We start from the raw sequence: 59,101 nt of genomic DNA on the forward strand, positions 1-59,101 counted from the left end.
GTGCAAAATTTGGAAAAATCAGTCCCATGACACGTTTTACAACAATCCATATTTCTCTGTGACTACGTAACCAAATTGAATGGGTTTTTTTTTTCTGTGATATAGAGCTCAGGTGCTATATTTTAAGAAAATGATTACAGTTTTTCGGGGGGCATACTGTGTAATTGTTAAAACATTTCCAACTTTTGATCCTTAATTACATGGTTGGTAAACTATATATCAGATATCACTGACATTCATATGAGTTATAGCTGAATTGTGTGCAATTTAGTTGGAGGTGATTTAAATATGAAAGCATGAATCACTTTCATTAAATTCATGATTAATCTTAAAGTTAAGTTCGATATTTTGGTCGAATTTGAACCCTCTGTTCAAGACTGAACTTTGCACAGGAACCAATGATGTGTATGTGAGTGTGTGCTTACAGTGATCCTGAACAATATAGACATGAATACCACGAATACCACCTTTTCAGAGCTCTACTGACTATCTGGACTCTTGCTCCAAGGTACATGACAATTCATGATGGATTGCCATGGGCACTGACAGTCTGAATTCATGGTAAAGGGTAAATGCATGCACATGAAAAATAGTAAGCACATGTTTTCATGTGCTTGCATACACATTTCAGGATGAATAAAGACTAGCTGTGACAGTAGAATTTCTCATGAATATGTAACCTAGTATTCAAACCCGAGTATAGCCATTGTTCAGGACCATTGTCTGGGTGTTAACCACACACTCCCATACTCACCAATTGACCACTGTGCAAAGTTAACGTTTTGTACAGAGGGTTGAAAATAAAGTAAAATCTGAGCAATAAGTTCAAAATAAATCTTGAATATAATGAAACTATTCAGCAAGAGCTTATATCAATATCAGTGTTATCTTATATACAGTTTTTTTTAAGGATCCAAAATGAGAAATATTTTTTTCTTGGAATACCTAGTACCACGGACTAACAAACCCCTTCCTTCCTGGTAAGATTTACAAAATTTACTTATCTCCTTTATCTTAACGTATAATTACCTTCTAAGTTTAGATGATCTTATCTGAGAAAATGTTTTCCGAAAGACTATAGGTAATTTGGATTTGGGCTATCTATGACAAAGAGGAACGACTTGCACAGCATTTCAATCATGATTAAACTTTTGTTGCCCGATACTTAAAGACTTCACATTGTGCGAATTATTGAAGCATATTGCCCTTTTGTTTTCTTCTTACCTGACAACACTGATTCAAGTTTTCTGAGGTGAGTAAGGCAAGTGTGAGCTTTGTCTTCAATAGCTCTAAACTGTACGTCCATACTCGGGATCATTGACCCTCGTAGGTCATTAGCCTTCATCTCTTCTGACCACTGCTGGTAGTTTGTGATGATTTCCACCTCATTGCCACGAGCTAACATTTCCTTTCCTCGCTGGTGAGATTTAGAAAATTTAGCCAGTTCCTCTGTCTTCACTTTCCGTAATTTATCGTTGAATTCGCGCTGTAGGATCGCAAGTGATCTGAACGACTCGTCGAATTTGCTCTTGCTGTTTCTGATGACACGTGATTCCAGGAGAGGGTGTCCAGTAGGGTATTTCTGTTGGAGATCATTGATCATCTGCTTGGTTTCATCACTGGCGTCAAGAATATTTTGCATTGCCCTTGTTAAGACAACCGTCTTCGCTGGCGTAACACTGTGGCTGTAGTGATTTTCCATCGAACACTCGCTGCAGATGAGTTCCTGGCATTTTTCGCAAAAATACTTCATGAGATTAGGTTGATGCTTCTTGCAAACCGGTCCTGTCTCCTTTGTAGGTCTAACTCTGTGATCAACGGTGGCATCCTTATTTTTCAGTGCCTCGACCATCCTATTGGCCAAGATATTCGACTTTAGCTTGGATATTCCCAAATTTCTTTCGATAAACGTCTCTTGGCGACATTCTGGGCAAACAATCCTACGTCTACCTTTAGCTAAAGCAGCTATGCACTTTTTGCAAAATGTGTGCCCACATGACAGGTCCTTTGCTTCTTTGAATGTTTCCATGCATACGGGACATTTAAGTTGATGAGCTATCGCGTCTTGGTAAGCCGCCATATTGTAGATACTATATTTCCAATACGTTGACACACCTGGCTTCAGACTGATAGATCTTTATGATCAAAACTTGTGGAGATGGCTGCTAAGACGTCTTTCATTAACACAAGAAATCGTTGACACAAACGCACTCTCGGCTACCACCGAATTGTTTGGGGCTTTATAGCAGTTGTGCTCTCTCCCCTACTCAACGAACATACAAAATGGTTGGCGCTTTATTGCATGCACAAATAAAAGGATGTATACAATGCACTATATCACATTTGCTAATAGGGCGGAATGCGTCGAGATAATGTTGGGAATCCCCATCGATTCAATCCTGTATGAAATTGTCAATAGCACCGAGAAATGGGAAAGGCCATGCTCCGTTGTTGAAGGGTTTCCACATTGACTACATGCTGAATGATTGTTGAAATGCTGGATTGCAGAGAGGACGATCCACACTGACTCGTCTGTTCCGTATCGTTTCCTGGCAGTTATGTGAGTGGGTGTGAGTGTGGGAGTGGGTCATTGTATGTGGACAATGACAATGGCAATGTTCTACTCACACAAAAGATGTGGAAGAAATCAACAACTTAGAATATTGCAAATCAAATTTGATACTGCCACCTCTCCCCAAACCCCTTCAAAACAAAAAGAAAATATAAACTTGAAATAAATAAACAAGAATACAAAAAGTATTCGAAGATTTACGTCCCATCTATCATGTTTGTTTAATAGGCAAGTTATTTCTAAATTCTGCTGGTAATTTGTAATTCACAGTCTATTGAACCCCAAAAAAGTTTTCCGACTATATATGAATCCATAACAGCAACGATTTCCAATAATACCGAGACACATATGAAGTGTCTTCAGATCAAGCATATGTAAATACTAGATGTTACAAAAAATCCCACATTTGATCCTTGATATATCTAGTTCAAAATTATATATCAGATAACACTGTCATTGATGTGAGCGATAGCTGAATAGTGTACCGTTATAGTTGGAGGTAATTTGAATGTGAAAACCTGAATCACTTACATTAAATCCATGACTAAGTTGATGTTAAGTTCCTGATTTTGGTCAAATTTGAATCCTCTGTATATGATTGACGAAAACCAAAACCCAGAAATAGACGTGGATTGAGTGAAAGCAGCAACACTAGTAGAGCACATCAGCGAAAGTTTTAGGAAAATCGGACAATATATGCAAGAGTTATGAATTTTAAAAATTGTGGTGCTGGAACCACTGGATAAGGAGACTACTGAGCTTATGCCATCTTTGTGGACAACGATTTTAAGAAAATATGAGGAAATTCAACATGTTTCCACTTTACTAGCGTAATGAAAGAGCACTTCACTAACCGCTTTCTGAAAGCAGGGGGAATAATTACTACCCTCAACATAGTTATGTCAGTATCAAGTTGGTGAAATTTGTCATTTCATGAAAAATGGATTTTTGAAGAATTCTCTTTAAATTTTCTTTATATTGTTGTGCACACATGTCGTCATGAACTCTAGTAGTCTTCGTATCTAGTCATTGAAACACCAAAACTTTAAGAATTTAAAGACTTTTGCATCGATTGTCCGATTTTCCTCAACTTTCACTGATGTGTAATGCTGCTGCTTTCACTCAATTCACATTGCTCTTTGGGTTTAAAGATAATGTAAAGTTTTGGTACCTCAAAAGTTGCCCTGAATTTCCTTGTCTTAGTTTGTGTTTCAGGTTAAAGTACCTTTCATATAACTAACACTGTGAGACTTACTCGCCCCAAAGTGCTCTCATGTCTTAGTAATCGTGCAATTAACTGCGACCAGCAGCCCCATACGAATAGCGTAATGGGGCTTCGCATTGTAGCATTCAGGATCATGACAGATTTAGTATCGCGGGTAAATATCAACTTAAAATCCAAAAATTTCTTCAATTTGAAGACTTAGCAATTAAGTTGAAGTATTGAAAACAGGCTTCGGGCAACCTTTGGTTCTGCTAATAGTCCCTTTCTGTTCGAATTGATGACTGAATGTGACTCGGTCGAGAGGACCATGGGAGAGCTGCACTGAATACTACGGCCAGCGCATGCCCACACATCACATTCGCACAAATTTCAAATCCATGAACGGATAAGATGTTTGTGTGTGCATGTTTGTTTGCTTTTTTCATGTACTTATCTCTCCCTATCACCTCTCTCTTTTCTCTTTCGGTCTCTGTCTGTCTGTCTGTCTCTCTCTCTCTCTCTCTCTCTCTCCTGAACTCCCCTTTCTTTTCGTCTCTTTCATTTTAAACTATGGCGATGTACTTGCATATAGTAATCATATATGACTATCTTTGATTGACCATGTTTGCTTCGGTCTAGACGTGTGCCGCAGTTCCATCAATATGTTCGTCTGTTGTTGTTTTTTCTTTTGTTTGTTTTTTTTTTCTTTATATGAGTTTTGTTTCTCATTTCTAATATAGTTTTATCGTATTTCATCCTCACGGACCTTCGAAAGAGCAGTCTCCAGACTGAAGTACGTTCCGTGCGTTAATAAATGAATGAAATGAAATTTAAAATTTAAAATACACACATAAATGGACAGTAATTCAACACACAAACCGTCACGTACGCCTGACACAATCATATTGTGTTGTATACGTACAATCAGAGCCCCAACTTGTCGTAACTGTCAGTGTGGACCGTCAATAAATGTCATTCTGTGACGTGTGGTATCACAAAACTGCTTCCTCTAAAGATTGATATATTATTGGTGCCATGTCAATGAGGATCACTGACGAGCAGTTTCACTTTCAACAATGCCAATAGCATACACTTTTACTATTTCGCTTTTATAGAAGCGTTCTTTGAAGTGTAAGGTATCATACTCTACAAATTTCACAATCCATATCGGAAACCATAGTTACATTAAGACGGTGATCCTTAATTTCAGAGTTAGCTAACTGTGTCGAGCATAGCTTATCCTTGAAGTTAGCTAACCCTGAAAAGACAGATCACTCTCTGGTTACCTGACTTATACGGCTTATGATGGTATGAAAAGATATAATATGAATTGATAAGTGGATTTTTGTATTATCGATTATCTTACATTAAGGGTCAAAAATTAAGCATTATTGAATTAAACTGGATTGAAAATAGACCCATCTTATGGCCTCACACCGTCAGGAATAAAAACGAAAGAGGACAGGGCTCAGATCAGCATAAATTACAATCTCAGCATTATATTGCCCCCAGGGCATTCACTATACAGACATATTTTGGCTTCGTAGAAAGAAAACCTAAACAAACCATTTCTTCAGTATTTTCATTTAAACACAAAGATCAAATTAATTTCGCAGTAATAGTACATTTCCTATATTTAAAGCCTTTTCAAGGCCAATTAATGTTTTCTCGTGCAATCTGCGTAAACCACAATATGTCCATAAGCTACATCATATCGTTCTCCAGTTGCAGTAACACATCATTACATTAAATCAATACCAACACTGAAATGAAGGAAATGATGTGAACTGGAGTGCATCATGTGACTTTCATCAGTTCTAATAGAAAGTATTGGAATTTGAAGAGACAAGTGGACAGGAGAAAAGCAGGATTTGTAGTTTACAGCCTCGTCGTAAGCATTCACTATTTACTGAACTATCAAATTAGGCAAAAATTACCTTAAAACAAAGGAAAGGCCATAAGAAACACATACACCAGCCACACATATCCACACACACACACACATACACACACACACACACACGCGCGCGCGCACACAAACGAACAAATGTTGATAATAATGTCATTATGATTGCCTCCGAAATCACAAAGCAGTGCTCATTTTTCATGTCCAGCTATCTTGGTTTGTTAGGTAGAAAAACTATTCATAAAAAGAAGTACATTTGTAATAACCATTACATCATTTTTTAATGTGTGTGCGTGTGTGTGTGCGTGTGTGTGTGTGCAAAACAATGGTACGCCTAATTTACACCCATCTCATTTGGCTATTAGTATTGAAAATGTTCAACAATGATGTTCAAAGAAAAGTATACATCTCGTTACATTGTTTTCCTCACTTTGCATTTCTACTTGATATTCTCCAAAGAACATTAGTAAAAGCACTGTGTTGTATTCCCCAAAAATTGTACAATTTTTTTCTTCCTTTCTTAATGAGAAACATTACACTTTATTTAAAAGAGCTGATTTGACCGCTAAACAAATACTTTTCCCGCATTCAGACGCTTGTAAATCCACATTTATGAATACTTGATGAGGAAATTATGATCACGTAATTGGCACAATCGGAAATTCACACGAAAAACAAATCGTATACAATTCATCATTTTTTTTCTGCTCGAAACAAAAATATACGCAGCAGAACGGCAAGATTCGCTTTCGCTGTCACAGGGAATGACGCGATAGACGATACTCTTATAAGAGTATAAGGTTTTCAATCGCGCAAGTGCAGCATGACCCATGTTTCCTTTGACATTCAGCTTTGAATAAAGTTTCATTCATGTCATCTTCATCGTCATGTACATTTACTTTCAAACATCTATTTGTATTTACATTATTATAACAATACAGATTGCTATTTTCATAACAGGTTTTATGTTGGAAATCATTGCTGGCACTGCTCCTATTTGCAATATCACTACCCTTGATGCTGCTACTTGCAAATCCTATATAGCCCTCACCTCATTCACAAACTAATTCATTGTAATATAAATATCTCGCATAACTGAAGGAGAATGTCTATATTATCCGAAACGGACATGATTGGTATAGTATTAAGTGATGTTCATATTATTATGGTGGCTTAAGGACGTTCCTCAGTTAAAGTGAAATCCATGTCATGTTCTTGAAACTTTCCATACCGTAACCTTGACCCACCCGAAGCCCAAATATGTAAATAAAACCATAGGTTCATGTGCTTGTTTTTCTGCTACGGGACTTTGAAGAATATGACTAATCTGCCGTCCTGTACCAAAATGAGAGCGTTACATGATCAAGACCATGATTGGCAACAAAATCTGCAATGACAAACGTAAATCCCCATAATTCTTTCAAAATCCACGTTATTTTCTCCAAATTTGCAAGAATTGCAGAAAAGGGTACCCAAAACGAGGAAAAGGTTTTAAAGTTAGGGTTTACACTCTCATTCTTCAGCAAGCAGCGCCCTCACGCGGCAGAAAACACCGAAATCTCTCAAATCCTTCTCATCGACGTTTTCTGTTAGGGGTGAGCAAAAGGACAACGTTCATAAAACTTATGCTGTTACATTCAAAACCCATGTCAATTTCACGAAACTTTACCAAATTGTAGACAGAGGCTTACTTATTCCAGAAAAACAATCAAAAGTGGGGGTTCATGTGCTCGTTTTTGTGCTAGCAGCGCCCCCATGCGACATATATCATCGTAAGTCCCCAAAATCTGGTCAGGAACCTATGCAGGGATGCCCTGACAGGGTGGGTTCATAAAACTTATGCTGTACATTCAAAACCCATGTCAATTTCACCAAACTTGACCAAATTGTAGACGAAGGCTTACTAATTCCAGAAAAATAATTGAAAGTTGGGGTTCATGTGCTCGTTTTTGTGCTAGCAGCGCCCCCATGCGACATATATCATCGTAAGTCCCCCAAATCTGGTCAAGAACCTATGCAGGGATACCCCGACAAGTGGGTTTATAAAACTTATGCTAGCTGTTCATTCAAAACCCATGTCATTTTCACGAAACTTTGCCAAATTATAGAAGAAGGCTTACTAATTCCAGAAAAACAATAAAAAGTGGGGGTTCATGTCCTAATTTTTGTGCTGGTAGCATCCCCAGATGATAGAAATCACCTCACCGGACCCCAAATTCTGGTTATAAACCTCTCATGGGTGTCCTGATTATAGGTGGGGTTCGTGAATGTCATGCTGTACATTCAATACCCATGTCAATTTTACGAAACTTTATCAAATTGTAGAAGAAGGGTTACTTAATGCAGAAGAATTGTAAAAATATGGGGTTCATGTGCTCGTCTTAGTGCTAGCAGAGCCTCCTTGCGACGGAAGTCATCGTAAGACCCCCAAATCTGGTCAGGAACCAATGCAGGGATATACTCTGCTAAAGGATGCATGAATCTCGTGCGGTTCACTCGAAACCCCATTTTCTTTAAAAAAAAGACACACACACACACACAAAAAAAACATGTCACAATTGCAGTGATATGGTGAAAAATATTCAGAAAGAAAGGTCCATGTGCGTTTTTGTTATCATTTCCCTTCCACAGCCATAATGATATTATGTGGATGCAAGCGTGGAAATCTCCATATTATTGATATGCACGCTTGTTTCTTTGTTTTACCCACTTGCTGTAACCATGTACAAAAAGTGATAATGGAGGAAGAAGAATAAATATAAGGAAATGGGAGTTTTGGCATTAGTCTGACGGTCCTCCAAATGAGAAACAAATCTTAATACAATGACGTTGATTGTAGATTGCATGTGTTGGTTGTTGCAGTGGTTGGTAAAGTGCGTGTTGTAAGCTATGGAGAAGTACCTCCCCCCCCCCCCCCCCCCCGAAAAAAAAAAAAGATTCTCCTTTTGTTACACCAGATTTGGTAATAAAAAAAATAAATATATGAATGGTGAAAGTGATGAATAGTCTTGTTTGATAACACTTTCGTGACCTTGTATTTTGTAACCAAACCCCCCCCCCCCCAATATTTTGTATTACTGGTAATGACAAGTTTAGATCTAATTTAGATTTTAACAGAGACACTCAGATTGTTTTAGCTGCTAGACCTAAAGATGAAATGTGCATGTGTCATATGCTTGTTTTGTTGTTGTTGTTGTTGTTGTTGTTGTTGTTGTTGTTTTAACACCTAGTCCAATAGACTAGTGAGCCTTAGACCCCGACTTGGGCCTATAAAGGCCCTTGGTACCTTACTAAGCACCCGACTTAACCATGTTGATGACCGGATAATGAACTTCATGTCACAAAACAGATCTATGGATTGAAAATGGTAACAGCTCTGTTCCACTTCCAAGCTTCGCGATTCCGTCAATCAGTGTTGTGCTACAATGACCATGTATATGCGGCTCGGACCGCTGAAATTTGCGTGGTATGTACAGATTGTAACGCGTACAGTCGGCACGCGAGCCGAGCGAGGTCGCCCAGCGCGGCTGCCCGGCGCGGCCGCGGTGGGGAGCTGTCGGGTATCCGTACGTACACATACCACACTCTAGCTCGATCTACTAGCAGCTGCTCAGCTCAGCTAGCTTATCACTCGTGCGTGCGCTTCTACGTTCTTTGTTACGTCACTGACACCTGCGCAGCTAGGATGCGCACAAACTCAACTGAGGAACGTCCTTAAGTTACATATATCGATTAGGATGACAGTTGGCAATGATATGTTTACATACCACGTTCCCGGCGGCCACGACAGTCAATACCTTTCCCCCAGGACAAGGCTCTTGGTCCTTGGCGGATACCGTCACAGACCTTGAGAAATCTTAGCAATACCTAACGTAACTTGAATGCGAAGAAAAATAATTGAGAAAACCGCACGGCCCACTCCTAACCCATTCTGGGAAGATGAGTCAAATTTGCAGAAAATTTAATATACAAACCTATAGGCAGGTAATGAATATGACAAGGTTAAACTGTACAGGGCAAATGGGTGTTTCGTCAGCAGTGGCCGCTGGGATCACCGTGTAAACGCAGCTTTACATGAGAAGCGATTGTTCACTGATCGCTACCTGAAAGGATTCTGTTATAGGTCCTAAGAACTAAAAATATGTGCAATTTCGTAAACACCACACTTTAATCTTTAATTTTGTCCTAGGCATAATAAGGATGACAACACTGATTTGAACTACAAAGATAAAGAATAAAAGCTCTTTCTCGGAATTTTGATCGACAGCTTCCATTGTTCCGACAGCACAAATGTTCAAGGCAATCGTCGCATGATTAACAACATTGCAGTTTCATACGTATTGCATATTCCACAAAATAAATTGGAACTGACACTTGCGACAAGTTGTTGTAGGAGAGATCAACTTGTTTGAGAGGCGAGATGTTTCCTCTCCAGCCGTCTTTTATGTAGCGAATGCTGTTGGACTGCAGGAAAAGATGTTTCACCGAACCGAAAGCTGTCGACTTATTCAGTGACGAAATATCATTGTATGACAGGTCGGGAGGTTGTAGACTATGCAGGTCCGCAGCCCAGTCGTTCTCAAGATATTTCAATTCATTTTCCCACAGGTACAAACTAGAGAGAGAAGTAAGCCCCTCGAACATCGCTTTCGTCAGGCAAATGATGTTATTCTCACTGATCGCTACCTGAAAGGATTCTGTCATAGGGCCTAAGAACTAAAAATTTGTGCAATTTCGTAAACACCACAATTTAATCTTTAATTTAGTCCTAGGCATAATAAGGATGATAAAACTTATTGAATGAGAAAAAAAAAAGAATGAAAACTCATTGTCGGAATTTCGATCGACAGCTTTCACCGTTCCGACAGCACATGTTCAAGGAAATCGTCGCATGATTAATGACAAAATTGCAGTTTCATACGTATTCCATATTCCACAAAATAAATTGGAACTCGGATGGCTTCTGAATGTATGCATCAAATACATTCTACACAAAACTCTTGATGTTTATTTCTTCTGAATCCACGAAAGCATTGGCACATGAGTCTAGGCTGGCGTTTGACAAACGAAAGGAGAGGGATGCCGTCTCTTCGCTTTGCCCAGAGATGAGGGATAGCGCGTCCATGTCTTCAGCCTGGTTTGTAGAGTCAGAGAGACCAGGACTCATCGCACTCCCTGAAGGAAACTCGGGCATAGGTTGAATACAAATTTTATCCCTCCTACTGAAGTAAACACTCTGCATGTTTTGCGTATGAGGGTAGTACCCGGATGTGTTTCCACTTCTGGTACGCTTGAGATTTACATAATGCGACTTTGCAGTCGTCACACTTGGAGGGTACCTATTGTAGTTCACCGATGCTTTGAGGTTTAATACTGAGCGGTTGTTCAAGAAATCTATGGGAGAGGGTTTCTGCTGCAGAGGGGCGTCCAGACACGATGGATTGCTTGCCCAACGGACAAGGTTTGTGTATCTGACAGATTCTCCTGTCATCATAGGTCTAAACAATTTTCTTTCTCCACGGAGACGACCCGCTTTGGCTTTGCTCATCCAATGTCTTCCAGTGATATTTACGTAGTCTGCGTTGTCTATCATCGCGTGATGGCTTGCGTTCACAGTCTCCATGGATGACGTCATTTTGACGTTATCGAAGTCGGGAATAACTTCGTAAATCCCATCTTTCTCGTCGCCTTGTGAGAGACTTCTTGTCACATGAGAGTGCATCAGCTCGAGGTGTGGTTTGAAGGAGCCGAACCTTGACAGGGGTCGTCTCTCCTGCACGCTCACAAGGGACTCATCAACAAGCAAGCCAGACAAGTCCTCTACTGCTTCATGGCATGGGGATCGTCGTGTAACGATGCATGGAACACGCTGCTGGATTTGCACTGAGTCCTATGTGGGAGGAGTTGGACGCCTTCCACTGCAGTCCATTTGTGCTGACTGGGAAATACAAGGGTTGCTCTCGGAGGCACTTTGGTCAGTGGGGTTGGCTTTGGTGTGGAGGGAAATGGGCGTCAAGGTCATCGACAGCACATCGTTTGTTTGTCGCTTCTTTTCTCGAGCGTTGATTTCAGTGATCAATCTACGAAGGGATCTTCCGCAGTGAAAGATGAAAGCAAGAAGTATAATCACGCAAGTTAAAAGGAGGGCCAAGAGTATCCACTGAGTCAAATCACTTTCCTGAATTTTGCGGACTTCTGCTTCCTCCCTGTCATTTCCGCGCAAGATCACAAAGTGGTCCATACTCAAGAGACTCTGTCGTGAGAGATTTCCCATGGCGTCAAATTGTAGTTCGTCAACCCAGATGCGAACTGATCGATTGGATGCGATTGGCAAAACAAATGACATGTCTTCAATTCCGTTGAACGCCACTTTCAGATCTTCAAGAGAATTCAAACCAGTAAAAGCACCAACCGCCATCTTTGTAATAGCATTCCACTGCAGATCAAGTTCCTTCAGTGCTTTCAGACTACTGAAAATATTTGCTGACACTCGCGATAAGTTGTTGTAGGAGAGATCGACTCGTTCGAGATGCGAGATGTTTCCTCCCCAACCGTCTTCTATGTAGCGAATGCTGTTGGACTGCAGGAAAAGATGTTTCACCGAACCGAAAGCTGTCGACTTATTCAGTGACGAAATATCATTGTATGACAGGTCAAGATGCTGTAGACTATGCAGGTCCGCAGCCCAGTCGTACTCAAGATATTTCAATTCATTTTCCCACAGGTACAAACTAGAGAGAGAAGTAAGATCCTCGAACATCGCTTTCGTCAGGAAAATAATGTTATTGGAAGATAGGTCGATTGTCTGGATGAGGGAGTTGTTCCCCGCCCAGTGCCTGGCGAAGCTGTTGGAACCTATCTTATTGTTGTTAAGAAAGACTCTCCTCAAACTTGCCATGCCACGGAGAGCGTCTTGCTGGATGTACCTGATCATATTGTGGTCGAGGAACAAGTTGTTCAGAGCAGGGAGACCGAGCAAAAAGCCAGTTTCCATTACTTCTATCCCATTGCTTGAAAGCATCAAATTTTTCAAATTGGTGTACGACGTCTCCTCGACTTGACTACAGTGCTTGAGATGGGCGGTCAGAGGCACTGGGTTAAGCCTGATGGAGAAGCCGCGCAGATCGCTGGTCCTGAGTTGCAGCTTGGAACAGTCAAAGCTGAGGCCAGAGTTCCAAGAGCGCTTGTTGCCGTCTTGAAGGCAACACTCTGTCAAACCTTCTCCCGCAGTTAAGCTCGCAGTCATTATGGAGAAGAGGAGAGTAATTGCTACGAAGATCATATCGTTGTTAACACAGCTGACAGCTACCGCTAGAATTTTCAGAATTTTTGCGCTCGCTATACCCAAGAGAGGGCATCAATGTTTCATGGAAGACAACTGCTGTAATGATGTTGACTCGCAATGGTAGTCCGGTTTAAAGAGTCGGGGGAAGGCAAGACGTAATCAGTGTGTATATTACATCATCAAAATGCTTAGATACGTCTACGTGCATTTTCTTCTTTCACACGAGCTGAGTGGATCGGAAGCAGAGATTTGGTATTGTCTCCACGAGTCTCTGTACTGTCTTTGTAAAAAGCAAAAAAAAAAAAACAGCTCCTTTTCATTTGAGCAATGAAAACACAACTACAGGTCATCGTCAAGCTGAAGTGGAGTGGTGAATGTAAAAGGCTTTTTTTTCCCTCTCTCTCTCCCTCTCTCTCTCTCTCTCTCACGCTTTTGCTTGTCGCGTAAGGCCTACTCTTTAACAATCAAACTGAAAGCGAATGTAAGTAGTATACAACGAATGAACCCTTGTCGTATTGTCTACATCAAAGCCATATGTTTTTGCCTTGTTTGAGTGTATCGAGACTTCCTTGTTTCGAAGGATGCTCGAGTGAGAGCAAAACGACACGCTTTCCAGGTCTTTGAAAATGAGATGACAACTCTCATATAAATATGAAAGAGATGCCTATACATGGCACAGTGATGTCTCTCGTTTTATTTTGTTTATTATTCTATTAAGTATTGACATCATTTTGATCAAAGGTTAAGTGTCTGGACCTCTATCTGATAAGGTTATTATTAGATGGTTACTTAGATTATTTGTAGATGATCCTACCAAAAACAAAACAAAATGTTGTGATGCATTTTTTTTCAAATTTATTTAAGAGATATTCGTTTAATTCATGCATGAACCAAATGGCATCACCACCTCATATAATTTGCACGATGATTTGACTACTACCACTGTTTCATGAAAAACGATTAGGCTTTAAATCTCCGTTACCTCCGTATGTGTTTTTTTTTTCTACTCTATTCATTAAATGCCATAGTGAAGACAGAATAACGTTCTTTCAAACGAAATGGCAGCTCCACAAGAACTGGACAGGCGCTCATTTAATTCATCAAACTCTACGCGAGATATAAAGCTAATGTACCTCTTCGGAGAGCACGGGTCAGAGTGATTGATAACTTTTGACAGTGATCAAATCAAAGCATCGCATATCAATTTGTTATGTAGATCATAATAATGGAGCAGTAGGATGAAATAAATTACTTTGTGAGAGTCCGACAGACCGGTTGTTACTGTTTGATTGTTTCATGTTCTGTCTGAGAATATGGAGTATATATTGCAAGCCATGGATGTGTTTTATCCTTTAGACGAGTAACGAAACATTCCTTTCACCTGTTATCTTAGAAAGGAATTCGTCTAGTTGTTGCCAGGTATGGCAAGCTTTGTAGGTGCCCAGGGCAACTTTCGTCAGCGAAACAGTATGTAGGATTTGAATACATCACGGAAACGGTCTAATGCAAATTCGTTCATTTGCTTCCAAAAGGCAAAGTGTTATTCATATTTGGGAAAATTATTTTCCAATCCATCTTTCTTGTTCTGAAAGACAGATTCGCAGACGTTCTTTTATCAATATTTTCGTGGATTAAAAGCAATGATTCATGAGCAGTTTTCGTTGTGGGTTATTTCGACATTTAATTCTATACCGGGGAGGTACACTTCTTTGAGTCGTAATGAATGCTACAGCGGCTACATTATATGACTAGAGTTCACACATAGCGCTCACACAGAAATCAAAACAGTTACACGCTAAAGCACCACTATTTCATACTCGTCTCTCTATCACAGACGTCCTTCGTTCAAGGTTTATTACGTCTAATCAAGAATTTGCGTCGTGATAGAAACAGAGTCATATCTCTTCCGAAACCATTTGAAGGTTTCGTAAAGAATAAATCACTTAACAGCTGCTTAAAGAATAAATTTATTTTAGAGCCCGATCGCGTGACAATCCAAGAAGCGAAAGTTTAGCACAAAAGGGGGAGCAGGGGAGAAAAAAAGAACAGTAGGAAAGAAACATGCAGGGACACACAGGAGGAGCAGTGAATTAAACGAGATTAAAACGTGAAAAATTGGATGAATATTGACCCAAAAAAATGCTACTTGCTTCTTAGAAAATCGAGGGTAGATAGTTAATTCTTTGTGAGTCATGATATAAATCCTCTGTGTGCCACACATTATTCTGACACAGCAATGTAGTCATGCTTTGGAAAACATTGTTTGTTTGTTTTTTCAAATCAATGTAACTTCTATACATACAGATTGTTGTTATCCTGGGCATATAACAAGCAAGGTTGTAGTGAAAATGCCAAAGCCATACCAACTGTATGACGAATGAAATAATATTTCTGTTTTTTCCATTTTGCGTGTACAAATAGTGAAGGAAGATCCAAACGTATCGGTGGTTTGAGCAGAAGTGTGGAGAGTGACATAGCTGGGAAATTTCCCTTTCCAGACAAAACGTGGTATAACAACAAAATTGCAGAGACATACATAGTTTACTCAAACCGCTTGTGTAATGCTGTGTGTATAGAAGGAATCTGATTGTAACGACTTCCATCCACAGTTTCAGGCTAATAATGCAACCAATCGATTAGAATCAAAATTAGCAAAGCACTGACAGTTTAATTGAAGTCGAACCAAAAACGAGAGATTGTAAAATATCGGTTCCATGACATTTGCTCCTGCGAGAAATTGCTCCAATGAAATGTCTGCACGCTAAGCCACACGCAAATTCTACCCACAAACATAACCCTAACCCTAGTCCTCGCATCAAACTGAACCTAAAACCATATCACAACTGTAACCCTAACTCTACATGTCGCAGGAGCAAATATCGTGTCAACAAAATATCAAATTTACGAGACATTGATGTCGGTAATAAAACGTACTTGAATCTTACAAGGTGATGGTGTGGTGGTATCACGATTCACCAATTACTTACACACAAATCTTTGCTTACACATTTTTGATAGGTGAATTTAAACAGGAAAATTAATTCTCTCTTCTAAATCAAATAATTACAGCTTGGCATTGATTTAGCAATAATAATTTTTCTTAGACTTCAGAGACTGTGTTTGCTATTAAATGATTCAATCTTTCACTCTGTATGTGAGAACCTGTGAAAGAATTTTGAGGCAATAACCTGTGCTTATTTGATTTGGGGGGGGGGGGTGTTTGTGACTGATATTGGTTACTTGTTAGAACATTAGAAATTTGAAGGGGGATCAAACCCCAAAATACATGTTGATTGAGTGAATGCAACAATGCTAATAGAATACATCAGTGAAAGTTTGATGAAAATCTGTTGAAAAGTTATGAATGTAGTGTACTTGAGATTGCTTTCAATTGATTGTGTGTCATGTAAATGTAATTATAGTCTTTATATGCTGAACTTTTTAATTCATGTGTTACTAAGAACATTGCCATGGATGGATATTGCAAATACAACACTGTACAATTTGCGTCGAAACTTAATAAATAATTTTCTTTATATTTTCTTCATATCGTAGTACATCATGTGATGTCATAATCGGTAGTCTAGTCTTTTGGTCCAGTGGTCTCGTCACCAAATTTCACAAAATTCATATCTTTTAAACTTGTCAGATTTTCCTCAAACTGTCACTGATGTGCGCTACTAATAAAGCTGCATTCACTCAATCTACATACAGATGGATATAACAAATCTTTTCTTTCTTTCTCTCCCTCACGCGCTTGACTTTATTCTCTCTATAAGTCGACCTGAAGAGAAAAATAAATTTCCCCATATTAGAGCAACACCTCCTTTATCGTTGGATGTATCACATTGATATCTTTAATGACTACCACTGTATGTCCACTCCTACTGTCTTGAGAGATGCCACATTATTCAAATACGACGAAGGTCAGCTCAATTAACTCTTTCGTAACTCTCAGGAAGTCATTTGTATGCAACGGCGACGACAATCTTCCGAATGGGTTAATCAGTCTCAACTCCGAGAAGCGTAACTATACACACTGATTGTTCGCGTGCTAGAGTTCCCAATGCTGTCGTGAGTCTGCAGCATTGCATGTACGGAGCTCGACCGCAGCTCCGGCCCGCGAGCCCGCCACGTGCATGCACACCTTCCGACGGGCATTCACCACCTGTCCGTTCGGCTGCAAGAGAATGAATCGATATCATCGTGTAATCGATATCTACAATCTTTTACATCGCTGAACGTCACCACAAAAGGTGTACACACACACACTAGCACAATATATTACAGGCACGCACTTTGAACTACTGATTTTTTTTTTTTTTATGAATGGATCCACATAGAGCTTGGTGATACTGTCACACATACGCAAATACTGCAGCAGCATAACTTTATCATGTGCATTCACCCCTGATGGCAAAAGACTGTCAGATGTATGCTCATTAATCATTTTCGTAATACCTCAGAAACCTACTGTTTAATCACTCCTAATTTAATAACTTCAATACATACAAGAGATCTTCTGATTGAGAAATGTTCTAGTTTTGATAGCCCGATAATGATCATTAACTTCCAATGTGCTGCGGGGATGTGGCAGTAGCTATTACTGGCCCTGTGATCCTTACAAAAGGATCACTTATAAAATTATTGTCAACTCAGTCGTAAATCTTGCATAAAAGACTGAATATCACTTCAGCTTCAAGAACGCAATTTGTAAAGTCAAAAGTTATCAGGCGGTGCTTCCATTTATGAAAAAAAAAACATACAACATAATTTCATCAGCTGACTCTATTGAGAATAATACTTGATCTTTGATGAGGCGTATTCCCTCTTGCAGCCCCTTGAATGTATACTAGGGTGAACTGTTTTATAATAATACAATACAATCATGATAACCGCCGCCGCATATAAGCTGCAGCAAAATTTGTGCATGAGAATTCCTTGGGCAGTGTACTTGAATATTTTCTGCACTTTAATGCAATGTCACTACGAGTTTAATATAGAAAGGATTGAAGTTTCTTCTTCCTTGCCTGCCCTCCCCTGTAAATCGCTCTTCAATGTCAGATTCTCAAGATGAAACCAACCTACGAGTGTCATATCCTTATATGATATGACATTGCATTTACACATATCTATTCATATAAATGTGTCAATTTTCTACTCTCCTCAGAGTAGCTGTGTTGTCATTGTCCTTGTTCTTTATACCCTATGATATTCATCTCTCAGAAAAGGCAGTTGGAAATATTTCATATTTTTCACTGTGTTCATAAGACTGCATAAAGGACAAGTCCACCTTCATAGACATGTGGATTGAGTGAATGCAGCAATATTGGTAGAACACATTAGTGAGCGTTTGAGGAAACTCAGACAATCCCTTCAAAAGTTATGAATTTTTAAGTTTCTGATCAGTCACTGCTGGAGGAGAAGACTACTACAGCTGGTGATGTCACATGTGCACGACGATATAAAGAAAATACAAAGAAAATCAACATAGTTTCACTTTTCTTTCATGATAAAGGTACACTTGACCTGCCTCTTTTCGAAGGCATAAAAAATGGGGAATATATTATTAGCCTTAACATACGTCAGTGACAAGTCGAGGAAGTGTGCATTGTGAAATTCTCTTTTATGTTTTCCTTATATCGTTCTACGCATGTGACATTACATACTGTAGTAGTCTCTCATCCAGCATTGATTACACAGATGCTTTACAAACTTTTGAACGGATTGTCAGATTTTTCTCAAACTTTCACTTATGTGCTCTACTAATAATGCTGCATTCACTCAAGCCACGTGTATATGAATGTGGACTTGTCCTTTAACTTACAGTAATTTCCCATTTTTGGGAGGAAGGCGGATTTCCAGCAGCACTGCAGTCATTTAGTAGAACCTGGAGTCCGGTCTTATCGGTGTCTGAACACAGCTCATCATTTCGAATTTCGCCAAGGTCTGTGTACTCAAAGAACTGAAAAAAAAATAGAGTGCACATACAGTCAAACCTGTCTATAGCGCCCACACAAGGGAGACAAAAAGAGGCTATTAACCACAGGTGGCCGCTATAGACAAAATCGTTAACATGGCTTTTCTGGGGGGGGGGGGGGTTAGTGGCAGTATATGGCAGGTGATCGCTAAGGCAGATTTGACTGCATGTTTATAATCATGTAACACGAAATATTAGAGGTAGGATCAAGCAAATTCAGTACTTGTTTGAGTGATTTAGCGTTTGTAAGCTGGTAGAAAGGGAACAAAAGAAAGAGAAACGAGGGATAACTGAGCCTCGCAGTTAGATGCGTGTACGCAGGAAGCTAAGAGAGAGAAAGGTAAAAAAAAAAAACGAAAAGCAACAGAGGGCACTATTCAACGGAAGTAATATTTTACAAACTCTTATGCGGTAGGTTATGAATCTTAATAAAATTGCTACAAGGAAGTAAATATGTAAACACTAAAAAGAACTGCACAGACTATAATTTATATTGAGTGAATTCTTGATGAATTAGGATAGAGGTCCAATCAATGAAACTTTCCATTTAACAAGCTTTAACTTTGCAACTGATTGTTAAATTGCCCTACATCGACGTAAATAAGCACTGAATTGATCAGTGCTTTAGTGGTAGCCATGATAAAAATCATGGGCGTACGTACTCATTGCAACTGACCGACAAATTGCCCTAAATCGACGTAAATAAAAATAAAAACATCTCGACGGAAGAATTTCATGAATTAGAATAATTAGGCAGTACCCGCTGCATACTGTAAGGATTAGAACCAACACTTGCTGTCGGGCGGAAGTTCGGTGGTGTAGTGGAGATTACGCCTGTCCGGAGATCACGAGGTCGTAGGTAGGTTCGAATCCTGCTCGAGTAAATGTACGCCCATTATTTTTTATCATGGCTACTACTAAAACACTGATCAATTCAGTGCTTATTTACGTCGATTTAGGGCAATTTGTCAATCAGTTGCAATGAAAACATCTCGACTGAAGAATTTCATGAAGTTTTAACTTGTTTCGACTAGATAGTAAGCAGTTCTCCACTTGTGTCGGGAAGTATCAGTGTAGCAGGAGCGATGAAAAACTAAATTCGCTTCGGATGCCTCTCTTGCTTGTTTTCTGTTCGATGATATGACTCGCTATACTGTACAACATTCGCCATGTCCAGGTACCAAAATTGTCATATTCACTTGCCATTGAAGTAAAACTGGAGAGAAGTAATGCAGAATTAACAAGCTTTCTACAGATTTTATGCGCAGAACGATGTGTCAAAAGACAGGTATTTAAATCAGGTGCAGTTTTGCTTTTGTTTTTTTCTTACTAGCTGTATCATCATTTGTATTCAGTCATACATTTTCTACCATCCTTTCCACTTGTAAGAGTCTCCAGACCATAAATAAAAACTTAAAAAGGAGGGAAAAGACACGTCGGGAGTATAACGATACTCATGTTTTTTGACAGGCTGACTTTGGTTTACCGTTTCGCACAGCCTCATCCAGCTTTAACTAGTCTACCATGGTCTATAAGCCATTGATGTGTACAGTGCACTCCCGTTATAACGAACCCGATTATAACGAAGTTCCGGTCACAACGAAGTAAAAATTCAGGCTGCGACATTATCCACTCTATGTATTGTTCTTGTTTATTTGCTCGGTTCTAACGAAATTTCGATATAACGAAAGAAAGCTGCCGGTATCGAGGACTTCATTATAACGGGAGTCAACTGTATTTATGATTTCGACTACCTCTTCGTCTCCCTTGGTCTTCTTATCATATTCCCTAATGAGGACAGCGCTAAATTGTAATGATCTTGGCAGAAATACCAACCTGGTTACCCCCAAGTCCATGGCAGCCCCATACAATCAATTGTTTTCCAGCCTGTCCGTTCTGGTCATTAGAGTCCAGGCACAACTTCGCCCCGATATTGCGGAACTGCAAAAAGCGAAGGATAATAATTATAAAACATTCATGTATGAATTACAGCTCAACGAAGTCATCTATCATTCGAACATTTTTTTTCCGAGTTATCTGTAAATAATGCAGGCAATCATTAATGTGGATATACTCTTAACTTGTAGAAAGGAATCTTTGTTAATATAAAGATTAAAATGGCGGCTAATGGGGTATGTATCCTAATTAGATTTTAAAGAAATATGTATATATATATATATATATATATATATATGCTCTTTGTGAAGAGCTACAAACAAGAAATAGCAGTGTGGACATTCAAAAGGATGGTATAGTTTTGGGTTGGGATGCGGGAATCAAATTTTTGCGAGATAATTAGAAACTACTCGGACATATTGACACGCATACAATTCTAAGAGGAATTCAAAGTTTATCTGATGAAAATCGGTTTTGCAATGGCTGAGATCTCCAAAAACAAAGTTAAACAAAGTAAAACAAAGTTGCCCTTATAAAAGGTCGGTCCCGCCTGTTATTAGGACCTGGTTTTTGGATATCTCAGTCATGTCAAAACCAATTTTCACCAAATAAACTTTTAATTCTTCTTAGAATTGTATGTTCTTCCATTTTTATTGAGAGGTTTCTTGAGAGGTTTCTCATTATCTCACACAAAAAAGATAGACATCTAAAGCCCCATCTCCAACAAAACTATACCATCCCTTTAGTTATGGGTTTCTCCCCTTGGTTTACTTGTCCCTTGATGACTGAAACGTAGGTCTTACCTGTACCGTCTGCTGAACTACAGCCTCTTTATTTGGAATGTACAACTCTGGGTAGACGTTATCCAGGTACCAGCTGAAATTCTTGCAACCTAGCGACTCCCTGAGCTTTCTCCTCCCGGACACGTCCCCGTAGTTTGCCCTCCGCAGATGCGGCAGACGATTGTAAAAATTTTCTTTGTATTCGTCGGTCCATACCTATAGCGGTGAACAGAACAAGGGGAGTTGGAGGATTTCGTTACAACTGAATTTGTCTGGTTTTTTTTAATCTTTTAGAACGACATGTTTAAGGGACATGTGATCTGTGCATACGATGTCCTATACATCTTCCGTGTGCCTCTTGTGAAATCTGACAGGACCACAGATGGAGACCTATTTGAAGATGTGTCTACTTTGAACCTCATTCTCAATCGGGCATTCAATAACGTCCGATAAGCAATATAATAGAGGGCTTTGTGTTAAGCTGCTCTATCTCTGATGAGAATACGTCATACAGTGCGCTCCCGTTATAATGAACACAGTTATAACGAAATTCTGGTTACAACGAAGAAAAAATTAGGGCCGCAACATTATCTGTTCTATGTTTTTTTTTCTTTTTTTTATTGTGTATTTGTTCGGTTATAACGAAACTTCGATATAACGAAAGAAAACTGCCGGCCCCGAGAACATCGTTATATCGTTACATCGTTATATCGTTACATCGTTGTTGTTGTCGTCGTCGTCATCGTTGTTGTTGTTGTTGTTGTTGTTGTTGTTGTTGTTGTTGTTGATGTTGTTGTTGTTGTTGCTGTTGTGCAGGAAGAGGGTCAGAAAGAAACTGTCTTTGCATATCCTAATCATGATTCACAACTTTTGCAGCAAGATGTCAGAAGTTGTTCGAGCTTGGCATCTAAAAGTGACTGCATGTTGAGTAGTAGGAAGTAGAAAATAATAATCATCATATCACAATAAGCTCAAATGCCTTTTTCCGTTAAAGGGGATTTTCATTTCAGGAAAAAAAACAAGGTATACTACATTCGTCGACATACATAAAGAGACAATGCTGTTACAAATTGTCAGGCCATCGGAAGCAGTGCAAATGTTTGCACCACAGCGGTGACCTTTTCTAAGAGTTGTTCACATGGGGGCGCCCTTTACCTCAACGACGCGCATCGCATTGTGTTCGGCCACCTCGATCGGATGCTTGCCGAGAAAATTGTAGGGAGATGTCTGGCGATACACGTGGCCCACACGAGAACACGGGATGATCTCGATTGATCCGCCGCACATCCAGACCTGAAATGAGAATTGCAACGTCCTCAAAAAAAGTAAGTCAAGTTTGCCCAAAGGACTAGGAACATGAACTTCATCTTGCTCAATAAAAATTAAGAAATTCGTACCATTTTATCGGACATGACGATTGCAAATGTGATAACAATATTCATTATTCTAAATTGACGAAATGCCAATCAGTTACAACAATATTCATCTTCTCATTCGTTCCTAAAATGAAGATAGCGACAACAAAAACAATGATAATGACCACGATGACGCTAATTTATAATGATAATGACAGTAGTATGCCGATGAAGAAAATGAAAAATGATACTATACGATGAATAATTATGATCCTTGATATTGCTTCTATCAGTATTATGACCGTTAAATCTGTGCATAATGAAATAATGTAGGCCTACATACACATCAAAAAGACATAATATATGTCATCCCTGCAATTTTTAAAAATTTGCGAAAATGAACCTTTTCATTAACGCGTTTTAGTAACAACGATCACAGAGGTTGATGATGACATTGGTATCTTAGACTAACATTATTACCAATATCAGTAATTATTATAATCATCCAGGTAATAATAGGTATATTCAAGATATATTCTGCATTGAGCATGTTGACAGCCGTACTCTCTCATTGGGTTGATAAGTTCAAGTCATCGTTGAAAACTTATCTGTTTACTCAACTTTAATTATGTTGTTTTGCTGTTGCATGTTATATCATAATACGTATATTTACATAATGCTGTATTTTATTTTAATGTCATACTTCTTTTTTTTTTCCGGATCAATGCGCTTAGAAACATCAGTATTAAGCGCTATATAAATGTTATTCATTATCATTATTATTTGGGTCTTACCACCACGTCATAAACACCTGTGTCAAGCTTATTTGACCCAAGCGTATAGTCCTAAACGAGTACAAAATGAAACACGTGATGAGTATGAACTTATATCTTCTTCGAGAATATGTGCGCTGGGTGTAAGGTTCCGAATCCGAGATTTCCCTTTTAACAAATATAGAGTCTCACCCCAATACACCACAGAACTCACAAGTTGCCCTCACCTTCACAGATTCTTCCAGGTTTTCGCCACCCCACACCTCCATACCCTGGTCGTAGCCGCCAAGCTTAAAGAAGAAGTCCCGATACATGGACAGTAGCCCGCCCGGCATAGCAGGAGTCCTATAATGGTCGAGACGGTCGCACAAGAGGGAGAGAGGCCTGTTATAATGTATGCTGGAAGGTCATGCATAACAATTGACTCCTTTAAACCTGGTTAATAACGAGCTATCAGGATTCACCTGTTGCTAGCATACAAATGCCACACCTAAAATCCCCCAGTTTGCGAGTACTACTAGCTGTTAAATTGCATTATCGGGCAAGCCTCACGCAAGCTTCCTAGGTGCCAGGATGTGCACAAAATGGCGTCAGAATTTTAGACTTAGTCTCTTTGGAAGATTCGGGACTCAAAAAGTTTCCATGCAATCGTCAGTACTCAACTACTTTACCACATGCTTACAGGAAAAGAACAGAACGCCATTGCTCAATACCAGCTACATCGTTCACCCAAAGCATTGACACTACGTTGTTGCTACTTATGCTACGCGAGATGTGGGCGATAATATTAAGCACAGTAATTATGTCATGCATGGGAAACAATGACATTTGCCTTCGTTCTAGAGTTTTTGTCTCATAATAAAAGACAAATTGATGATGTGGAATTTTTATAACTTACATACCTTACGACCTAGGTAAAACTTGAATTCCTGGGTCAAATCGCAATGTTGACATTTTGCGAGTACAAGTGCGCGTGAAGTGCAATTCTAACGTAGTCGATCGCGACTGAGAAGCTAGCGCTCATGCAGAAATTTCCATCAACAAGAATGGAGAAGACAAATGCCGCTGGTTAAAAAAAGAAAAAAAAAACACACACACACAGTCGTATGGTTGACGTGCGCGGCGCTACCACTTCCGGAAGTTACGCCGACCCTCCACGGTGATCCCACAGGGTCGTGGTAAGATAAGTATAAATTTGAATTTTAAATTGCTGCGCCATAAGATTTTGCTCCGACTAGAAATACGTCTGAACATGGATTTAGTAAAGAGGAATAATCAAGCCTTCTAGTGATACATGTACCACATTCACGCATGACGATGAAGCAACAAGACTTGTACCTTTCAAACTTGAATTGCAAAACGTTTTTTTTTTTTTTTTTTTTGAGGTGTTTATTAAGAATCAAACATGTGAAACGCGGGATTTTTTTAAACAGCTAGTATCGTGATGCCCTTTACAGAACCAGAAATAAACTCTTCTGTGATGGGTCGCCGTCAGGTTTTGTGTCATTTGCCATATTTCGGACGTCTGACATAATATCAGAACAGTTTAACAGATATTTGTGGATCAGATGTGTGTACTCGATGCTGCCGAACCGAATGAAGAAACAGATGTCAAAGGCAACGCAGAAACTACTTCTTCTGGGGACTGTTTGTGTCTTGTAATGTATTACAATTTCTGGATGTTTCTTTTCCTACAGTCACTTAATTCACCTGCTCCCTCACATTAAGTTCCATATAGGCAGTAATCGGCTTAGTTGTTGCTAGGCAGGACAAGTCTCCGGCAAAGTTCTATTTGTAAACACGGCATGCACGAAATATACATGTATATACAAGTATATACATTACAGCATCGGCCTATATTATTCAAATTGGTCCAAACTAATTTCATATTTCCAAGCATAGAAATATAAGAATTTGATGGGATAATACAAATGTAATGCATCTATTCACCTTGTTTGTAGGCCCTACGTTCATGATCAGCACACATATCATTATTGTATTTAGTCGGGTTTATAGCTTATAGCTGTGTTTAATTGTATTACTGCATTACAATATCCGTAAACAGTTAATTGAGTTGGGAAGCAAGATGGATTGCATGTGCTATTAAAGTGACAGGGCAAAAACATGGCAGTTTAGGGATAACAAAGTGTATTGATTAATGTTAATGGTGAAATCATAATCATCTGTGTATACTGACTGAAGTGACAAAAATTTCAGGTCAAAATGATAAATGAAAGTGTTTGTCATGCTACAAATGGAATGGCTTGAGAGGTCATTTATTATTGTTATTTACTTGTTTGACTTTCAGATTGAGCCATATACAAGCACACACACACACACACACGCACCCCCTCCCCCTCCCCCCTCCTCAAACACACACACTGTAAAAACATCGGTGTTAGATTTAACACCACGGGTGTTAAATCTAACACCGGTCAAACTTCAATAAAGGACCACACCCACAGGTGTTGAAAATGCACTGTGATGGTGTTGAAAAGTGTTCACCTGACACTTCGTGGTGTTAATTTGACACTGTACAGGTGTTAATCAAAAAATGACACCACATGGTGTTGATTTGATATTTGTTGGTGTTAATATCAATGGTTTAACACCCGTCCAGCTTCAATAAGAGACCACACCAGCTGGTGTTACTGTGGTGTAAATTTATTTTCACATTTTTTCAAAAATCTAGTATTTTAATGTAAAATTCTTGATCGTCTTGTTTAAATTAAAAATCAACAAGAAGTGCAGTTACTAAGAAACTCTTCAAAAAACAGTTTAAAATTTGGAAATGACACCAGGAGGTGTTAATTTAACATCATAAATGAGCACCGAAAATTTAACACCAGCTCGGTGTTCACTATTTAACGCCGGACTTTTTGCAGTGCACTTTTTTATGATGCTTTGAATTTGAATTTCATTCGATATCAGCGTCATAATTCACGATGAAACGAATATAAACAGAACTAAGCAGCTACATTCCATCTTGTGCTGGTATTTTTGCTGAATTTGTTTTAAAAATGGAATTAAGTTTGACATATTCTGGATCAACACAATGGAGTAAGTTTCCATTTGGACTGAAACACACACACACACACACACACACAAAAAAACGTTTAAAAGCTTTAAAAATGCACTTGACCGAAACTATTGATTAATAGAACTTTCCTCGTTTACTTCTCTCTCCCTATCACCTCTCTCTTTTCTCTTTCTGTCTCTCTCTTTCTCTCTCTCCTGAACTCTCCTTTGTTTTCATCTCTTTCATTTTAAACTATAGCGATGTACTTGCATTATATGGTTATCTTTGATTGATCATGTTTGCTCTGTCTAGATGTGTGCCGTAGTTTCATCACCGTGTTTCTCTGTTTTTTCTTTCGTTTTTACGGATGAGTTTTGTTTCTCAATTCTAATATAGTTTGTTTTTTTTTTTTGTATTTTATCCTCACGGACCTGTGGAAGAACAATCTCCGGACTGAAGTATATTCCGTGCTTAAATGAATGAATGAAATGAAATTTCACACTTCTTTTTTTCAAAGAGAAGTATTTTATGAAAACGTGATATAAGATTCTACACCAATGTCATAGTACAGAAATCCACCTTGATCAACTTGATCAAAATCACCAATATCTAATTATTTGCACAAAATACACACATAAATGGACAGTAATTCAACACACAAACCGTCATGTACGCCTGACACAATCATATTATTGTGTTGTATACGTACAATCAGAGCCCCAACTTGTCGTAACTGTCAGTGTGGACCGTCAATAAATGTCATTCTGTGACGTGTGGTATCACAAAACTGCTTCCTCTAAAGATTGATATATTATTGGTGCCATGTCAATGAGGATCACTGACGTGCAGTTTGACATCAATGCCAACAGCATACACTTTTACTATTTCGCTTTAATAGAAGCGTTCTTTGAAGTGTAAGGTATCATACTCTAAAAATTTCACAATCCATATCGGAAACCATAGTTACATTCAGACGGTGATCCTTAATTTCAGAGTTAGCTAACTGTGTATGAGGAGAAAATTATGTTCACGTAATTGGCACAATCGGAAATTCACACGAAAAAGAAAGATCTTATACAATACTTCATTTTTTTTTTTCTGCTCGAAACAAAAATATACGCAGAGCGGCAAGATTCTCTTTCGCTGTCACAGTGGAATGACGCGATAGACGATACTCTTACAAGAATATAAGGTTTTAAACCGCGCAAGTACAGCATGTTTCCTTTGACATTAAGCTTTGAATAAAGTTGCATTCATGTCATTTTCGTCGTCAGTTACATTATCTTTCACAAATTTATTTGTATTTACATTATATATATATGTGTATATATATATATATATATATATATATATATATATATATATGTAACACAGTGCTTATATAGCGCATATCACTACCGTGGTGTCTCTATGCGCTTTAAGGAGAGGGATGAAGTAGAAAGAAGAAATGCAGTGTACAATATGTGTACCATAAATGCAGAACCAAACTCATTCATAATACTTTTTGAACAGAAATGTCTTGAGAGCAGTTTTAAACTTTAACACTGTGGGAGCTTCTTTTATATAACACGGAACAGCGTTCCACAGTGTGGGAGCAGCATGGGCAAAAGATCGCTCACCATAAAACTTTGTTGTGGTAATAGGACATTGGAGAAATTTTTTCTGAGTTGATCTTAAATTACGAGAGGGAGCGTACCTGACCAAGAACTTACTGAGATATTCTGGTGCCATTGAATGGCGGCACCGATAAGTCAGTAACAGTATCTTGAAAACTATACGTGACTGAACAGGAAGCCAATGGAGCTGTTTCAAAATGGGGGTTATGTGAGAATTCTTCTTTGTGCGGGTGATCAATCTTGCAGCTGCATTATGAATTGCCTGGAGTTTATGTAACTGTGAGTCAGAGATATTATACAACAAACTGTTACAATAGTCTAAATGACATATAACAAAAGCCTGAACAAGCTTCTTAGTGGTCTTAACATCCAAAAACTGACGAACTTTTCCAAGCTTATATAAAGCGAAGGATGCTGATTTACATTTCTCAGAAACAAATTTGTCCATGACCATATTCTGATCGAATATATCACCAAGGTTTTTGGCTGTTTTACCAGGTACAATGGAAGTACTGTCAATCTTTATAGCAGGAAGTTCCATTCTTTTGCGAAATCGAGATGTAAGGTGTAAGATCTCAGTTTTTTCATCATTCAGTTTAAGACCATTTTGGATTGACCATAGTTTAATCTCTCTGATACAACATTCTACTCGAGAGATTGCATCCTGCATGTTACAAGGTTGAAATGAAATGTATATCTGAGTGTCATCAGCATAACACATCCCTGACATTCGGTTGGACATGATAATATCGTGTAAAGGAGAAGAATACATGGTAAACAACACTGGGCCAACCACAGAGCCCTGGGGGACACCGATATCTAATACATGAGCAGAGGATTCTAACTTCTTTATTACAACTGTCTGCCTTCTCTGCTTCAAGTATGATTCAAACCATTTATAAGCAAAAGATGTGATACCAAACTTGTGTTGCAGCCTGTGCAGTAAAACATCATGCCTGATGGTGTCGAATGCCGATGAAAAATCAAGCAGAACAAGTATGGTTTCATTGCCATGGTCTAGAGAAAGATTAATATCATTTGACACTTTGAGTAATGCTGTTTCACAACTGTGGAATGGTCTGTACGCAGACTGCAGGGGTGAGTGTAAATTGTTATCAGAAAGATAATGCTGAATCTGCCGAACCGCAGCTCTCTCTATAATCTTTCCAAGAAATGAAAGATTAGCAACTGGTCGATAATTCTTCAACTGCTTGGGATCCAACCTTGACCCTTTCATGAGGGGAAAAACAATGACATCCTTCAGACTTTTAGGAAATGTACCCTCTTCAAATGATCTATTTACGACGCATGTGATATATGGAGCAAGTTCTACAACACACTTCTTTACAAAAGAAGTTGGCATTGGATCAAGTTTACATGTTGCAGCACTCGACTTCTTGATAATTTCCTCTACTTCATAAATCTTACAACAATGCAGATTGTTATTTTTATATAAGGTTTATTAGTAATCGAAATCATTGCTAGCACTGCTCCTAAATTTGCAATATCTACTGCATTTGATGCTGTTACTTGCAACTCCTATATGGTCCTCACCTCATTCATAAACTGATTCATTCTAAATATCTTGCAGAACTGAAGGAGAATGTCTACATTATCCGAAATGGTTATGATTAATAGTATAAGGTGATGTTCATAATATGGTGGCTTAAGTTACTTTATCGATTAGGATGACAGTTAGTAATGCTACGTTTACGTATACCACGTTCCCGGCGGCCACAACAGTCACCTTTCCCCCAGGACAAGACTCTTAGTCCTTGGCGGATGATACCGTCACAGACCGTGATAAATCTTATCAAGACCTAACGTGACTTGAATACGAAGAAACATAATTGAGAAAATCGCACGGCCCACTACTAGGCCATTCTGGGTCGATGAGTCAAATGTGCACAATTTCACATACAAAACCTATAGACAGGTAATTAATATGGCACTCAGAGGATTAAACTGTACAGGGCAAATGGCTGTACCGCCAGCAGTGGTCAGTTGGATCACCGTGTAAACGTCGCATTACACGAAAAGCGACTGCTCTCTGATCCCTACATGAAAGGATTCTGTTCTAGGGCCTAAGAACTAAAATGTATGAAATTTCGTAAACACCACACTTTAATCACGTATTTAGTCCTAGGCATAATAAGGATGATGAAACTGATTTGAATTACAAAGATAACGAACGAAAAATCTTTCTCGGAATTTTGATCGACAGCTTCCACTGTTTGGACAGCACATAGATTCAAGGAAATCGTCCCATGATTAATGACATTATATTGCAGTTTCATACGTATTGCATATTCCACAAAATAAATTGGAACTCGGGTGACTTCTGAATGTATGCATCGAATACATTCTACACAAAACTCTTGGTGCTCATTTCTGCTGCATCCATGCAAGCATTAACACATGAGTCTAGGCTGAAGTTTGACGAACGAAAGGAGAGGGATGCCGTCTCTTCGCTTTGCCCAGAGATGAGGGATAGCGCGTCCATGTCTTCAGCCTGGTTTGTAGAGTCAGAGAGACCAGGACTCATCGCACTCCCTGAAGGAAACTCGGGCATAGGATGAATACAAATTTTATCCCTCCTACTGAAGTAAACACTCTGCATGTTTTGCGTATGAGGGTAGTACCCGGATGTGTTTCCACCTCTGGTACACTTGAGATTTACATAATGCGACTTTGCAGTCGTCACACTTGGAGGGTACCTATTGTAGTTCACCGATGCTTTGGGGTTTAATACTGAGCGGTTGTTCAAGAAATCTATGGGAGAGGGTTTCTGCTGCAGAGGGGCGTCCAGACACGATGGATTGCTTGCCCAACGGACAAGGTTTGTGTATCTGACAGATTCTCCTGTCATCATAGGTCTAAACAATTTTCTTTCTCCACGGAGACAACCCGCTTTGCCTTTGCTCGTCCAATGTCTTCCGGTGATATTTACGTAGTCTGCGTTGTCTATCATCGCGTAATGGCTTGCGTTCACAGTCTCCATGGATGAAGTCATTTTGACGTTATCGAAGTCTGGAATAACTTCGTAAATCCCATCTTTCTCGTCGCCTTGTGAGAGACTTCTTGTCACATGAGAGTGCAGGTGTGGTTTGAAGGAGCCGAACCTTGACAGGGGTCGTCTCTCCTGCATGCTCACAAGGGATTCATCAACAAGCAAGCCAGACAAGTCCTCTACTGCTTCATGGCATGGGGATCGTCGTGTAACGATGCATGGAACACGCTGCTGGATTTGCACTGAGTCCGATGTGGGAGGAGTTGGACGCCTTCCACTGCAGTCCATTTGTGCTGACTGGGAAATACAAGGGTTGCTCTCGGAGGCACTTTGGTCAGTGGGGTTGGCTTTGGTGTGGAGGGAAATGGGCGTCAAGGTCATCGACAGCACATCGTTTGTTTGTCGCTGCTTTTCTCGAGCGTTGATTTCAGTGATCAATCTATGAAGGGATCTTCCGCAGTGAAAGATGAAAGCAAGAAGTATAATCACGCAAGTTAAAAGGAGGGCCAAGAGTATCCACTGAGTCAAATCACTTTCCTGAATTTTGCGGACTTCTGCTTCCTCCCTGTCATTTCCGCGCAAGATCACAAAGTGGTCCATACTCAAGAGACTCTGTCGTGAGAGATTTCCCATGGCGTCAAATTGTAGTTCGTCAACCCAGATGCGAACTGATCGATTGGATGCGATTGGCAAAACAAATGACATGTCTTCAATTCCGTTGAACGCCACTTTCAGATCTTCAAGAGAATTCAAACCAGTAAAAGCACCAACCGCCATCTTTGTAATAGCATTCCACTGCAGATCAAGTTCCTTCAGTGCTTTCAGACTACTGAAAATATTTGCTGACACTCGCGATAAGTTGTTGTAGGAGAGATCGACTCGTTCGAGATGCGAGATGTTTCCTCCCCAACCGTCTTCTATGTAGCGAATGCTGTTGGACTGCAGGAAAAGATGTTTCACCGAACCGAAAGCTGTCGACTTATTCAGTGACGAAATATCATTGTATGACAGGTCAAGATGCTGTAGACTATGCAGGTCCGCAGCCCAGTCGTACTCAAGATATTTCAATTCATTTTCCCACAGGTACAAACTAGAGAGAGAAGTAAGCCCCTCGAACATCGCTTTCGTCAGGAAAATAATGTTATTGGAAGATAGGTCGATTGTCTGGATGAGGGAGTTGTTCCCCGCCCAGTGCCTGGCGAAGCTGTTGGAACCTATCTTATTGTTGTTAAGAAAGACTCTCCTCAAACTTGCCATGCCACGGAGAGCGTCTTGCTGGATGTACTTGATCATATTGTGGTCGAGGAACAAGTTGTTCAGAGCAGGGAGACCGAGCAAAAAGCCAGTTTCCATTACTTCTATCCCATTGCTTGAAAGCATCAAATTTTTCAAATTGGTGTACGACGTCTCCTCGACTTGACTACAGTGCTTGAGATGGGCGGTCAGAGGCACTGGGTTAAGCCTGATGGAGAAGCCGCGCAGATCGCTGGTCCTGAGTTGCAGCTTGGAACAGTCAAAGCTGAGGCCAGAGTTCCAAGAGCGCTTGTTGCCGTCTTGAAGGCAACACTCTGTCAAACCTTCTCCCGCAGTTAAGCTCGCAGTCATTATGGAGAAGAGGAGAGTAATTGCTACGAAGATCATATCGTTGTTAACACAGCTGACAGCTACCGCTAGAATTTTCAGAATTTTTGCGCTCGCTATACCCAAGAGAGGGCATCAATGTTTCATGGAAGACAACTGCTGTAATGATGTTGACTCGCAATGGTAGTCCGGTTTAAAGAGTCGGGGGAAGGCAAGACGTAATCAGTGTGTATATTACATCATCAAAATGCTTAGATACGTCTACGTGCATTTTCTTCTTTCACACGAGCTGAGTGGATCGGAAGCAGAGATTTGGTATTGTCTCCACGAGTCTCTGTACTGTCTTTGTAAAAAGCAAAAAAAAAAAAACAGCTCCTTTTCATTTGAGCAATGAAAACACAACTACAGGTCATCGTCAAGCTGAAGTGGAGTGGTGAATGTAAAAGGCTTTTTTTTCCTCTCTCTCTCCCTCTCTCTCTCTCTCACGCTTTTGCTTGTCGCGTAAGGCCTACTCTTTAACAATCAAACTGAAAGCGAATGTAGGTAGTATACAACGAATGAACCCTTGTCGTATTGTCTACATCAAAGCCATATGTTTTTGCCTTGTTTGAGTGTATCGAGACTTCCTTGTTTCGAAGGATGCTCGAGTGAGAGCAAAACGACACGCTTTCCAGGTCTTTGAAAATGAGATGACAACTCTCATATAAATATGAAAGAGATGCCTATACATGGCACAGTGATGTCTCTCGTTTTGTTTTGTTTATTATTCTATTAAGTATTGAAATCATTTTGATCAAAGGTTAAGTGTCTGAACCTCTATCTGATAAGGTTATTATTAGATGGTTACTTAGATTATTTGTAGATGATCCTACCAAAAACAAAACAAAATGTTGTGATGCATTTTTTTTTGCAAATTTATTTAAGAAATATTCGTTTAATTCATGCATGAACCAAATGGCATCATCACCTTATATAATTTGCACGATGATTTGACTACTACCACTGTTTCATGAAAAACGATTAGGCTTTAAATCTCCGTTACCTCCTTATGTGTTTTTTCTACTCTATTCATTATATGCCATAGTGAAGACAGAATAACGTTCTTTCAAACGAAATGGTAGCTCCACCAAGAACTGGACAGGTGCTCATTTAATACATCAAACTCTACGCGAGATATCTAAAGCTTATGTACCTCTTCGGAGAGCACGGGTCAGAGTGATTGATAACTTTTGACAGTGATCAAATCAAAGCATCGCATTTCAATTTGTTATGTAGATCATAATAATGGAGCAGTAGGATGAAATAAATTACTTTGTGAGGGTCCGACAGACCGGTTGTTACTGTTTGATTGTTTCACGTTCTGTCTGAGAATATGGCTGGAAAGCTCATATTCAGCTCCCATGGGGTCATGCAGCCTGCTCTTTGCAATGAATGACTGAAGCGGGACCAATTACGTGCATGAGCTGTGACTCTCTTACACACGGGGCCTTTATCTGAAGTCCTATCCGAGGGACGGTTCGAGTGTTTGGTATGCTTACACGCAACATTTCTACAATGCTAGCTCAGCTAGACTGGGAGCTTGATTTTGAAATCAAACCCGGGTCATTTGGATTCGGAGGCAGACGCACTATTGAGCCGAATCGCCGCCCACAAACACCTAGACATGCGCCTTATAATATCCTATCTTATCATGTATGAATGTCCAAAGGATAAACGGTGGGGGTGAAAGTTGTTTTTCGTAGTGACATAGTGATAGACATATTGTTAGGCTCCAGGTATGTGAAGGAAAAGGGTGGCTGGAGCAAGTTTTACAATTGAAGAGTTTGTTTGCAAAAACCGATAAGTCCATTTTTAAAGATTTTGAGTTACGGTCTCTGTCATAAAGTACAAAATAATGCCTTTTAAATGATATATTGGTCACTACATATAAAGGTACATTTTCGAAGTTATGGTCAAAAAAGCAATTTTTTTTTAAAAATCATTCTCTTTATTTTTCTTGACCTTTAATTGCAAATATCTCCATTTCGCAAATATGGACTTATCGGGTTTTGCAAACAAACTCTTCAATTCTTGGAACCTCAGTCGTAATACCGACGGAGCAAGAATGTATCTTATTGATCTAAAGATTCAAAGCCTGGACTAATTTCAAGGAGACTTGTTTTTGCAAGATATGTAAGTAGACATTCATCGTTATTATTATCATTATTATCATTATCATCATCGTCATTATTTAGCTTCTATACACAGATACAACACCATTTTCGTTGTAAAAAATGTTAATCCACTTCTGCCTTCGAAAGAAAGAGAATAGGCCTACGTTTAAATCTTACACCAACTGATAGCGGCACTCGCGACAGACAGAAAATGAGGAAAAGATACCCTCGGACTATCGGAGCCTCTCCGATATTCGGGTCTGTCGGACCCTCGGATAACACATGTGTGAGACCCCGGTCTATAGAGAATGCCCCCACGCATACGAGTAAACGGACCAATAGACTCAATTAAATGGGGAAAAATACTTGACGAGAGCGAGCATTTTGTTACAATCGGACGTATAGACATGATTATATTTATAGGCCTATATGCACAAGTTGATAACTATCTATATGGATATACAACCTATGCATGTTGTTCATAATTAGGAGTGTACACTTTGATCTGACGTGCAAGGGAAAGGAAACCGACTGAGATAAATACACGCACTGAAACTCCAAGCCATTTCAACTGTTAAATCTTTGGGTTTGTGTGGGTGTGGGTGTGTGTGTCCGTGTGCGTTTGTTGATGTTGTTGTTGTTGTATTGTTGTTTATTTTCCTTTTCTAAATCTATTCTACAGGCTGGTAGCAGTTTCGAATGTTTTAATTGTCGATCTTCAGTCTTGATTGTGATCCGTGCTTTGTTCAGCATCACGTATAGTCATAACTTCGGCTATCCGGGTAAATGACTTTTGTCTATCTTATTTTCAAGCATGAGTGTGACTCTGTCCAATCAACATCTTACTCGGATACGAGTCATTCAACCCGTCTTTGCATTGTCTTTCTGTGACACTGCATTTTTATGCCTCCGCCACGAAGTGGTGCCGGAGGCATTATGTTTTCGGGTTGTCCGTCCGTCCGTACGAACAGTACGTACGTCCGTACGTCTGCCCACATTCGTTTACGCGATAACTTGAGTAATATTGACTGGAATTTTACCAAACTTGGTCCAAGTATAAAGTATGATAGGGCAATTACTTGATTAGATTTTGGGTGAAATCGGCCAAAGGCCAAAGGTCAAAGGTCAAGGTCAAATCATAAAATTGTATTTGTTTACGCGATAACTCAAGACTGGATCGAGCAAATTTCACCAAACTTTGTCCGAGGATGATGTATGATGAGACAATTACTTGGTTAGTCTTTTAGAGAAATCGGACAGAGGTCAAAGGTCAAAGATCAAGGTCAAGTCCTAAAATTTATCTGTTTATGTGATAACTCAAAACTGGATGAAGCAGCTTTCACCAAACTTGGTCCAAGGATGATGTATGATGGGGCAATTAGTTGAGTAGATATTAGTGACATTGGCAAGAGGTCAAAGTTCAAGGTCAAATGCTAAAAGTGTTGCTATTTCCCCCATATCTATGCAATGCCCGAAGGTATTTTCTTGAAACTTAGTGTAGACATGTACTACTGCGTAAAGATTCTCCAGAGAGAGTTTCATGTCATAAGGTCAAAGGTTAGGTGAAAATGTTACAATTTCACTTTTCTCGCAAATGGTTCAATGTACAGTGTATTTTCATGGAACTTGGTACATACGCATGTACTGACTGGCAGGGATTATCTAGGGAACTTAGTGGTCATGGGTCAATGGTCAGGGGTCAAAGGTCAAGGTCAACTCCTCAAAATTTTACTATTTCCCTCATATACTAGTATATGCAAGGAGGTACTAGCCTAGTACCTCCTTGGTATATGCAATGCTTGCATTATTAGTTTTAAAACTTGATATATACATGTATTACCTAATGGAGATTCGCTGGGAAATTTCCAGCCAAAAGGTCAAAGGTTAAGGGTGAAAGGCCAGGTTTAAATGCAAAGAGTACTGTAATTACACTCTTTCTTTCTTTATACCTTGAGAATTACTCATTGCATTAAATTATAAAAGGGTCGGTCAGAAGTCAAGTAAAAATCCTCAATTCACCAAATATGTGTACCTGCACTCTTAGACAGTTATAGCAAACCCAGTTCAAGGAAAGTGAACATTCAAGAGTTTTTTGACAAACCTGTCATTTCAATATTTTGCCAATTATGTGAAACTGTCATCACACATTGTGAAGACATTGTACTATACACCTTTTGGGAGGATCATGCATTATGGCGGAGGCATCAGTCGCCAAAGCGACATTTCTAGGTGGTTGTTTGGGGGGGGGGGGGGTTGTACTTTGTCGCTGGCAATTATGGTGCACTATTATACTCATCCATCAGTTTCTCAAGTTTGAGGCAAGTTGCTGCACTAACAACTTTTGCCAAGGCAAAATATTCTTAATCTCCATGCTAATGGGTATCAACTGTATGTCCGTACGCTCCGGCACTACCTTAGATGGTGCAAACAAATACTCAGCATCATTAATTGTTCCCAGAAAAGTGTAGAATTCAAATGTACTTGCGTTTTGAGTTTATTTCATAGTCTGATTTGATCTACAGGAGTATATATTGCAAGCCACGGATGTGTGTTATCCTTTAGACGAGTAACGAAACATTCCTTTCACCTGTTATCTTAGAAAGGAATTCGTTTAGTTGTTGCCAGGTATGGCAAACTTTGTAGGTGCCAGGTATGGCAAACTTTGTAGGTGCCCAGGGCAACTTTCGTCAGCAAAACAGTATGTAGGATTTGAATACATATACGGTAACGGTCTAATGCATATTCGTTTATTTGCGTCCAAAAGGCAAAGTGTTATTCATATTTGGGAACATTATTTTCCAATCCATCTTTCTTGTTCTGAAAGACAGATTCGCGGACGTTCTTTTATCAATATTTTCGTGGATTAAAAGCAATGATTCATGAGCAGTTGTGGGTTATTTCGACATTTCATTCTATACCGGGGAGGTACACTTCTTTGAGTCGTAATGAATGCTACAGCGGCTACTATATGACTAGAGTTCACACATAGCGCTCACACAGAGAGCAAAACAGTTACATGCTAAAGCACCACTATTTCATACTCGTCTCTCTATCACATACGTCCTTCGTTCAAGGTTTATTACGTCTAATCAAGAATTTGCGTCGTGATAGAAACAGAGTCATATCTCTTCCGAAACCATTTGAAGGTTTCGTAAAGAATAAATCACTTAACAGCTGCTTAAAGAATAAATTTACTTTAGAGCCCGATCGCGTGACAATCCAAGAAGCGAAAGTTTAGCACAAAAGGGGGGAGCAGGGGAAAAAAAAGAACGATAGGAAAGAAACATGCAGGGACACACAGGAGGAGCAGTGAATTAAGCGAGATTAAAGCTTGAACAATTGGATGAATATTGACCCCCCAAAAAATGCTACTTGCTTCTTAGAAAAACGAGGGAAGATAGTTAATTCTTTGTGAGTCATGATGTAAATCCCCTGTGTGCCACACGTTATTCTGACACAGCAATGTAGTCATGCTTTGGAAAACGTTGGTTTTTTTTTCAGATCAATGTAACGTTTATACATAAAGATTTTTGTTATCCTGGGCATATAACAAACAAGGTTGTAGTGAAAATGCCAAAGCCTTACTTTGATGTAAATTGTATGACGAATGAAATATAATTTTTCTGTTTTTCTTTTAAATTTTGCGTGTACAAATAGTGAAGGAAGATCCAAACGTATCGGTGGTTTGAGCAGAAGTGTGGAGAGTGACAGAGCTGGGAAATTTCCCTTTCCAGACAAAACGTGGTATAACAACAAAATTGCAGAGACATACATAGTTTACTCAAACCACTTGTGTAATGCTGTGTGTAGAAGGAATCTGATTGTAACGATTTCCATCACAAAGGTACCACAGTTTCAGGCTAATAATGCAACCAATCGATTAGAATCAAAATGAGCAAAGCACTGACAGTTTAATAGAAGTCGAACCAAAAACGAGAGATTGTAAAATATCGGTTCCATGACATTTGCTCCTACGAAAAATTGCTCCGATGAAATATCTGCACGCTAAGCCACACGCAAATTCTACCCACAAACATAACCCTAACCCTAATCCTCGCATCAAACTGAACCTAAAACCCTATCACAACTGTAACCCTAACTCTATATGTCGCAGGAGCAAATATCGTGTCAACAAAATATCAAATTTACGAGACATTGATATCGGTAATAAAACGTACTTGAATCTTGCAAGGTGATGGTGTGGTGGTATCACGATTCACCAATTACTTACACACAAATCTTTGCTTATATATTTTTGATAGGTGAATTTAAACAGGAAAATTAATTCTCTCTTCTAAATCAAATAATTACAGCTTGGCATTGATCTAGCAATAATAATTTTTCTTAGACTTCAGAGACTGTGTTTGCTATTAAATGACACAATCTTTCACTCTGTATGTGAGAACCTGTGAAAGAATTTTGAGGCAATAACCTGTGCTTATTTGATTTTTTTTTTTTTTGGGGGGGGGGGGTGCGTTTGTGACTGATATTGGTTACTTGTTAGAACATTAGCAATTTGACGGGGGATCAAACCCCGAAATACATGTTGATTGAGTGAATGCAACAATACTAATAGAATACATCAGTGAAAGTTTGATGAAAATCTGTTGAAAAGTCATGAATGTAGTGTACTTGAGATTGCTTTCAATTAATTTTGTGTCATGTAAATGTAATTATAGTCTTTATATGCTGAACTTTTAATTTATGTGTCACTAGGAACATTGCCATGGATGGATATTGCAAATACAACACTGTATAATTTGCGTCGAAACTTAATAGATAATTATCTTTATATTTTCTTCATATCGTAGTACATTATGTGATGTCATAATCGATAGTATAGTCTTTTGATCCAGTGGTCTCGTCACCAAATTTCACAAAATTCATAACTTTTAAACTTGTCAGATTTTCCTCAAACTTTCACTGATGTGCGCTACTAATAAAGCTGCATTCACTCAATCTACATACAGATGGATATAACAAACCTTTTCTTTCTTTCTCTCCCTCATGCGCTTGACTTTATTCTCTCTATAAGTCAACCTGAAGAGAAAAATAACTTTCCCCATATTACAGCAACACCTCCTTTATCGTTGGATGTATCACAATAATATCTTTACTGACTACCACTGTATGTCCACTCCTACTGTCTTGAGAGATGCCACATTATTCAAATACGACGAAGGTCAGCTCAATTAACTCTTTCGTAACTGTCTAGAAGTCATTTGTATGCAACGACGACGACAATCTTGATGCAATGGTCCCGAATGGGTTAATCAGTCTCAACTCCGAGAAGCGTAACTATACACATGTTCGCGTGCTAGAGTTCCCAATGCTGTCGTGAGTCTGCAGCATTGCATGTACGGAGCTCGACCGCAGCTCCGGCCCGCGAGCCCGCCACGTGCATGCACACCTTCCGACGGGCATTCACCACCTGTCCGTTCGGCTGCAAGAGAATGAATCGATATCATCGTGTAATCGATAACTACAATCTTTTACATCGCTGAACGTCAATACAAAAGGTGTACACACACACACACTAGCACAATATGTTATAGGCAAGCACTTTGAACTACTGATTTTTTTTTTTAATAAAATGAATGGATCCACATAGAGTTTGGTGATATAGTTACACATACGCAAACACAGCAGCAGCATAAATTTATCATGTGCATTCATCCCTGATAGCAAAAGAATGTCAGATGTATGCTCATTAATCATTTTCGTAATACCTCAGAAACCTACTGTTTAATCACTCCTAAATTAATAACTTCAATACATACAAGAGATCTTCTGATTGAGAAATGTTCTAGTTTTGATAGCCCGATAATGATCATTAACTTCCAATGTGCTGCGGGGATGTGGCAGTAGCTATTACTGGCCCTGTGATCCTTACAAAAGGATCACTTATAAAATTATTGTCAACTCAGTCGTAAATCTTGCATAAAAGACTGAATATCACTTCAGCTTCAAGAACGCAATTTGTAAAGTCAAAAGTTATCAGGCGGTGCTTCCATTTATGAAAAAAAAAAACATACAACATAATTTCATCAGCTGACTCTATTGAGAATAATACTTGATCTTTGATGAGGCGTATTCCCTCTTGCAGCCCCTTGAATGTATACTAGGGTGAACTGTTTTATAATAATACAATACAATCATGATAACCGCCGCCGCATATAAGCTGCAGCAAAATTTGTGCATGAGAATTCCTTGGGCAGTGTACTTGAATATTTTCTGCACTTTAATGCAATGTCACTACGAGTTTAATATAGAAAGGATTGAAGTTTCTTCTTCCTTGCCTGCCCTCCCCTGTAAATCGCTCTTCAATGTCAGATTCTCAAGATGAAACCAACCTACAACGAGTGTCATATCCTTATATAATATGACATTGCATTTACACATATCTATTCATATAAATGTGTCAATTTCCTACTCTCCTCAGAGTAGCTGTGTTGTCATTGTCCTTGTTCTTTATACCCTACGATATTCATCTCTCAGAAAAGGCAGTTGGAAATATTTCATATTTTTCACTGTGTTCATAAGACTGCATAAAGGACAAGTCCACCTTCATAGACATGTGGATTGAGTGAATGCAGCAATATTGGTAGAACACATTAGTGAGCGTTTGAGGAAACTCAGACAATCCCTTCAAAAGTTATGAATTTTTAAGTTTCTGATCAGTCACTGCTGGAGGAGAAGACTACTACAGCTGGTGATGTCACATGTGTACAACGACATAAAGAAAATACAAAGAAAATCAACATAGTTTCACTTTTCTTTCATGATAAAGGTACACTTGACCTGCCTCTTTTCGAAGGCATAAAAAATGGGGAATATATTATTAGCCTTAACATACGTCAGTGACAAGTCGAGGAAGTGTGCATTGTGAAATTCTCTTTATGTTTTCCTTATATCGACATTACATACTGTAGTAGTCTTCTCATCCAACATTGACTATACAGATGCTTTACAAACTTTTGAACGGATTGTCAGATTTTTCTCAAACTTTCACTGATGTGCTCTACTAATATTGCTGCATTCACTCAAGCCACGTGTATATGAATGTGGACTTGTCCTTTAACCCGTTGAGGACGGACTGATTTTGCTACAACACGCATTTCCCATAGACACCTGCCCAGTATACTCGGGACTCGTCCTCAACGGGTTAACTTACAGTAATTTCCCATTTTTGGGAGGAAGGCGGATTTCCAGCAGCACTGCAGTCATTTAGTAGAACCTGGAGTCCGGTCTTATCGGTGTCTAAACACAGCTCATCATTTCGAATTTCGCCAAGGTCTGTGTACTCAAAGAACTGAAAAAAAAAATAGAGTGCACATACAGTCAAACCTGTCTATAGCGCCCACACAAGGGAGACAAAAAGAGGCTATTAACCACAGGTGGCCGCTATAGACAAAATCGTTAACATGGCTTTTCTGGGGGGGGGGGGGGGGGGTTAGTGGCAGTATATGGCAGGTGATCGCTAAGGCAGATTTGACTGCATGTTTATAATCATGTAACACGAAATATTAGAGGTAGGATCAAGCAAATTCAGTACTAAGCTTGTTTGAGTGATTTAGCGTTTGTAAGCTGGTAGAAAGGGAACAAAAGAAAGAGAAACGAGGGATAACTGAGCCTCGCAGTTAGATACGTGTACGCAGGAAGCTAAGAGAGAGAAAGGTAAAAAAAAACGAAAAGCAACAGAGGGCACTATTCAACGGAAGTAATATTTTACAAACTCTTATACGGTAGGTTATGAATCTTAATAAAATTGCTACAAGGAAGTAAATATGTAAACACTAAAAAGAACTACACAGACTATATATTGAGTGAATTCTTGATGAATTAGGATAGAGGTCCAATCAATGAAACTTTCCATTTAACAAGCTTTAACTTTGCAACTGATTGTTAAATTGCCCTACATCGACGTAAATAAGCACTGAATTGATCAGTGCTTTAGTGGTAGCCATGATAAAAATCATGGGCGTACGTACTCATTGCAACTGACCGACAAATTGCCCTAAATCGACGTAAATAAAAATAAAAACATCTCGACGGAAGAATTTCATGCATTAGAATAATTACGCAGTACCCGCTGCATACTGTAAGGATTAGAACCAACACTTGCTGTCGGGCGGAAGTTCGGTGGTGTAGTGGAGATTACGCCTGTCCGGAGATCACGAGGTCGTAGGTAGGTTCGAATTCTGCTCGAGTAAATGTACGCCCATTATTTTTTATCATGGCTACTACTAAAACACTGATCAATTCAGTGCTTATTTACGTCGATTTAGGGCAATTTGTCAATCAGTTGCAATGAAAACATCTCGACTGAAGAATTTCATGAAGTTTTAACTTGTTTCGACTAGATAGTAAGCAGTTCTCCACTTGTGTCGGGAAGTATCAGTGTAGCAGGAGCGATGAAAAACTAAATTCGCTTCGGATGCCTCTCTTGCTTGTTTTCTGTTCGATGATATGACTCGCTATACTGTACAACATTCGCCATGTCCAGGTACCAAAATTGTCATATTCACTTGCCATTGAAGTAAAACTGGAGAGAAGTAATGCAGAATTAACAAGCTTTCTACAGATTTTATGCGCAGAACGATGTGTCAAAAAACAGGTATTTAAATCAGGTACAGTTTTGCTTTTGTTTTTTTCTTACTAGCTGTATCATCATTTGTATTCAGTCATACATTTTCTACCATCCTTTCCACTTGTAAGAGTCTCCAGACCATAAATAAAAACTAAAAAAGGAGGGAAAAGACACGTCGGGAGTATAACGATACTCATGTTTTTTGACAGGCTAACTTTGGTTTACCGTTTCGCACAGCCTCATCCAGCTTTAACTAGTCTACCATGGTCTATAAGCCATTGATGTGTACAGTGCACTCCCGTTATAACGAACCCGATTATAACGAAGTTCCGGTCACAACGAAGTAAAAATTCAGGCTGCGACATTATCCACTCTATGTATTGTTATTGTTTATTTGCTCGGTTCTAACGAAATTTCGATATAACGAAAGAAAGCTGCCGGTCTCGAGGACTTCATTATAACGGGAGTCAACTGTATTTATGATTTCGACTACCTCTTCGTCTCCCTTGGTCTTCTTATCATATTCCCTAATGAGGATAGCGCTAAATTGTAATGATCTTGACAGAAATACCAACCTGGTTACCCCCAAGTCCATGGCAGCCCCATACAATCAATTGTTTTCCAGCCTGTCCGTTCTGGTCATTAGAGTCCAGGCACAACTTCGCCCCGATATTGCGGAACTGCAAAAAGCGAAGGATAATAATTATAAAACATTCATGTATGAATTACAGCTCAACGAAGTCATGTTATCATTCAAAATTTTTTTTTCCGAGTTATCTGTAAATAATGCAGGCAATCATTAATGTGGATATACTCTTAACTTGTAGAAAGGAATCTTTGTTAATATAAAGATTAAAATGGCGGCTAATGGGGTATGTATCCTAATTAAATTTTAAAGAAACGTATATATATATATATATATATATATATATGCTCTTTGTGAAGAGCTACAAACAAGAAATAGCAGTGTGGACATTCAAAAGGATGGTATAGTTTTGGGTTGGGATGCGGGAATCAAATTTTTGCGAGATAATTAGAAACTACTTGGACATATTGACACGCATACAATTCTAAGAGGAATTCAAAGTTTATTTGATGAAAATCGGTTTTGCAATGGCTGAGATCTCCAAAAACGAAGTTAAACAAAGTAAAACAAAGTTGCCCTTATAAAAGGTCGGTCCCGCCTGTTATTAGGACCTGGTTTTTGGATATCTCAGTCATGTCAAAACCAATTTTCACCAAATAAACTTTTAATTCTTCTTAAAATTGTATGTTGTTCCATTTTTATTGAGAGGTTTCTCATTATCTCACAAAAAAAGATAGACATCTAAAGCCCCATCTCCAACAAAACTATACCATCCCTTTAGTTATGGGTTTCTCCCCTTGGTTTACTTGTCCCTTGATGACTGAAACGTAGGTCTTACCTGTACCGTCTGCCGAACTACAGCCTCTTTATCTGGAATGTACAACTCTGGGTATACGTTATTCAGGTACCAGCTGAAATTCTTGCAACCTAGCGACTCCCTGAGCTTTCTCCTCCCGGACACGTCCCCGTAGTTTGCCCTCCGCAGATGCGGCAGACGATTGTAAAAATTTTCTTTGTATTCGTCGGTCCATACCTATAGCGGTGAATAGAACAAGGGGAGTTGGAGGATTTCGTTACAACTGAATTTGTCTGGTTTTTTTTAATCTTTTAGAACGACATGTTTAAGGGACATGTGATCTGTGCATACGATGTCCTATACATCTTCCGTGTGCCTCTTGTGAAATCTGACAGGACCACAGATGGAGACCTATTTGAAGATGTGTCTACTTTGAACCTCATTCTCAATCGGGCATTCAATAACGTCCGATAAGCAATATAATAGAGGGCTTTGTGTTAAGCTGCTCTATCTCTGATGAGAATACGTCATACAGTGCGCTCCCGTTATAACGAACACAGTTATAACGAAATTCTGGTTACAACGAAGTAAAAATTAGGGCCGCAACATTATCTGTTCTATGTTTTTTTTTTCTTTTTTTTTTTATTGTGTATTTGTTCGGTTATAACGAAACTTCGATATAACGAAAGAAAACTGCCGGCCCCGAGAACATCGTTATATCGTTATATCGTTATATCGTTACATCGTTGTTGTTGTTGTTGTTGTTGTTGTTGTTGTTGTTGTTGTTGTTGTTGATGTTGTTGTTGTTGTTGCTGTTGTGCAGGAAGAGGGTCAGAAAGAAACCGTCTTTGCATATCCTAATCATGATTCACAACTTTTGCAGCAAGATGTCAGAAGTTGTTCGAGCTTGGCATCTAAAAGTGACTGCATGTTGAGTAGTAGGAAGTAGAAAATAATAATCATCATATCACAATAAGCTCAAATGCCTTTTTCCGTTAAAGGGGATTTTCATTTCAGGAAAAAACAAGGTATACTACATTCGTCGACATACATAAAGAGACAATGCTGTTACAAATTGTCAGGCCATCGGAAGCAGTGCAAATGTTTGCACCACAGCGGTGACCTTTTCTAAGAGTTGTTCACATGGGGGCGCCCTTTACCTCCACGACACGCATCGCATTGTGTTCGGCCACCTCGATCGGATGCTTGCCGAGAAAATTGTAGGGAGATGTTTGGCGATACACGTGCCCCACACGAGAACACGGGATGATCTCGATTGATCCGCCGCACATCCAGACCTGAAATGAGAATTGCAACGTCCTTCGAAAAAAGTAAGTCAAGTTTGCCCTATGAGACTAGGAACATAAACTTCCTCTTACTCAATCAAAACGAAGAAATTCGTACCATTTTATCAGACATGACGATTGCAGATGTGATAACAATATTCATGATTCTAAATTGATGAAATGCCAATCAGTTGCAAAAATATTCATCTTCTCATTCGTTCTTAAAATGAAGATAGTGACAACAAAAACAATGATAATGACGCTAATTTATAATGATAATGACAGCAGTATGCCGATAAAGAAGATGAAAAATAAAGATAATGATACAATAAGGTGAATTATTATGATCATTGATATTGCTTCTATCAGTATATGCACATCAAACAGACATACAATATCCCTTACATCCCTTATATCCCCTTATTTGACCCAAGTGTATAGTCCATAATGAGTACAAAATGAAACACGTGATGAGTATGAACTTATATCTCCTTCGAGAATATGTACGCTGGGTGTAAGGTTCCGAATCCGAGATTTCCCTTTTTACAAATATAGAGCCTCACCCCGATACACCACAGGGCTCACAAGTTGCCCTCACCTTCACAGATTCTTCTAGGTTTTCGCCACCCCACACTTCCATACCCTGGTCGTAGCCGCCAAGCTTAAAGAAGAAGTCCCGGTACATGGACAGTAGCCCGCCCGGCATAGCAGGAGTCCTATAATGGTCGAGACGGTCGCACAAGAGGGAGAGAGGCCTGTTATGTATGCTGGAAGGTCATGCATAACATCTGACTCCTTTAAACCTTGTTAATAACGAGCTATCAGGATTTACCTGTTGCTAGCATACAAATGCCACACCTAAAATCCCCCAGTTTGCGAGTATTACTAGCTGTTAAATTGCATTATCGGGCAAGCCTCATGCAAGCTTCCTAGGTGCCAGGATGTGCACAAAATGGCGTCAGAATTTTTGACTTAGTCTCTTTGGAAGATTCGGGACTCAAAAAGTTTCCATGCAATCGTCAGTACTCAACTACTTTACCACATGCTTACAGGAAAAGAACAGAACGCCATTGCTCAATACCAGCTACATCGTTCACCCAAAGCATTGACACTACGTTGTTGCTACTTATGCTACGCGAGATGTGGGCGATAATATTAAGCACAATAATTATGTCATGCATGGGAAACAATGACATTTGCCTTCGTTCTAGAGTTTTTGTCTCATAATAAAAGACAAATTGATGATGTGGAATTTTTATTTCATTCTTTAATTTTTTTTTAGTCCTATTCTATCACGTCAAACGGATCTACATAATCATTAGTTCTATTCATTTGAGGAACACTCGAATTGAGAAGGCCTAGACAGTGTTCCACGATATTTTCTGATCTATCTGCTGTCTTCGCAGTGCATTTCATTGTATTTTGTTAAAAAAACACAAAAACTCATATAAATAATCATACAAGTTGTTCTTTTCATCTCTCTCTCTGTCTGTCTCTCTCAATATAATTATGTCCTTCTCTGCTCTATCCATGTCTCTGATTTCCATAAAGAGAATGGAAATAAAATCCTTACTTGATTGGTTCAACTCTTGATCTCCTGTTCCTGTAATCAGGCACGGGCTTCCAGCGGTATTCGAATCTCCAGTTGAAACCACCCCGCTGAAGCGGTTCGGCGACCACACGGTAGTTGAAGGTGTCCTTGTCGATCTCATCAACGACGGGCATGACCACGGCTGTCTTTTCCTCTGAGAGACGTGCCAGCAGCGGCTCAAGCCAACCCATCATAACCTACAAGTCACAGAAAAGTTAGTTTTATGTAACTTTCTTTTCTCATGTGTCCATTAAGTAACACTTAAGTCCTTTGGTATTCGTAGGACTAAGCAATAACTTGTACGTAGGCCTACTGGACTCTTAAGGGCACAGACTTTAGAGTGCTCGAACATGCGCACAATATTATGTACGCTCTACAGAGAGCACACCCGATGCTCAAAGCGAGACGTCCCTTGCGGGCAGGATCCAGGACCCTCTTCAGTGCCCTTCGGGATTAAATATGCTCTTTAAGATGCTATTTTAGAATTTTAACCTACAAAAAAAAGGTATTACAAAACTTAAAGTTGGGCCTAGGAAAGCTTAATTTTAATCTGGAAAAAGTCATCTTATGCGGGAACACCAAGCTATATAAGGCGGGAGATTGTAAGCAAGTAATGATCTCAAAGCAAGAGATCTCCCGCCAAAAGTGAGAGAGTTGGCGTCTTTGTGTTCGTTGCTTTGTTTAGTTCTTTGACTATGTGGTTTGTTCCTTTTTTTTTGTCATAGCAAAACGAGTCTCACCTCACCTCTACGTGGGAGTCGAGGAACGTGAACGTCGGTGCGCTGGCTTCTTCGACGCCCAACATCCGGGCCTTGATGAGACCGTACCTCTGCCGGGACCGTATTATTCTGATTCTCGCAGTATGGATGTTGGCAATATAATCTTCGAGCGGTTCTAGGAGATGCTCTAAATTGATATGATATGAAAGAAGCGAAATTAGATCCACTGCTGTCTGAAATCAAAAACATTCAGAGCACTCCCGTTATAACGAACACAGTTATAACGAAATTCCAGTAATACACCGAAATAAAAACCCAGGCCGCAACATTATCCGCTCTATAATTCTTATTGTTTATTTGTTCAGTTATAACGAATTCGATACAGTGCACTCCCATTTTAACGAACACGGTTGTAACGAAATGTCGGTTACACCGAAATAAAAAATCAGGTCGCAACCTTATTCGCTCTATAATTTTTGTTGTTTATTTGTTCGGTTATAACGAAATTTCGATATAACGAAAGAAAACTGCCAGTCCCGAGGATTTCATTATAACGCGAGTCCACTGTATTTCAAAGAGAGTGTATGGACGAAGTGGACGACGGACTGGTAAATACAATTCTAAACGATTTACTCAGTCGATTTTGTCTTCTTTTGCCGAAACTCGGAATTGTCAGTCTAAACATGCGAAATCACTTGTTTGATGCATCATCATCATCATTATTATCATCATCATCATCATCATCATAATGGTAATGATAGTAATAATGATGATTATAATTAATATTTCCAATGCCCACTTTTTGACAATATGTCACTCAAGGCGCTAAATGATTGATGCATTATAATCACTCCACAGCATAAGCCAAATGAATAAATTAAATTAATAGAGAAATCTAACAAAAACACAATGCAAATGATAACTATAAGATTTTCCATACTCCTTAATAAGCAGATGATACTTATGGCTTAAAAGGAGAGTTTGAATATTATTAATGTTCCTAATGCTACCAGGCAGCCTGTTCCACATGGTTGGTGTTACGTAGTAGCATAGTATAAGCAAAAAGGAAGGAAAATGTTGATAGCAAACCAAAATTTTAAGTGAAAGAACCTCTTGGTTATCAAAAAGAAGAAAAAAAATCACAGCAATATACGCATACTGTGTTCATTTGCTATTAGTTTATACCTGCTGTATTCACAAGTTTGTACAGGGTGGACGCCTGTGGCGTAGCCAGGTAGAAAACACATTGAAATGTAATTGTTGTGTTCCTCTACTAAGTTGAGAGAGACAGCAATGGGGGAACCCAAAATGGTTATACGAATAATGTCAAATGGATGTATGAGAACTGGAATCCTCGGGATGTTGACGTTGGTCCCAGTTCAACACATGTTTTTGACGGAGAAACCGTGGCAGGAATGTCCGCTAATCATAACCCATTGTACTCCAATAAGACAGTTGAGGGCGTATTACTATTCAACACCACAGTGGGACAAACAGTATCTGATTCGTATTCCAGACGGGTAAAATACGAGTTTTCCATACATACGCTGCAGCAGTAGCCACGCATACTCTCTTAAAGCAGGAAGAGTGACTCGTAGAATAGAAGGCGTATTTACGAACTGGAAATGACGTTGTAAGTCCATCGTGAAAAGTCATTGCCCGTGTGTCAAGATGTTTTCTTCCGAAGATTGTTTTGCTAACATTGTCTCGTTATTGGCCATGTGGCTGCTTATCAACACTTTAATCCAATAGTCGACTCAGATTACAGAACTGCACTGCAGCAAATAAGCAAACTATAAATGAAAATGAGGAGTACTGTAGAAAATGTTTAGATAAAACGTGCACTAATAACAATAAGGAAAAATACTTATGTCTCGAAATGATTGACACGTTACAAGTGTAGAGGACCCTCTCGTACAAATCCAGCAACTGACCCGTATATAACGAAGTTGAAAACGAAAATTTACAATGTGTCAAACCAGAGGTATCAAGATCGTCAGACATGGTATTAAGTGCCGTTTGCTGAGTGTAAGTCTATATATGCAGAGAATATGAAGGCAGCTTTTATAATGATAAACTATTGATTTACCCATCGTGCTGGCGTCGTCAACGAGAATAATTTCCTTGATCAGACGTAGAGGGCTCCTGTCTAGGATGCTATTTAGTGTTCGCAGGAGCGTCGACCACGCCTCGTTGTGAAAACAAATGATTATGCTGGTCGTTGGCAAGTCAAAAGGATACGTCAGATTTTTGCACCTGGAAATAAATGAATCAGTGAGGAACATGTCAAGTTTGTCTAACCGTCGAAGGGCATATTCTCAACATCGACTTGTAAACGTAGCAAACTTTGTGCGTTCTATTTTTACTGTTTTTTAAGTGTGCTCTTTTTACTGTTTTTTAAGTGTGCTCTTGAAAAAGACAGATCTTATTTGCATTCATACTTGCTATTGTGTCTCGCAAAGGCAAAACTAGGTCTATTAATCATACAGTGTTGTCAAAGAGATCTGTATCCCATTATGAGACAAACGTTATCACTTAGTGGAAATTTTGTAGATTGTGTAATCATGAAAATCAACAAAGTTGGCGCCTTTTGAAACTCATATTATCGTAAATGGCATATTGTAACGTAGCTATCAAAGCATGACTTCAGAAATCCACTGTTCTCCTTTATCACATTCCACAGCGATGACGAACTATCAAAAGAATACGAAAGAGCAAGAGATATTCCATTGATTTTGCATTTGTTTAGTGCCAGTTGATTTTATCCCATCAGCTTCTGCGCGGTTAAGAAAACAGAGAGAAACTTCCAGATTATGAGTAAATCACTACTGGCTGTACGTAGGGAGGAAAAAGTCGGACAAATAGAATGGGAAAATTTAAGATATGATTTATAATTACTCATCGTATCTGCCATCCTTCAGTGTTCTGTGAAGAGAGATTTTACTGCTGACCAGTTCGTTGAATGAGTGTTTCTTGAATCGCGCTTCTTCCATGTTTTTTTCCGCAGCCGTCAGTCGCAGTTTGATGCCGCGCCCGAGGTCACCGAGTTTCCTCACATCCGCTTCCGGGAGGTTATCGTAGACTGGGATTCGAGTGCTGTTAGCCCGGAGATGCAGCCTCGTTCCTTTGTTTCGTTCTGTTCTCTCGCCCCTCTTATTGGCGGCTGTACTAGATGAAGTAACAGTGAAGGTCGTCTTGTCATCGATGTGATCCAAAAACACCGATAAGACATGTTCATTAATTCTAATAAAGATCTTTCTTCACTTCAGTTCAATTCAGTTCAAATCAAATGATTTTATTTCCATATAAAGTAATACAACGCAATATACATAAGGCTTACATGGGTACATAATATTGTAAGGAAATTTGAATCACATAAGCTTCAACAATACATGAATACAATATTATAATAATTATTATTATTCTTCTGGAGACTACTTCTTTAAAGGGACCATGCAATAATAATAATAATAATAATAGCTGGTTTTTATATAGCGCATTTCACACACTTCAGGGTTTCAATGCGCTTTACAGACTATTATTACCCCGGTCACTGGATACATTATTTCCAACCAGCACTAACAGTGCTCATTCTCCACTCCCTGGGGAGCATTCCAGCCAGTCGCAGCCATTTTTACAGGCGCGCACATGCTCATCAACCAACATAAGCTTTCTCATCCTACCGGGTACCCATTTATACTCCTGGGTGGAGAGCAGCAATGTGGATAAAGTGCCTTGCTGAAGGGCAAACGTGTCGGGCTTGGCATGGGCTCGAACCCACGAACCATACCACGCTCATGTCGTTCACAGACGAGCGCTCTTATCCACTCAGCCACGACACCTCCACAATAGAAATTAATGCATGTTGACTTGTTTTGAATCATAAAACCCTGATCATCACTTATGTGGCCAAAATAATATCTGAATATGTGCCATATATCTAAAGGACAAGTTCACCTTCATAGACATGTGGGTTGAGCGAATGCAGCAATATTAGTAGAACACATCAGTGAGAGTTTGAGCAAAATCGGACAATCCGTTAAAAAGTTATGAATTTTTGAAGTTTCTGCTCAGTCACGGCTGGATGAAAAGACTACTATAGCTTGTGACGTCACATGAGTACAACGATATAAAGAAAGAATAAAGAATATTCAACATATTTCAATTTTTCTCGCATAACAAAAGAACACTCGACTTCTCTCTTTCAGAAGGCGGAGGGGGGAATAATATTACCCTTAACATACGTCAGTAGCAAGTCGAAGAAATGTACACTTTATTCAAAAAGTAAAGTTTTGTGAAATTCTTTTTTTTTTCCTTATATAGTTGTACGCATGTGACATCATACACTGTAGTAGTCTTCTCTTCCAGCAGTGACTGCGCAGATACTTAAAATATTCGTAACTTTTGAACGGATTGTCCAATTTTCCTCAAACTTTCACTGATGTGTTCTACTAATATTGCTGCATTCTCTCAATCCTTATGTATATGAAGGTGGACTTGTCCTTTAACAATGATATTACAAATTATTTTTCTCCAGATATACTTGGAAATGCCCACAAAAACCTTCCAAACTGAAATTCTCCTGGCGACATCATCTGTCAATCATTGTTAAAATACTAATATGATAAACAAAAGACATTGGAATACACCTTTGCCTTTAACGAAACACATCGCAGGGAAACATGGAAGTTATGCTACGTCTAACGAAGGTGTATTCCAACCTCTTTTGTTTGACATACATGTATCATCAACATTTTAGTTATGAAGGGCAGATGGTGTCATTGGCAGATATCTTAGTCCGGAAAGCTTTCGTGGGTGTATCGAAGTAATGTGAAGAAGAGTAAAAGAAAGAATTTTCATAAATAGGTAGATACTCATTTTGGCTCATAAGACTTAGTGATGATGAAGGCATCATGAATCAACACTAGTCAGCATGCGCATGATTATAGTTGTTCCTCTCAGTAGTTACTCTACGATTCTTCCTTTGCCAGACTGTTTTTGCTTTTTCCCAGCCTAAAACGAACTCAAGACATTCAACAGATTTGTTGTCATGACAGTGTAGGTAGTCAAGTCATAGATGTAAACATCCGGGTTACATGGAGCCTACTTTGACGTTAGATTCGTTAGAGAGTATGAAGAATGCGTATGATAGGGAGCAAAATTGCCTTATCTCTCGGGGAAAGTATCTGACGTACCTGCCATCTGGTTCTCAATACTCTTTTGCATGACCTCTGCAACGCCTTCAGCCGGCGGTCGCGTCACGCGACGAACAGCTTCAGCTCCGGCGTCTCGGGAGTTCCTTCCATCATCATGTGGGATTCTTAGTCTTGGATTATCACCTGTTGAATATCCATTCCTCGCATCATTTCTGCGTAATGGGGGATGGGACGTTTAAATTATGAAGTAAGCTAATTCTGATTATGAGAACGGGTGCTCACAGTGGTAAATACAACGTTTCAAAGCTAGTTGTATACTTGTGAAATTATATGGTTACTGGGATGGAACTTTCTTTGTAGTAACAGAACGACCTATAGTTATGACGTCACAGAATCATCGCATGATTCAAGAAGTAAGTAATTCCTCCGATACGCGTAGTCTGAGAAGGAAAAGAACGTTTGTTCACGTGACTGATGTAAGTTTTGTTTTTTTCTGTTCAATGCTAGTATACAAACTACGTATTTGGAATTATTTTTCATTATGTTGTCTAAAGAAGTCAGTGCTCTCAATAAAGCGAGGAGATTATGCTCTTCCTCCCTGACACACACGCGCACACACACACGAACGAACATTACGTACACAGCTTGGAGAAGCTGATTATCGACAATACATTTTAACTGTCATCGTCATCAGCTATAGTTGCCTCGCCCACGTATATTAGCGATCTTTAGATCTGCGACGCGAACGCTAAGACGACACAGTCTCCAGGGATGGACAATGGAAAAGCTGTTTCGGGGAATGAGCAGAACACCATTTTTGTCGAATTAGCGTCGTCGTAGCGTTCGCATCAAAGATCAAAAGCTCGTTTAACTAGTATCACGAATGGGAGCGGTCAACAGATCTCTACTGATGATTTAAGATAAACAGGAAGGTCCTGAGATAAATAAGCACACAACACTGAAAAAGAGCGTATCTCACTTGTGCGGTGCTCTGCTCTCCGAAGCTGTGCTGTCAATGTTACGAATGCCGGAAGTGACGACATCATGACGCAGATGAACGACAATGAATAAGATATTTGTTACCAAGCAAGTGGTTGCCACGCACACCAAAAACGGCACTCCATGGAAACGTCTGCACATCATGTTCATCTTCTGACTGAATCGACAGAAGCGCTCTCTGAAACAGGAAAAGAAAAGAAAAAAAATAAACTGTTCAGAAGATCACCATAGATTAAAGGACATGTTCACCTTAATATGCATATGGACTGAGTAGATGCAGCAATATTAGTACAATGTAGTACATATCACTAAAAAAAAAATAAAAATGAGGAATACCAGACAGTCCATTCAAAAGCTATGAATTTTTAAAGTTTCTACGCAGTCACTGCTGGATGAGAAGACTACAGTTTGTGATATCACATGTATAAAGAGAATTCCACAAAATTTCCATTTTCTGAAAAAAAGTAAACATTCCCTCAACTTGCTATACTTATGAATGTTAGGGTAATATCATCCATCTGCCTTGTCAGAGAGGCAAGTAAAGTGCTTTTTTGATATGCATTAAAAGTGAAAATCTGTTGAATTTTTTTCTTGTTCTACGCATGTGACATCCCAAGCTGTAGTATTCTTTTCATCCAGCGATGGCAGTAATGAAACTAAAAAAAAAAAGAAGAAAAATCAATATTTATATCAGGGAACTTGTCCTTTAATGACTCGCCCCCATCGTTAAAGGAACAGAGTAAATTCTGAGCACGTATTATGCTGTTCGCCGTGCAATACCCTGTACACTACCAATGCATCATGACATCCAGTGGGTGTAATGCTCTTACAATGCACACGAGGATTATCACTCATGTAATTGAAAATATTCCAATTTGAGGATTTTTCGGAAGAATCATCTGTTTTGAATGTATTCCTTTTTCACTTTACGGGATGGGTGTCCCAGGTGAGGTAAAGGACGTTTTACGCTTGTATACAATCATTGCAAATCAAAAGAAAGAAGTGTTTTTAGGATATGATGTTTTAGGTTTAATCATTAAGGTATAGAGATTTCTCTGAGGCAGGCCAAAGAATTTTCCTCTTATTCGTGATGCAAAGGAGCATAAATATCACACAAGATTCTTATGACAAATGACATTTCATCAAATTACATCAATAAATGAGTACTGACCATACATACAAAAACGACTACTCTGACACAGAGAATATTGTAAAAAAAGAATAAGAGAGAATTACAACATACCATATCTTGTAATCAGTACCCAAGGCCAAATTCATTTGTCAACTTAGCGAATGCATCAATACTAGTAGAGATAGGATACAGCAGTGCAATTTGAGGAAAACCTGACAATTTGTTCAAAAATTATATGAATATTTGAATTCTCGCTGGAAGAGAAGTCCACATCAGTTCATGAAGCCACTTCACGACGACTTTAAAAAAAAACTCAATTTGACATGTTTTCCTTCAAATATATATATATATCAGGTATATATTTATCATAGGTATATATATATATATATATATATATATATGAGCATATTTACATGTATTTGAGTATAATTTTTCTTTTAAGGCCCGAATTTGATGATTTTCCACTATCATAGGGTGTGTACCTGTACGAAAGAAAGAATAATGCACGTGGGTAAAAGAAAATACGGTGGGTTGATGACGCTATCGTTGAGTAGGGTGACGAATATGAATATGAATATAAATATCAATATGAATAAACCTTTTTTTATATATTCATATTCACCACTATCACCTTCCTCGCCGATAGCATCTTCATCAATCCACCATTTTTTTCTTCTACCATCATATATTATTCATTCCGAAAGGATAGGTGTACATGATGATATGATAATGGTGACGACGATGATGGTGATGATAATGATGAAGATGACGATAATGATGATGATGATGATGATGATGATGATGACGAAAATTATGATGATGGTGATGCTGACGACGATGATGATGATGATAACGTTGGTGGTGGTGATGATGACGATAATGATGACGATAATGATAGCAATGTTCGTGATTGTGATTTTAATGCAGAGTAAAGAAATGATTTTGTCGAATGCTATAGAGCGCAGATGATCATGACATCTGCACTTCACTTCAAAAATCTATCACAGTCGTGTAATTGATTGCCAGCAAACAGATCATTCATTCATTCATTTTCATTTCATTTATTTCATTTCCAACAACATTTTCATGCACAAAATAACACAACATCAATACAATGTCGTAACAAAGAAAAATTATACAGTATGTGCCAAAAAAAAAAAACAATCGGATTTTCGCATCAATAGCTTCCAATATGATTAAACTGTGTGAATGCTATTTCAGGGTCTAAAATATAACATCTTGCCTACATTTTACAGAAAACCCCGTTCAATTTGGTTAAGTGGTCACAGAAAATGTGGATTGTTGTAAAGCATGTCATGGGTCTGATTCTTCCACGTTTAGCACTAGGATGCTCTTGGAACTGCAGATATAAATTTGTGAACACAATGGACAGAACCTAGAGGGGAGGGATTCCTTACTTGCTCTACAAAATCCTCATTTCTCTTTGACCACTGAAGCAAATCGGATGGGGTTTCCTGTAAGATGTGGGTAATAAGTTATAGTTTCATATCCTGAAATTATGTTTGGATTGACTCACAATTTTTAAAGTTATCGTTGCGGAGGGTCCCGTTGTATTTTTTTTTTTTTTTGGTGGGGGGGGGGGACATACGGTAGTCTTACCGAAAAATTAACTTTTAGGTTTAAATGGAGTCAAGTTTACAGACGATTAGACATGAAAATAGAGATGGTCGCTTTCAAAATTATTCTTCACAAACATCTACGGATTTCAAATTCCAAAACGTTTATGGACTTAAAAATTCGAAGGGAGGCTGTTGATATGAAACCTTCTATTTCCGAACAAATATCATATTTGTTATAAACTAGTCCATTCACGTACTTCGAAGTTTTTATGATAACAGCCGTTTGAGGGTAACTTGCACTGAGATAAATTTTAATATAGAAAAGCGGCTGAAAAAGTGGCTATAGCAAAACAACCTGTAGCATATGCTTACTTTTTCTTCAGCTCTATACTAACGATACAGAAGGGCTCTGAGGAAATGATTAATAAAAATGCGTTATCATGATCCTATCCCTCTTCAAAATGGGGTATGTGAGTGTGTGTGTGTGTGCGTATGTGTGTGTGTGTGTGTGTGCGTGTATGTATGTGTTCATTGGGAGAGAGAGAAAGGGGGAGAGAGGAAAGATAGAGAGGGAGAGAGAGGAATTAGAGATGTACAATAGAAAAATGATGGGAGAAAAAAAAAGAGCCAGTGTAACTTCGCTGTTGCTGCGACAGGCCTATGCGGCACACAGGTGAGCTGTGAAACAATGGCGTGAAGATTGTGTGAACTTTGTACGCCAGCACTGGCTTAGTACACACAAACTTTGAGTGTGTATGCGTGCTTGCGTAAATGTGGTGTGTGTCCCAACGAAGCAAATCAAGCCCTTGAGGTACAGTAAGAAAACGAAGGGTGAAAAAAAAAAGCACAGCAAAGGCTGAATAATGTGTCAATTACAACTTCTTATGCCTCGAACTGGTGTTCATAATTCTACAGTCTGGGAGGATTGTTTGCTAATTTATTTGTTTGTTTGTATGCATTTATTCTGCTTCTCAAATCAAATTGAAATAGAATTACATTATTGTAAATAATCAAACAAAGCAAAACTAAATGACAAAGGAACAAAACAATCTCACACTACAGCGTTACCATTATGGTATATTTATGTTTCCATAAATCATGAAAGGCAGAATAGGCCTACATCTGATTCAACAAGGAAGCAGGGTGTAAGCATGTCTTGACTGGGCTAACGGCCTGACAGATTGTATACGATTGTGTACGGCCCGAGCTCGAGCATGAGAGCAAATAGATTAAGAAACAAACAAACCATGAATATATCAACAGTGGATTGGGAAGTACAGGTGGTTTGTAAATAGATATTAATTTATGCGTTGGTGGAAGGCAGGAAGAAAATGCAATAAAGGTTCCGAAAAATGAAGGATTACATCCATTGATCTGCATTGTAATTTTACGAAAAGTTTGAAAAGTTCGGTTGGGTTATGAAACTATGCTCTATTTCGATACTGCAGCAGTTTTGTTTATACTGACCTACACTTATTTTGCTGTAAATGACTGCTTACCAGAAAGGAGATACATGTGCTATCGTTTAAAAAAC

At 39.0% G+C, this 59,101-nt stretch overlaps 3 protein-coding genes across 3 annotated transcripts in view; all 3 read right to left on the bottom strand.

The window, feature by feature from the left end:
• The window catches only part of LOC139733299 (E3 ubiquitin-protein ligase TRIM50-like), a 12,862-nt gene extending 10,608 nt beyond the window's left edge, over positions 1-2,254 (bottom strand). The window contains exon 1 of the mRNA XM_071644137.1: positions 1,225-2,254. Coding sequence (XP_071500238.1) covers positions 1,225-2,080 — 856 coding nt within the window. The 5' untranslated portion in view covers positions 2,081-2,254. The remainder of the gene's footprint in view (positions 1-1,224) is intronic.
• Positions 2,255-17,021: 14,767 nt separating this feature from the next.
• On the bottom strand, positions 17,022-24,088 carry LOC139733300 (polypeptide N-acetylgalactosaminyltransferase 4-like). Its single transcript, XM_071644138.1, has 6 exons — positions 23,981-24,088; positions 22,781-22,918; positions 21,647-21,841; positions 20,784-20,888; positions 18,795-18,932; positions 17,022-17,147 (listed from the first exon to the last, which is right to left on the bottom strand). Exons 1-6 carry the CDS (start codon positions 24,086-24,088, stop codon positions 17,022-17,024), a joined length of 810 nt encoding a protein of 269 aa, XP_071500239.1.
• Positions 24,089-40,449: 16,361 nt separating this feature from the next.
• LOC139733301 (polypeptide N-acetylgalactosaminyltransferase 4-like) lies at positions 40,450-54,999 on the bottom strand. Its single transcript, XM_071644139.1, has 12 exons — positions 54,836-54,999; positions 53,896-54,068; positions 51,599-51,863; positions 50,790-50,956; positions 48,727-48,887; positions 47,964-48,178; positions 46,989-47,106; positions 46,265-46,402; positions 45,147-45,341; positions 44,298-44,402; positions 42,307-42,444; positions 40,450-40,575 (listed from the first exon to the last, which is right to left on the bottom strand). The coding sequence occupies exons 1-12, from the start codon at positions 54,997-54,999 to the stop codon at positions 40,450-40,452; spliced, it is 1,965 nt and encodes a 654-aa protein (XP_071500240.1).
• Between the last annotated feature and the right edge of the window lie 4,102 nt (positions 55,000-59,101).

The sequence above is a fragment of the Diadema antillarum genome, unplaced genomic scaffold (assembly GCF_040938485.1).
Source record: "Diadema antillarum isolate AM-2024a unplaced genomic scaffold, OU_Dant_1.0 seq00000467_RagTag, whole genome shotgun sequence".
Lineage (NCBI taxonomy): Eukaryota > Metazoa > Echinodermata > Echinoidea > Diadematoida > Diadematidae > Diadema > Diadema antillarum.

Bases quoted from the DNA above. Each gene is read 5' to 3' on its own strand.
- LOC139733300 (XM_071644138.1), bottom strand. From the start codon at position 24,088: ATGCCGGGCGGGCTACTGTCCATGTATCGGGACTTCTTCTTTAAGCTT. The intron at 21,842-22,780 runs GTAAAGGGCGCC...TCACCGCTATAG, and splicing joins ATGCGATGCGCGTCGTTGAG to GTATGGACCGACGAATACAA. The intron at 20,889-21,646 runs GTAAGACCTACG...CGCTTTTTGCAG, and splicing joins TAGTTCAGCAGACGGTACAG to TTCCGCAATATCGGGGCGAA.
- LOC139733301 (XM_071644139.1), bottom strand. From the start codon at position 54,999: ATGATGTGCAGACGTTTCCATGGAGTGCCGTTTTTGGTGTGCGTGGCA. The intron at 54,069-54,835 runs GTGAGATACGCT...CCCATTACGCAG, and splicing joins GAGAGCAGAGCACCGCACAA to AAATGATGCGAGGAATGGAT. The intron at 47,107-47,963 runs GTAAGGATTTTA...CGACCATTATAG, and splicing joins TCAAGAGTTGAACCAATCAA to GACTCCTGCTATGCCGGGCG.